This window comes from Excalfactoria chinensis, chromosome 25 (assembly GCF_039878825.1).
Source record: "Excalfactoria chinensis isolate bCotChi1 chromosome 25, bCotChi1.hap2, whole genome shotgun sequence".
Taxonomy (NCBI): Eukaryota; Metazoa; Chordata; class Aves; order Galliformes; family Phasianidae; genus Excalfactoria; species Excalfactoria chinensis.
Window position 1 is genome coordinate 2059535 of NC_092849.1, and position 72089 is coordinate 2131623.

Here is a 72089-nt window from a genome sequence, read left to right on the forward strand (position 1 = left end):
ATTCAGTTCACACCGCATAAAACCAACAGATTGGAGCACTGAAATGGTGGAATCACCACTCCGAGCTGTAAAGCCACATTTATTTTCAGCTGACTCCAACCTTTTTGCAGTTAAGCCTTCCTTCCTCTGTTTTTAATATGCAACGCTGAGCTTTTATTATCAATAATGCAAAAGGTGCAAGTAAAGCAGAAGCTGGCCAGGATAACCATAAGCTGATACATTAAACTGCAGATTTACTACACCTCAGACATCCATACATCACCATTTAACAACCATCTTATTGTAACAATAAGCCAAGAAATACAAAAAAAAAGTACACCCAAGTGTAGCATAGCAAAAAGATGTACTGAAACTGGGTGAAACATGCCCTAGATTTAGAGTGATTAGTAATAAGCAAAACAGATAGAAAACAGAGACAACTCAGTCAAGATCAGATCTAATTCCATATCTTAAAATGATGGAGCAACCTGGGCGAGCAGTTTGCAATTGAGACCTTCTCCACCATATCCTCAGTGTTCACTCCTAAGAGCAAGAGCTTACATGCAGAGGTATCAGCACTAATAGGGATTGTTATGAGCACCTCCATACTAATGCCACACTTTCTCAGCCTACACAGAGACTGAAGCTTCAGAAGTCAACAGCTCATGTATATTAAACTCCTCTTGGAAATACAGTCTGAACAGAAGAAATGTTAGTAAAGTCTCCTTCAAAATTGGTTTTGGCCAAATCATCCTGGTTTCAGTTTTCAAATGAAGTTATTTGTTCAGTTCCACTCTGCAATAACAGCGTAGATTCACATATGTATTTTTAGACTTTGTATTAGATGCACATCCCATTTTGCTCCAGGAGCTTCCTTACAACAACCTGCCATTATATTTCTTCTAGCAAAAGCGCACACAATTTAGATTCAAGTACTGCTCATCTTATTCCTTTCTTATAATTCGCACTTATGAAGAGGACTCAGCATCTATGGGGACATGCATGATCAGCAGCACAGGATGGTTATAGCACTCTCCACTCTCCCATAGACAACCCCATTACAATGCATTTATAAAGCACCCCCAAATCAACATTGCTAATCAGAAGCCAGTTTAACCTTCACTGTGAAAGGGGTGTGTTGGTTAATTCCTTCAGCACAGTCACATTTCCATTTAAGCAGGCCACCATGTAAATAATGAATAATCCTATTTATTTCTAAGGGAAAGAATACTGCAATTAAACGTGCAGTTAATATATTGTATGAATTAAGAAATTCATATGCCAGGCCAATTCTGCTTACACAGCAGATTGCTGCAGTCCTCATCCTTCCAATCAATGATTTGATTGCAGTGCCCTTCGGTTGGACCACTGCTCTTCCCTGCTTAGCTTTGGACATTGACTGAACGCCTCAGACCTGCAATGAGCAGCCATTCATTGATTATGAGTTAGAGTGGACATAAACCCTGCCTGCCTCCAAAGTCAAATAGGTAAGGGAACAGAGTTCCCTGAGAGTAATCCCTTGTACAGATATTTCTCAAAGGACTTACTCCACTTCTTGCTGAAGCAGCAGATAGTGACCGCAGTCACAGCAAGGGTATTGGACATGCAAGAGCACCACTTGGATCAATATGGCAATTCCTACCAGGCCGCTCATTTTACCCATAGTAAATGCTCCACACAGCATTTTTGGGCATCTTGAAGTGACAGATATTGTAGATCATCAAGTCAGTAATTTTATCAGGAGTAACAGTGAAACAAATGCTCTCAAGAATTAACAGCCATCTGCTGCCTGTCAAGAAACAATCTAAATGTAAAACAGGAACAAGATGAAATACACTCAAAATCTGCCCCTAAACGTGTTTTTACACCTTTATAGATTACCTGAATATGTAGTACAGATATAAAAAACATGTGCATAGCACCAATTGCCTTCAGTATATCCAGTGAACCTACGCTATCAGTGCAAAATGGTGCGTACACTTGGACAACTTATCCATAGCTGATAGAAGGGCTGAGACTGAATAACCTGACCTACACTGAGAATTTCAATGGAAGCAGAGGGTTTATTAAGGGACACTCATGCAGTTCTCACTAACACAGGGAATTTGTGGCAAGCTGCTTTGCACTGTGCTAATAAAATGCCTGAGACGTTGCATTACCCTCATTCTGTCCCTGAAGGTCACTGACAAGCAAAGCTTTTGTTCCCATTAACTAAATTCTGTTCCCCAGGCCAGGTGACCATATATTATCACCTTGCGGAGAAGACATTGGCTGTGTTTCTACTTCTTTCAGCTTTTCAGTCTCCCAGAGGAATTTTCTCTGGCAACCCCATCAGAGTATGCAAAATTAGCTCCAAAACATATGGCAGAAAACCCTGATATTCTCTCACCTTTCAATGAGAAATGTTTCACTGGTACCAGTTTGCCTCAGCTGAGAAGCCTTCAAAACCCCCAGAACATCTCAGCTCTGATTTATTGCAGAGCTGCTGATTAATATTCATCTTTCTCATCAATAAGATGCTTTTCATATCTATAATTTTAACTGGTTATCCAAAATATCTTAAATTCTGCTTAAGATTTCTCCCCTTTGCAGCATTTTCATAAATAGCATCAAGTTAAGAGAAAATAGTTGCCATAATCAGCACAGCAGCCTTTCAGTTACACACCATAGATACGTGGCTGAGAATAAATGCCAAATCAGCATGGACGGGCTTGGATGAACAGAGCACACTGAGAGCACTGTGCAGGACCTCTTAAGCAATGCATATCTGTGCAACTGTCACAAAAAAGGGCTGAAATGCCACTGTCACACATCAGACCACACTGCTGAGGGCTCTTGAAGTCACTGCCCTGAACACTAAAAAGCACCGCAGAGAAAGCACTGTTCTGAGAGCAAGACTATTGACCCCTAATTTACTGGTACTTTACCAGAGCAGACATGCTTCTCACCCAGATGACAGGCAGCAGTGACATGAGCAGCTCCTCACCTGCACCTCTTTCTGACACCTAAAAACACACTTTTGCTTCCAGCTCCTTCCATGCCCAGCACGATATGCTATGAGGATTGATAGAGTGCCATCTACTGTCCCAATTCAAGGTTTTCCTGTAGTTTACCACCTGAGAAATAGGGCTAAAATCAGGCTGAGCTCCACAGAGAGGATAAGCTGGGCTGGGGGGAGCTGCAGAAATGTCCTTCACTTCAGTGTATCTCTCACTGCTTGAGACTGAAAGGGAGAGTGCAGAGAAAGGAGATATTCTTGAAGAAGGACCTATACATCAAGGCACACATACAGTGAGCAAAGCCCACGTATGATACAAATGTTTGATACAGTCTGCATGTACGCAGGGCAAACTTCTAACAGCTTAAATAACATCCTTGAGTCCAAAATGTATGTCAAGACCATATAAAACAGATATCATGCCAACAGCCCAAGACTACTTGCACAACAGCCTCTCAAGCCATTCTGAAGATTTCAGGCTAGACAGTTTGCATAATTTCTATCCACTGTCTGGTACGTTGCTTTACCTCCTTTGCTCCCACTTAGGGACAAAACAGAGGAGCAGTTTAGTCATAAACAGTTAAGCACTTAAAGCAATGATGAGCCCGACTGCCAAAAATGGGCATCTTGGCCCAACATGAACCGCTTTCAGCATAAGACAGGATTGGAAGCCATGCATGAAGGCACAGCCCTCCACCCATTCTTATTAAAGCCACTTCGTGCCTTGCTCAGATGTGCTCCATTTAATCAAAATGAGAGTGAAATGATATTGCACTGCCAGCATCAATCTGAGAGTGATTTGTGCGGAGAGATACATGGCTAAGGCTCTGAACACAACAGGGCAAAGTTTTCTTTGCCATACAGTGCCAACAAAATGCTTCTTTCCTGCTAAATTCTGAAGAAAACAGAATTCTTCTCCAAGCATGACAAAAATTCATACCAGCAAGATGTTAAAGAACCCCCTCCTTCCACCAAGCCTTCCCTCTTGCTTTCCTAAGAACACAGAACCCAGGGCTGAGGTTTGCAGAGCTTGAAGTCTGACTGGGAATTTGGCATTAATTCAGTATATTGATTTGTGCATTAATATTCCATTACCTCCACAATATGAAATTGAAACCTAGACAACATTTAAATTTATTGCTACTTTACCTCCCCCCACCCCAATTCTTGTTAAGTCGCTGTTCCTTCCATCTCCAGAGATAGCTAATGAACAAGCTTCAAGTTTGTCATTAAATCTCCCAGTCAGACAAAAGTTAACTATGCAGAATGCACTTAGAAAATATAGAATATTGTGATTCTTAATAGCCTCCAACATTGCCCATCTTTGCGGCTCTTTGCCATTAATTTCATCTTGTCTTGAGTATTTCAAAGCCTTCTGAAGACCCAAGAGCTGCACCAGCAAGAAAACCATGGGATAGTTCCATGCAAAGGTGGTAAGCAAATGGATCATTTATTTCATCAGTAACTTTTTGGAAATACCACTGTTATGACTGACCACCAATACACACAAAAGAAGAGCATTCAGACTTAAAACCCAAATTCTTCACAGCATGAAGTACAAAAGTATCTACACAAAGACTTTATACCACCTTAGGTTATGCCCCCTTTAGGTACAGATAATATCTGTTTTCAATTCACCCAAGATATTAAATACAGCATTTACATTCTGTGCTTTCAACACTTGTTACATTAAACGAGCATAATTTATAACACATCCATCTACCTGCAGATTGCTCTGCCTTCAGCCAAGGGCAACAATACCAGTTAGGTCCTCTCTTCGATATTAGTCTTCCCTACCACTGCAGCCCAAGGTAGGGATTTCAGATCATTTATTTCACATGAAACTGCCTTTACGCTAAATGCAGTGTGTATTCTGAGAGGATCTGAGTTCCACAAAAGGCAGAAGAGGTGTATTGGTCAGACTGGGGCTCCCAGCTGACTATTTTCCTACTCTGGCTCAAGGCTTCCATTGAACAGCAAAAGGATGCAATAAATCTTGGTCCAAGAGTTTGTGTTGCCGTCCCATCTGTCAACAGCAACACAAATAGACCTTGCACAAAATGCAGGTGCAATGCATTCAAAATGCAGCAGATTTGGTGTGCGTGCAAGCGAGAAACCAAAGGTTTGTATTTATCCCTATGAATTATGTAAAACATGCTGCTGGTCTTACAGAGCAAATAAAGACCCAACAAAACCTTGAGGGTTTCCTTCTTTGTATATCCCACCTTAACGTTTCTGCGGTGTTTCCTCAAAGCTATAGCAATTTTCAGACAACCCCAAGAAGAAAAGTCTTCCTGCAATTTAGATACACAGCAGTTTCAACTCAGGAAAGCATCATTTGGCTAATGCACAGCAATCCAAGAGTTACAGATGACTGCAGCATCACATTGAAGTGGGCTGGTGAGGTTGCATCGACGCACACGCAATGAGAGCAATGCCAGAAAAGGGCTGCACAGACTATTGATGCATTGCAGATAAAATGTAGATCAGCCGAGCTGTTTTGGCACCAATCCTGCTGGAGTGGAGATGAGCATTGCTGCCTCTGGGGTAGAAACACACACGTTCCCACTTCTCCCTTCTTTATCCCACATTTTAAATACCAAAAAATTGGCTTTAGAAAGTACAGGTGTGCAAGCAGCCTACAGCTGTTTGACTGAGCTCACACTTGGATATTCAGTGCAGCTTTCCTTTTATGTTTATGCAAATGCTCCATCTTTAGGAGAGGTATAATCATTTAATTAGGCAATACTCCTACATAATTACATGAATTGTCCGTTTTTACCACTTATATAGCAGCTAATTGTAGACTTCAGGAAACAGCATAGCAGTATCTTTAGTCCTACTGTACACACAGCAAAGCCAAGGGAAAGGAACACCAGTGACACCACAGCCCCCTCCAAAGCAGCAGGTCAAGCAGAGCTGAAAGTCATCACTGAATTAAGATGCAGAATTTACTGATATCAGCAGGAAGAATATCACAGGAAACAGCTAACAGGACTCACACCAGCTTTTTCCACATTGTCTTTTGTCCTATTGCCTGCCTAAGTGAGGAAAAAGCCACTTCATAAGTGAGTACAGACTTACCTTCCCTAGTGTTGCTATGCTTGAGATGAAGGCAAATTCTAGCATCTTTTGAGGCCCTATTGCTGTCAATAATGAATTCAGACCCACAAGTAGCTGTGAACTCCGCATTTCATATGCAGCGCCACAACGTGCTGAATCAGAACAGGCAATGTGTAAATAGACATAATCTCCATCTGCAAACAGAAACGCTTTCTTCGAGAAATCCTCCATTCTTCTCACTTCACACTTGCCTTCATGCCTCATAAAAACAAATGAGAGAGACCGAGAATTGGAGGAAACTATCTGCAATTCCAGGAACCTCCCCCATTTTGTGAGACTTGTTACTTCCAACATTAGCTATTGTTTATGTCATCTGCAAACGTGGGTAACAAAAAACCACTTGAATTTCAGTCTACTGCCTGGAAAGCCTGGCGTGTTCTCAGATTGGCAGCATGTGATGGTGTGGAGCTTTTCACCTTGTGTTTAAATCTCGTTTGTGGCACACAAGTTACTAATGACCACAAAAGATATGTTCAATAGCACTAATTTACTGAAATACTGAACTCTTGGGTACGCAGAGGACATAAAGTAAATAACCCATCTCTGTTTCATACCCTCGTGATCACAGTGGTAGCTTTGACTCACTTAAAACTTCAGATTTCAAGTCCTGCACTTCCCCAAGCTGCTACAAATGCCATGCTCCATGGATTGGATTCTATTTGTGCAGTGTTCTAACTCAAGCTCAATTTGAAATTGCCACGTCAACATTTTATCCACCTTCTCCTGCAGTTTGTGCAGGGTGTCGTGCCAGATTCCTTTACCTTCCGCTGTAAAAAGACCTTAGCTTCATTTATGCACGTTCCTTGGCACCAATCAACTTAAGACAAAGGTCTCTTGCAACATTCGAACCCATCACAGAACGCACCAGGCTGGGATCAGATTTAGAGCTCCGAGAAAAAATAAATCCATACAGAACTTAAATGCAAAAAAACCTACAAAACAGCAATATAAGCTTTCTTTGAAACCATTTTCAACCGGCTGAACATCAGCTTGCTGCAACAGCAATCGATAAAACCCTAGCTCCAAATCCTGGCATTCGCAGGGTAATAAAAATGTAGTAACCAGCAGAGCGCTGTAAGAGAACTGTAGAGTCATGCTGCTGCAATACATTATGTAATAGCGACAGTCCAGTCTAACACAGCTTCTCTTTCCAATTCCTTTTTGCCCAAAGGTTGTTTCTAACCTTAGCCATGTAAAACTTACCTCCTGGTTGCACAGCTCTGACACGTTCATCTACACGAGGATATTTCGGTGTCTAAGCCTTCAGATGCTCCTGCTGCAACCTGAGGACTGGCGGGTGTCTGCCCTCCATCGCACCGGGGAGACCTGAAGATCAATTAACATAACAATGTGGATGTTCTCAAGTTGAACTGCTGAGGAACGACCCTGCCATCCATAGAAACAATTGCTCTCCTCGAGAAAGGAGAGGCTGAACAGGTCAAAGGATTACGGGTGGGAGGAGCAGCAAATTACAAACTCAATTTTATAGATACAGCATAAAGCAACTAAAACTCAACAGCCATCAAACTGCCTTGGCTCTGAATTACCACTGACCTCAGGATTTTCAGACCAAAGAGTTAATACACCCAAAAGCAAAGCTATACGTGCACCACAGCAATGGAAGAGGAACCTCTATGCACATTTTGTAGATCAGGATTTAAGCTGCTTTGGGTCACAAGGGCAGCTCCTAACAAAGCAAATAACCATTGCCTTGATTCCAGTGTTGCTTGTTTAATGGATTTTGATGTCCTGCAAGCATTTGTTTCATAGCCAAAAATTCCCAATTCATTAAAACTCTCAGGTATCTGGGAAAAGAGGACTAGAAATCCAATCCTAATTATCAGGCTTAAATCCCATACAAAGACTGAATCCATTCCATTGTGACTCTTCTCACTTGCCCTCAGAGACAAATTGCCTTCTTGAAGATTGACACTTTATAAGGAGAAAAAAAAACGGTACACCAGAAGTTAAATAATTTCTTGGATGGCTGTGTTAGTTCCCCCCATCCTCCTCTCCATGCATCCTTACAGGCTTGTTAGCTCACTTGTACCATGGCCAAGTACAAGCATATGGCCAAAAAGCCATTCTGCTGGGGGAGACGCTGTGTCACAAGGGTTGTGGGTGCTAAGCCTCCCATGAACATTACCCCCATAACAGCCTTTCACACCCACTGAGTTTTGTGCTCTGCATACTGGGAATAGAGAGAAAGAAATGGCAAGAAACAGTGCTGGCAGCAGCCAGGGTATTTCCAGTGCCAGAGCGGTCCTTCAAACATGTCCAAGAGTCTATGTTTAATCTCTTGGCTACCCAAATTAACCTCCTGCCCCTGGAGATGAAGGAGTAGAATGACAAGTAATATAGCTCCTATCTGAAATCCCATGCCAAGGGCTCATTTGTGACACAGAGAAGGGGCAAGGGACAGACGCCTTTGTATCTCATACGATATTAGTTGGCCAGTGTAGAAACTCACAGTGAGACAGCTGCAGTCTATTGTTAGCATTACTTAGTGTTTAATTTCAGCTCACCTGCAGGAGCAGAGGAAAAGGCTGAGATGACATTGATGATATTACATAGATACATCCCATTTTTGAGGGCCACACGGGAGCAGGTTCACTGAATATAAGCTATTCAAACAAGACCCATCCCCTCCTCAGTGCTTATTTCACACCAACTGAATGTTTTCCCCATGGAGATTTATTAGTTGGGAGCAGCTGTTATATACCTGTGCTTATTAAGACTGATGGAAATAAGCACTCAAAATATGCATAATCAATAACAGTAGTTCTGGCTTGATTCAAGACTCATCCTTATCAGTGATTGAATACACAATGCTGAGTAAGAATTACGTTTTCATGTCAATACAACACTCCCAGCTCCAACAGAAAGTAAAGACCTGTGTATCTCCCAAGGAAAATAAACTGGGGTGAGATTCTTGATGGCACTGAGACCAAATTAGTCAAGTTTCTCAACACCCTGTTCCACATTGCATACACACTACTAAAACTCTGCCAACACAAAGACCTATTTGCTACCAAATTCAATGCAACTTTGATAGAGAAAAAACCTCCTATGTGCTAGCAAGAAAATGACTCCAAAGGACATTGCTTAGCCACCCAAAATACAGTGCCAAAGGGAAACAAAACATATATATGAAATTGAATTTTGCTTTGAGTAATAACCACAATAAGTAACCAGCCAAATTCTTTTCTTACTACAGTTTTAGACCAGTCTTTTCTCACTAAGTACACCATGTATAGGCAGGGGTGGACACAGTGACAGTGGTTCTGCAGAACAGCCTCTGAAATGGCTATCAGTGTGCAGGAAGGTGTGCCCTTAGTGTTATTCTGCATTGTGCTGAGCCAGAAATCCTTCAGAACAAAGGAACTACACCAAAGGACGGGAGCTCATTAAGGGGGACCCTCCCCCTTCCCTGTCATAACCACATTGTTGTTCACTGGCTTTCCCATTTCAAAAAACAGCTCTTCTTACCTTCTATGCAAGAGGCATCACAAGCATTCATTGAGCACTCTCAAATTACTGGCAAGAAGATATTATTGCCGTATCATAATCAGTTCTGTAACTCCCTGGAGCAAAGAGTGAATTTCAAATCATTCCAATAACCAACCTAATGAAGCCTTGCCCAGCCCTAATAGAGAATGGTGTTCTTCCTTCGGGTTGTTAGAGTAGTCCATGCTGTAATTGTACACATGACATTCAGTTCAGCTAACCCTTACCATGCTGTGGTAACATGATGGATTCTGATGAAATTTAAATTGCTGCAGCCTGGTAGAGGGACTTCCATTCTCTAAGGCAGCTGTGAGAAGAACCAGTCCTAGAGGTACGGCTAGTGATAAGACTAACTAAACTATTTCCACATTAGAGTCAGAGCAAGCTTTTGATCTACTATTAACAATGCACAAATAAGAATTCCTGCCACAAGAAACAGAAGGAAATATTTCCTTTCCTACATCACATCACCTCAATCTTCCTATTACTCCCATCTTTCAGCCTTTGATGAAGGTATCTTTCCATTTTCTTCCCAATTACTATCTGAACTAGCCAACAAGAGCACTGGAGCTGCCAGTCACATTCAGCTGATACCAAGTGGTCTACTGGCATACAAAGCAATACCAGTTATACCAGTTGTGGCTTAGCTCCTAGATTCAGGAAAAACATTTTGAAAGCACAGGAGGCCCAGCAGACTGACACTAAGAAGTGCCAGGTACTGAGTCTTCTTCCTAAGAAAGGAGATCACAACACCAGCCTGCTAGACATGCCCACGTTGAAATTGTCCTCCACATAAAAGGAGTCTAAAGTCATAGATACTGCACACTTGCAGAGGCACAGCTGCTCCCTTTCACAGCTTCACCCTTTTGCAATGGAGTAACTCTTCTGACAGGCTCCCAACAGCCTTGCAGGCAGGCAGCCAGCTCAGGATGCCAGATAGACACCTTTGCAATATTGTAAAAATACCTCTTGCTGAACCAAGTAGGGCATGGAACAAAAACACTGCCAGTTTGGCTGACTTACACACATTACACGACCTAGGACCTTCTAATTTTAACATTCCCATTTCAAATGCCTTTCAAAACCTGAAGAGATTAATGCAAGAAGCCTGTCCAGGTTGACAACCTCCCTTCCTCGCTGCCTGCCTCATGAAATCTAATGACAAGCTATCCAGAGGAAAGCAAGAGGTGAGGAAGATGAGATGGCAGCTGCCTGTTGAGCAGCCCTAGAAATGCTCCTCTTGGACTTTGAGTAGCTCTGTTGGGAAGGAAGTCCTCTGCACAGCAGAGACCAATGAGTCAGAAGTGTAGGCAGTGCTGCGTTAGCAAAACTGAGCTACGAATAGAATAACAATGGGTTTTTACTCATCTTCCTTCCTGTACCTAATTAAAACACCAAAGCACTGCTCAGTGTGCCTGCATCATTGCCTCACTCTGGGTACCCCTCGGGCCAGACACCTGCTCAGTGCTGTTCTGCACCTCCTGCAGAATTATTTCAGCACCTTTTTAGACAAGCGATACATATCCCTCCAGGATCAGAATGCTCCCAACAAGTTCACATCTAAAAACACCTCCAGGGTTTAGCTGTAGCAGTAAGAATAAATAAACTCGGCAGACAAGGAGAGAAATTATGCCTTACACCACAGCGTCCTCAAGAACATCACTGAGCTGCAGTTCACAAAAGCCAAAGAGAGAGCAAACACAGTCTGACTGCAGACAGTCTGGAGGAAGGCTGAAAAAGCATTTCAGTGCTTTTCTCCATTTCATGCCTGGTCCACTTGTAGATCAGCATTTTTTTCAGCAGCACCTGCATACATTAAGTACTCCAAAGACACCAGGGAACAAACAGAAACTCAGTAAGGTTGGATGCAACATACAAGGCTGAATTATAGAACTGTTAAGGTTAAAAAAGGCAACTAAGGTCATCAAACCCAACCCATCAGCACCATCCCCACTAAACTACACCAGACCTCCTTGATAACTCCCAGGGATAGCAACACCACTTCCCTTCAGTCCCGAAGCAAAGAATAGCTTATTTTTCTATCTCTCGTAGCATAATGAAAGTAGTTCCCACCAAAGCAGGAAAGATCAGTGCTGCCATCCACCTTAAAGGCTTCCTTGTCCATCTCTCACAAAGTAAAATACTTAAGGAAAATAAACAACCAAACAAAACAGTCCTAAAAAACGATCTGAAGAACTCAGCAAACAAGCCAAACAAATAAGAGAATGACTACCTGCCCTTTTGTTTGCTTTAAATTGTTCTTTATTACTTCCAGGTGGGTGTAATCATTGGCCCTCAGTGCAGGTGAGTTAATTACAGCAGCTGAGGCTCTGACCCTTAGCACTTCAGTTTATGAAACACTCAAAACAGATAAGCTGATAGCAATGTAGAACTTGACTTCCAAATTACAAGCCCACTTACTTTGCAGAATGAAAGCAATTGAGGGGGCCCAGTTGGCAGAAACACCTGAGGTGGCTCATCTTGCTGCAGCCATCTTGGATTAAATCACCAACCTGAACCTGAAATGCAACGTTGTTGTTTTGTTTTTTTTTAAATCTGATTTATTAAAGGCATAGCATATTTCATAAGTAGTTTAATGAACGTGTGCTAAGTTAAGGAGTGTCTTATTGATTATAAATAAAACAACTTTGTCAGGGTAAATCAACACCAGGCCTAGGGGGTTGGTGAAGAGAGCTGCTCTTTAGCTGTTACCTTGCATGGCGTTATACCCAGAGTGACGCTGTATTATTACAGAAAACAAAAGGGCTGGATTCCAAGATTGGGCACAGAAGGACTGAGTGGTAATTAACAGTGTGGTTTGTGGCTATTTCACCCACTGTTCTGCTCCAAGGAGTTCCGCCAGGGCCTGACTCTGTGGGATGCGGCCATCTTGTTGCACCTTCACCACAATGCCTGACAGAACCATTGCTCCTATACTCACAGTAAAGCTTTCAGATCTGCCACCACTCTGCTAATTAATGCTCATGTGAGGTTTGTATGGTGAGGTGTTGGCAGCAGAAGCCTTTGTGTGTGTGTGTGGGGAGTCCAGGGTGGCTACTGGCTGCAGGCCAGAAGCTGCCATGAAAGCATATTTAAGCAAAAACATGCAAGCGTGTGAGATAAAGAAGTGCAATAAACAGCTTTGTGAACATCAAGGTGTGAGAAGGAGGGGTTTCTGGAGCAGAGATTCCCCTTTGCGTGGGTGTCTTGGCCAAGGGCAGCCTAATGCCACAAGAAATAGGTTTCCCTCTGCACAGAGAACTGTGGGGAATGCAGTCATGAGCGTATCTTCAATGTTCCACATGTAAACCTGATCTGGAGCATGTAAAATGGCCCCATCTGCATGGGTCATCTGCAAACAAACTGAGGGTGCACCCAATTTCCTTATCTAGGTGATCTATAAAGATATTAAGCAGTACAGAGCTCAGTGCCGACCCCTGAGTTGTGCACCCCCTTTTATGTCTGGCCCAAAGGTGCAACATCCATTGCCACCACCACTACCTTGCTTGTACAAGTCCTTTGCTGATTTATCCCAGAGGTGAACAAACCCATCAAACTTAGTAGGTGGTAGAATGCATTTCAATCTGTTTTATTTCTGTTATTAAGAAACCTCTTAGGTATTCCAGGAACAACAAGATTTGGATAAATTATCACTTCATTTCCTCATATTTTTAGAACCAATACCAGGCATACAAATGAAGGGCTCTTCAAAATGTTTATTCCTGCTAGAAGTTTTACCTACAACAGCAATAACATCATCAGCTGCACTGGTTCCATTTAATGATACTCTTCAAATTATATCTTCAATTATAGCCAGAATAAAAGGTAGAAAGGGGAGCAAGTAAATAAATGCATTTGGGCACAGCTAGGGATAGGTAGCACCCAGTCCTTTATAACTAAATGTTGCAGTAAATGTATTACACTGGGAAATAATTTGTCTTAAGGCTGAATTTCAGCCGTTTCAGATAAGCAATTAAGTTTAGATGGGTGAAGTTTTATGGCTCTAATAAGAAAGTCTGTTTTTCTGGCACTGCTATGCACTGGAGACTTATCCATAGATGTGCTTTAAAACGGCCTTTATGTGATTTTTGTATAATTTGTTCCTATTTTGGTTATCCTTTTTGGTTAGGTATAACAAAATCATCTTTACACCACCTAACACAATCTAAAATCACATTTCTCTGCTCTGTATTTCCATGCCTTTTATCCTCATCATTCGTCACACAGCTATGGGACCTCCCAGTTAGATCAGGACCTCATTAACTGAGTCAGTTGTGTGCTATATTAGCATCCAATTGCATGTGATGAGATAAGCAGTGTGCAGTAAAGGGGATGATAGCATCTATGGCATCTACCAGCTAAAGATGCTACAGTGATTTAGGTTGTACTGTAAGGATCACTTAGAAAAATCATTCATACAAATCCATCTCAGAGCCTGATTCTGAAAAGAAGCCAAAAAAGCAGTAGAACCCAAACTGGTATAAATCTCTGTGCTGCTGGATTTCCAACAGCAGCACGTATCACAAATCAGTACAGCTCAGCAGAACTAATCTGTGCTTCCCTAACCTGAGCATCAGACCCTCAGTGGCCAATTTCTTCTCTTGGAGCATAGCAGATGTGAGGACACGGGAGTTACTGCTGTGAGCAGTGAGGAAACTGCCTGTAAGGATGGGTGGAAAAGTCAGTAATCAGTCATTTCTTGCATCTCTTCTGCTGGCATTAATAACGCTAACAGGGCCAATGGCTTTATCCTAAGTGAAGGGCTAGCAAAGAAAAATCTGGGTCACAACCAACCTTTACATGTGCCTTTTCTTTAAGGCTGTTTGAACAGTACATAGAGGTACGCTCCATTATCTGGGGAACTGCATCTGTGAAAAACACAGTCCTTGCAAAGCCTCTGGAATATCGGCTCTACTTCTTTACAGAATGAGGACACCTGATTCTTCTCGCTTTCTTTTCTGGTTAAAAGGACACTGGGTTTCATTAAGCTTGCATGAGTCGGGACAGTATCAGTTTGCAGTAAAACAGCTGAGGGCTTGAAATTCTAGTCATTTCTTAAGAACAATCCAAGTGCGGCATAAATGCCATTCAATCTTTGAAGAGTTGAGTAATGCTGGCTGTTTTATCTGACTTCAATGGATACGCAGTCATTGTGAGAATAAAGAACCAGAATACCCGTCTGTGCCTCAGTCGGGCTTTGAATGGTTCAAGTGGTTTTCAATCATTTTTGTCTCAGCAGCAATTATGTTTCCAGATCCCGGAGAGATTATTTGGCAGATATCTGACACATTAGCACTGTTACAAGTTTAATACCCCAAAATTCAGTTGGAAAAAGAAAGAAAAAGGATTCCTAGCATTAAATCTTCCAAATTGACAGAACTCAAAAAGTCTTTAAGATGGATTCCACTATAAAGCAGAAGAAAAAAGTTGTTCTGTCCTAAAGTGGTACAGTATAAAGTTGTGATCCTTTTAAAATATCCGGCTCGATGCATTACGTTGGTCACTTTAATACATGCTTTCATATTTGTTATTCTCAACTGATGTTATCTTTTCCTGGCCAATTTTTAGTTGTCTTCTTCTCTGTACTTTTAAAAGATATATTCTGCCACAAAGACAATAAAGCAAGATTTATTCCCATCTGGGCCCCTGGTTTTACCTACAGCAATCTATGGCATCTCTAAAGAACACTCATTACTCTTAGTTTGCTATAGTAGCTTCAAAACACTGAGTAAACAGAGCATTCAGGACCAGCATCGCTAAATGCTGCAGTGATTTGGCAAAAAAAAGAAGGATATGCATTTTTGAAGACCTCAGCATTGGCTGTATGGAAAAAGTACCACTATGGTTGGTACAATAATAATAATATGAATTTAAAAAACACATTTTTCTAGAGGCTGTGTCTGTTGTTTGTTCTGCTGTTACTACTCTGAAATCAGTGAGCAGTTGTTAGTAGTGCAGGAGCATCAATCCAGCTTGGTGGTGTTGATGCCAATCTCACATTTAGCTAAAGTCTGTAGAAGCTGTTAATACAATGTGGTCACAAGGAGATTGACTTTGTTCATATTAGTTTCAATTAGTTCTCCTTGGAAACTAAATCAGACCAGTCTTATGGTGTGGAGCCAGGAGTTGGACTCACTTATACTTATTGGTCCCTTCCAGCCTGGGATATTCCTTGATTCTGTGATTCTGTGATATAGGACATACAAAGCTTCTTCAGCTAGCACAGCATCACTGCTGTAATCTATGGGCTCTGGATCCAGCCCTTGGGTCGCATAAGCATACCACTTCAACAGGCGTGAATTAAGTACAGCTCCACTGGGACATATGGTGTTCTTCTAAATGCTCAGGCAGTGAAAAATGGTGATACCTTGGGGTAAGGAAGAAGTGAGAGACATTCTCTACAGATGAAAATCTGTGAAATTCCACTGCCTCCCGTGGCTGCTGCCATCTTGATGAAACAAATACTCAGACTTCAAGCTGAAAGCTCTGACTTATTCTGTTTCTTGGAAGCTTGCAGCTCTCTAGTGTCTGCCTTCCTCCTCCTGTTCTGCCTTTCTGTATGCATGCTGCTGATGCGTACCCTGTTGATGTTACTTTATATTCAGTTTGCAGTTCCCCACCTCAGTACATTTCTGCAAATCAAATTATCCTTTCGCAACCAGAGCTATATTTAGCAACGGGCTTTGTGGTTCAAAGGGTTTATTTTTCCTTCCTGTAAATCTTATACTCATTCCGAAGATTTATCAGGTCTGCATCACCCAGAACACATTTGTTGCATTGCTGAGCTCTCTGCAAAGACTCTCTGAATAATACAGGTCCAGTCCATGCATAGCTTTGCAGGATAATGGTCTCTAAGCCAGCATTCACTTGAAAACAATTGTGAAATTACTTCTCACTTCACAGAAGCACAAAATTGGGTCCCTCATGGTTGTTGCCTATTTAGCACCTTTCTATTTTTCCTTCTTAATTCTACCTGGTAATCCGATGGTTATTGTTAATCTCTTTTGTTGCTGAGGCAGGGAAAGGTCATGCATTTCGTGTCAGCAATTTTAGCATTTCTCTTGAAAACGAATCCCCAAAGGCACCATTTACCCCTATCACCTTAAATATGCATATACACATATATGTATATATATATATATAATTTTCTTTTCCTGCTCCTCAGTATTGCTTTCCAAGGCTTTTATTTCCCCTGTATCAGACACAGATCAATTGAGCGGCAGCTAGTCTGTCTGGTTAGAGGAAAACCTGATCTTGGCAGCCTTGAGGTGACCTGCAAAAAGCACACCGTACTTTCTCTTATTTCCTGCTGACCAACGTTCAACCTTCCAATCCAGACAATAACTCCACTGTGGTATATTCCTGCTGCAAGCACTGCAACTCACTTTGCACCCAACCTACTGAGCATGGTAGTGCATGGGTTTGTTTTGCTGTAGATAGTAGTCAAGGGTGTGATGCATAAGCATGCAGTGCTAGTGAGAAGTTTAGAAGTGGGGCAACACCAGGAAGCTGCATCTCTGTACAGATACTGATTGCTTTTGGAGAGGGCAATAGTAATGGCGATGATAAATTGAGGTTGGTGTCTCCTAATTGCTTTGCTCTTTGAGGTTTGTTCCCTTGACCTCTTCAGTTCCCTTTCCTGCTCAGTCAGAAACTGCTTCTTCTGCAAAACAGATAGCTTCAATGTGACAAAGTTTATCGTTTAAAAACCTCATTTCGTTGCTTCTTTGATTGAGAATACAGTTGCATTTCTATTACCCCTTCTGTCTGTCAAAGGCCATTAGCTAGAAATCTCATCATAATTCCTTGCATAGTCCATGAAATGAATTTCTTTTCATGGTTCTGCGGCCTCAACTCTACAATAAATTGTAGATATGTGAGACAAAGAAAAAACGTTTTTGATAATACATCTTTCATTCCTCACTAGGAACAAATGCAATAATGCCACGTCCCATCCTTTTGTCTCCCACATGCTCCCAGTTTACACACACCACGAGTGAATTTTGCAGCCAGGACTTTGTTCAGTCTTCTTTGGGGCTTTGCTACAACAGAAACATTAGTAGGGACAGCAAACAGCAAATCCCATCCAATGCGATATCAGCAACTCTGTCAGAGGTGTATGAACTGGACCACTATGGCTCTCAAGACTTAAGGGATGTGCCAATACTCCCAAATATTCAGGTTTTAGTGACCAGCTCTTAAATGCAAAACACAAGTCCTAAAGTTTGTAAGTTATGCCTTTAACCAAAAAGAACATTGAACATTCCTTTGTTGATTCCCAAGGAAGAATGATATAGGAGCAAAGAACTGCTGCTACAAATATCACTCCATCCCCCAAATATTTGAAGGGCTTTTTTATTTGGAATAGAAGTTAAACTCCTATGCAACACAGTAAGAACTTTGAAGGCTTACACAAAATTCTGTGCTGATACCAAGTCAAGACATGAAGCACTATTGATTTCCTTTTATTATTTATTTTTAAGTAGCTTAACACAGATTTTCCTTCAGAGACCTCACTGCTGCACTTGCTATCTTATCCATTTTGCTGTAGTTCTCCCTATCAGCCCAGTCACTTTGAATCACATCTCCAGACTGAAGCACTCCAACTTAACTTGGAAGCCAAGGGGATCTCAAACCCTGGGCCTGAGTAGCACCCATGTGGATGGATCTGCCTTATTCAATGACAGCTCCAGTGCTAGATTGCTAGAGTGCTCTTACTGTATTCATAACAGATATGTGATCATCTGTGTATTTCTTTGATAGCGGAGATGCAGAATAAAGAAGAATATTCACTGTAACCTCCCCCAGTACATCTTTTCCTCTTTTCCCTGCATTAGCGGGATGTTGGCATTGATTGATTTCATAGAAAATCTGAAACCAAGTCTTGGTTATTAAGAGCTGTCAAGCTTTGAGTAGGACTTAAGACATCGGGATCTGGTAACTTAATTTGTTTTTGCAGTTCACACATTTTACAGACAAATTTCGCCTGCCAAGAGTCTGATCACATTTAAGAGCTTGGCTTTGCAGTGACTGAAAGTCATCACCAGAGTCATTGTTTCTATCTGCTCCTTTACAGAAGTGTTTGCAGTTGCCTGCTGCTTCTAGACGGACTTTGATGGCCTTTGGAGCTGTTGGGTAACAATACTGTCTACAGAGGCCAGAGAACAAGCAAGCTATGTTACAGATATGGACCACACCAAACCCCTGATCTCCATGCAGACGTTTAAGCAAACCACTCTCCTGCATGATTCAAATCACAGCTGAGTTCACACAGCCTTTAATTCTTCTAGCAGCTGCCTAGAATTAAAGGAAGGAATCAAACCGGAGTCAAACAGCACCCTCCTGGTGTAGCTAAGAACTCCTGTTTTTATCCCAGTCTCCAGAAGGCTACAATCACATCCATATAAGTAACCTTCCTGTTCGGTTTTATCTACACAGCCAGTGTTTAACTCTGCATTGACTTGCTGACATCTCTGGGTGACAGCAACACGAAGTCCCTTGAAACAGTGCCTGGCATTTTCTATCAGATTTGTTAATTAGCAAAGGGCAAAGTTGCTTGCTATGCAGGGTTCACTTCTGTTGTTTCATTATTGACGTGTTATCCATTGCCATGGTGAGGCATCTTTCAGAAGTGCAATTAAAATACATGAGTTGACTTGCCCTTTTTTCTCTTTCCTTGTGGGATTATCCTGCTGTCTAGCGTTTTCCTGCTGTTTATATGTGCCACTCACACTGCAAAAAAAACAACCACATCAAATCCATCCAGAAACAAAAAAAAACCACTTATTATATTCTGGCAGTATGGATTTATTCCATCAAATGCTTATTTCTATGCCATCATGCAAGCCCACATGAGACCCTGCTTTACTACAGGGTCATTGAGGGCATCTTGTCCATATTTGGAGTTTCTGATGGACAAGATTAAGCATTTCAGTGGAGCAATGAGTGCCCAAATGTGTATGAAAGCCTGAAGCATCACTGTTAGCACTGGAGTGTCTGAGACTTTGAGAACTTCATTTATACACTGACATAAAAGCTTCATGTTTGAGTTGCATTTTATAATTAGAAATGCACTGCAGCTCAAACATAATGACTATAATTAATGCGCCACATTACATTATCTGTCTCGTCTTCAGCATTAACAGGTTTCTTCCAAAGGAGCAGACATTGATGAGTCCCTTGCAGGGATTTAGGGCTGTTCTTCTCCTGAAGTTCTTCAGATTCACCTCCAAGATTCCAGAATGCACAAAACAGTGCAATGCTTCCTCTTCCAACAGGCCAAAAAACAGTAGTTCCACAAATAACCTTTGTAAAATAGTCCCATAACAAATTGACTGGGATTTGCTCCCTAATACTGCGTTTGACCTCAGTTTGCAAGTAGAGGACAGAAAGATAACTAAATCACTTAACAGCATCCAGATACAGCACTACTTGAGATAAACATCACAACCAAATGCTTCCTGCTTGCCTTGAAATTAATGCATTCCTTACCTAATAAGCAAGAAACAGCCATATCTCAAGTCTTATCCTTTAGACTGCTGACTGAAGAGTTTCTGTGACTCTACATACCATTAATCTAAGTATATAAAAGCTTTTCCTTGGGGAAGAAGCATTTGTTTGCTGAGAAGTTACAGAAACAGACCGAAAAGATCAATTTTACACTTCAAGGTCTGTAAGTGAATTAAAGAAATCCTTCCTGAGGGCCACGTCAAATAAAGACATCAGCTGTAAGACAGCTGAAGCAAGCGATGAACTGAAAGCACTCCGCTTTATGCATTGGTATATTCAGGTCATCGTTCGACTATTAGCACACATGCCATATTTTACATGTCCTTTCACCAGAAAGAATAGTTGAGACTGTTGTTTCATTCACCATGTTGAGTAATACTGCAGCAATGAATACATTTTTCTATTGGCTGATGGAAGCTCTCGTCCCTGTTGGGACTACTTTCAATGGATGTTAAATACGTTTATAAACTGAAAGCATTGCAAGTTATCCTGTTGGCACAAGAGAAAGCAAGTTAATTTTAAGCAAGCTTCCTTAGAACAGTGTGCATAACCAGAGTATGTAGCAGGAGCTTGTAATTTGGATCCTTTGTAGAAGCTGCAGAGCACCACAAGATCCTCAGCTGGCACCTGCTGATCTGATACACCCTCATACTGCCCTATACAGCTGAAGGTGCCATTTATCATGGCAGCAAGGCAATCCTTGGGCTCTTGGCTCCCAGAAATATATAACAATAATAATCACTTTACCCCTTGATGATCATAATCTTAAACTGATGGAATAGAATAAATCTCTGGATAGACGTGTTGCTTTTGTGCCAAGCAAACTTTTATTTTCAGTGGACTGAAAGTCTCAGGTAGGACCCATTCAAGCTCCCACAATCACCACCCCTTATCTCCCAGGGTTACTTTTTAATATCTCTCCGGGATATTGAGCAGGAAGCCAAGCCAAGCACTTCTGCAATAAGTTATTGAAAGGAGATTCAGAGCAGGTAAGAAGAAAGCACTGTGTGAAGAGTGAAAGCTGTTTTATTCAACCTTCAGGATGTCTCACCCGAGGTGTGCAACCAGGGGCTGACAAAGGCATCTTCACAAAGCTATCAGCACTCTTAAACCTCACAGCTGCTCTTTCAGGGCGATGGCAAGACGAAGCTGTAGGAAAGTGGGATTCAGTCCCAAATCCAATGACTGTGCTTACTCAGATCTTTCTGCCTCGTTCCTCCTGCTCTGAAGCCTGCTGTGATTACATTAGCACGTTTTCAGAAGTGTACAGCTCCCACCTTTGGGCACAGCAAGGCTCCATCTGCAAGGGGTGAGCCCCCAGCTGTACAAAGGAGCTGAAGCCAATCCTCTTCCCAACAAGCCGATCCACACACATGGAAGTCACTGTCTGTCAGCCAAAAGGGCAGCAGCTCATTAAAATATGCTAACGAGATCCTCTCACTTCACCTTTAATCTAGGAGGGAAGTTGCTTCTGTTTTCTCAGTGTCCCTTAGAGTCAGTCACTCCTGCCTTGGATAGGATTTGATTGATTATTGTATCTTTCTTGCACCGTCTTTTCATTTCCTGATGTTTGATTTCTGTCTTTGTAAAGAAAGAAAAAGCCAAGTTAAAACAGACAGCATTTCACCAGTGACCTAGGAAAGAAAGCTTAATTAACACCCAGCAATCCCTCACATCTCAGGATTGCACAGCATAGGCTGCTGCAGTTGCCATGCAGGGGATTAAATACCCCTGAGCAGAATATTGCTGAACAAGATTGGGTAGGAGGAGGAGAACTGGTGAGAGTTAGCAACAATCATAGAGTGCCTTAGCTTGAAAGGGACCTTGAAGGTTATTCAGTTTAGATCCCCCTACCATGGGCTGGTTGCCACCCACCAGATCAGGTTGCCCAGGGCTCATCCATCTTGGCTTCAGGGCACCTCCAAGAGTGGGCCATCCACAGCTTCTCCTGGCAACCTGAATATAGAAGAAGAACAAGGATAAAAGCAGGTGGGAACATAAGATGGGTTAGAAACACCTGTCCCAGCTGCTTGAAATCACCATCATTCAGCTGAAGAGGAAACTGCGGCTCTTCTGCTGAAAAGTAAGACCATAACAAATATCAAGGACTTCATAGGAGCACTTTGAAGCACTTTAAAATGCAAACGTCCTTGGTGCTGCTTAGTTAGAATCCGAATTTGAATTCTGCTCCTGGATCAGGGTTGTTTTCAAGGTCAGGGGATCGTTTATGATCTGAACCTTCTCAGAAGCGAGCTTTGTTCTCCGCTCCATCTCTAATCACTTTTGTTTAAGCTTTCATGGTTCAGTCGGAACACAATGTATTTTAAGCCAGACCAAACAAAAGAGGGGATAGAAAAACTTACATTTGGGAAATGACATTCATACAAATAAATAAACAGTGGAGAATTCGTCTGACTCTGTTTTATTTCCTTTAGATTAGTTTGGAAAACAAAATATACGGAGTATATACAAAGCAATACAGGCTTCGTAAATCTCTTTTCATTTCAGTGGTGTAGAAGAGGATGTCACGTTTTCCTTTATGATACTGCTTTCTTGTGGAATTATAACCTGGATAAAACAAGCAAATCCACTCTGAACTGAAAGCTGAATCTTGGCAGAAAGGGAAGGCTGAAGTTAAAATAAAGGATTGCGGCTCTCGGGATAAAAAGAGTATAAATAGAATAGAAGTGAATGTTTCTTTATCCTCATTTGCATTTCCAGAGTCATGACATGAAATGTTTGCATTTTCCAGTGGATCAATACAGCTTTACAGAGTCGGTTCACCATGGAACAGACAACCAAGGCTTCTCCATTGAATTAGGAAGAGTCTGAGTCTCTAAAACACTGAAATGTAACTAAAAGTCGTACAGAAAGATAAAGAGCAAAGACTTTCTGGCAAGCTTCATGTTGCTGTCCATGGAACCACTGGTCTGGCCCTTCATTGACCCAAATGTATCCCAATGACTGTAAGAGTGCTTTTATTTGGTCTTGAACTACTCTTAAGTGCTCTCCTCCAGGCTTTCCAGTTGGGTTTGAATGGGTTGAAATTGGGCTCTTCATATAATTCTGATTTTCTCCTTTCTGATACTTCTCCACCTGTAACTTGCAGATTTGTCCATCGCACAAATGGCAGTGGGGCAGTGAATGGTATTAATAGAAGCAAATTATTATACAAGCTTCAAAAATTGCTGTGAATCGAACCCTGCAAGGTAAATTTCCACAGCAGTCGGAGCACAGTTACAGCTGGGAAAGTGACTGTGAAAATGAACCTTTTCCCTCAATAGGTTTGCTCACAGAGGATGAAATTAAGGCTGCTGGGCCAGCATCTCTCAACACATGACTTGTGTGAGGTTTTGTACTACGCCATCCCTCAGTGAAGCTTGTTGAGGACTCCTTGTTTTGAATCATAGAATCATGAAGGTTGGAAAAGACCTCCAAAATCATGTGGTCTATCCATATACCAGCAATATTGCCCTCTGTCACTGTGCCAAAGCACTGCTTCTAGACTTTTCTTAACTCCAGGAATGGTGACTCCATCTCCACTTTGGTTCCCAGTTGCTCGCTGTTCAATGGCCAGGATTGTTACTGGGCTCACTGGGTTGTTCTGGGTGCTCTTCAAGTGCAAACCAGCCTCTGGCCAGGCTCATCACCTCTGATCAGCTCCTCATGGTGAAGTCTCAGTGTGTCTGTATGTGTTTTCTTACCCTTCAGTGCCTTGCATTAAAACAGAATTTCTTTCTTCTCATTTTATGCTGTAATCTCTCAAACTTCCATCAGGACGAGGCCCACCATGAGTGGCTGCAGCCCCTGAAAAGGCCACATGGAAATTAGGTGGCACCATGGGTCAGATACGGATCATCGTGCCATGACTCAGAGGTAATTTTGCAGATGCTTCAGCAAGAAATCCCAGCTTGAATTTTTGCCTCCTGAGCAGGATCAAGACGTCAGTGTCTAACCCTCGATGCTCCCTCTTACAGCTCAATTTCCAAAGTGTATTGTGTGTACCAAAATACTTCCAGCTGCTTTTTATTTGTCTCCTGAACTCAACACATCAGCCAAGATAAGAGCAAATTGCCAAAACATCTTGCAGCACTTTTACCTCTGACTTCATTTCAGGAAGACAATAAATGCTCTCCTATTCCCATCAAGCCTCCATAGAAGAGCAAGGCTGATGCTCCATTAATCACTCGTGTGATGGTTGGTTGGAGAGCCAGCACTTCTCTTCTCTTATAATCACTGAAACATCAGGGGACAAATGGCTAATTGTGAGGTTTACCAAGTAGTACAAACCACTAAGTGGCCGCCTGTCAATTAAAACCCTAATTCCAGCTGAAAGTCACATTGTTAACAAAGCTGATTTTAACAGCAAAGAATTTAAGCTAACAAATTGAGAAGTAGAAAATCCAATGGGGTCTGCTTGGGAAATCACAGCCTTCCACTGCAGCATCCAGCAATCCCACAGTGCTGACAGGAGCTGTCACAGCTCTCAGTCCCAAATCGTTTTACTAATATGATTGAGTGCTTGCAAACAGAACAGCCAATGCACAAGGAGGTGATATTCTTCCCTACGGTCAGCTAATAAGCTGGAAACAATGCAGACAGTGCCCGAGCACCAACAGCAAATGCCAAGCACTGTTAGGACTCTCTCATCGTAGCAACCTTTCAGTTCCTAAAGGGGTGATGTAAGAAGGAAGGGGACAGACTCTTCAGCAGGGTCTGTTGTGACAGGGCAAGGGGAAATGACTTCAGACTAAAAGAGGAGAGGTTTAAATCGGATATAAAGAAGCTATTTAAAATAAGGGTGGTGGAGGCACTGGCTCAGGTTGCTCAGAGAGGTGGTGGATGCCCCTTCAATGGAGAAACACAGGGTCAAAGAGATGGGGCTCTGAGCACTGATGGAGCTGCAGGTGTCCCTGTTCAGTGTGGGGAGTTGGACCAGATGGCCTTTAAGGGTCTGATCCAACTCAAGCCATTCTATGATTCATTATTTCAGGACAGGTGCTGGATATCAGATATCTTTCTGCTCTTGCATGACTAATGGTATACATGCAGACTCTGGGGTGCTGGGCAGCAACAGGACAAGTGGGAAACCTTTGGAAACACCCCATCTATGTCACCAGCAGTCACAAGGAGGTGTGGTCCCTGTGCAATCTGCTCCTTTCTGATTGCACAAAAAGGAAAAGGAATAAGGAAAAAAGCAGCACAAGAAACTGTAGTTTGACCTTCAGGATCTTCCCGAGGTAAACAGCTTCTGTGATTGAACAGCAGCTGCCCCTATTAGATTGGCCAAGCAAGGGATGCGTGGATCGAGCAATCCTTCTCAGTGGAGTTCAAGGCGCCCCTGACCCTGCCTTCCCACGTGGAAAATCAGAGCAATTCTTGCACACAAAAGAAAACCAAGGACCACAAAACCCGGCACAAACACTTTCTGATCTCTTTGTTAGGACGCCAGGCAGAATCCCTGAAAGCAGCTTCTCTCTTTCAGAGCCCCAGAGCCCAAAGCATTGCAGCAACAGCTTTCATACATTTCCCTTTTTATTTTAATGTGTGATATAAAACAACAGATGCAGCCTTCAAAGCACAGAGCACATCTTTTAGTGATAGGTAATCTCTATATTCTCAACAGCCAGCACCAAAATTAGGCTGCTTGTTTTCCAAACACATTTATTCCTCTGTGCTGTATCCCTGTGCTGAAGGCTGAATCCAACTTGCATAAATATGTATGAAAACTCTCTTACTGATGTCAGACGTACCTGGACCAGGCATGGAGTTTCTTGACAAAAGAAGCTTGCATTGATGTGTTATCCTATGCAAATATGCAACCTAAATAATACGAAATGGAGTATTTAGGCCACGTTATACACTGATAGAAATGTAACATTCCTTCTACATGAGCCCATGTAATTAAAAAGTGAATATCAGTTCTGGCAATTAACATTTATTACCAAATAAACATCTTGATTACGGAAGGATACGGACTCTAATATGTAACACTGACAGGGAATTTAGCTTGGGAAATAGCTGCATGGAAACTGGCATTTGTAATCAGTCTTTTGCGTTGACATTTTGTTTTCATTCTTCCATCAGCCTGTGAAGGGAATAAAGAGAAAAGCCTTTCAGGAGTGACTTTAATGCTTTCCTGTAAATGGAGCTTATAATAAGGATCTTATTATATTCTGATATAATTTCTTTATTCGTACAATAAGAATAAAGAAACAAAACAGTTTTTGAATGGAGAATTTGGGATATCTCACCCAGAATGTTTCACTCTGATTCACTTCTCATATACATAAGAGGGAGGAAGCTCGAGTGCCCGATCAATACTCTTAATCATTGCTGGGTTATTTAATTACCTGGGGATGGGCTTGCTTTAAACCGGATTTTTCAACTCAGGCTATTAAAAAGCTTTTCCTATAAATATCCCTGCTGTACATCAGACCCAGGGGAGGGTCCCTGCACTGCTGTAATCTAATTGTGGGAGTGGGAGAGTGGCAAAGAAACGCATCTAAGCAGGAAGCTCTTTGGGCCGAAAGCCACATTGAACCCCCCTGCACACAACAGCCCCCACTTAGGGTCGGCCTGTAGGGAAGGAGCCCCTCTGCCAGCCCCCAGCAACAGGAGTGGTGATCCATCTCCCCCTCCCCAAGGGAGCACAGCCCTAGAGGTTGCCTGGAAGGCTGTCAGGAGCCACTTTGGCTAATTGCAATCCTGGCTTAAAAGCATTGAGGGTGCAAGGCAACAGCAGCCTAATGCAGGATCAAAGGTTAATGCACAATTACACGAAAGCATTTAATCTTACAGAAAGGGAAAGGTGCATTTCTTTGCCATTAAGGTGCATTTCTTGTGTTTGTTTCTTTAAAAGGGAAAACCTGCTCCGCAGTTCAGCACATTTTAAAGGAGGATTCTGCTTGCTCCCTTGCTCCCTTTCTGCAGTGTCCTTGGTGTGGGGGGGGTGGTCCCATCACACATGCTGTCTTTGCCTCCATCCCTGGAGGTCCTCTATGGCTCTGCCTCTCCAATAAGAAAAAGGCAGAAGGCAAAGAGCCACCAGGCTGCAGCACAGCAGCAGCTGAACTCGTTTGATTAATGAGCACTGATGCACATCCAAGCCCCTCTTTCTCACCGAGTTATACCCAGTAAAGAAAACACCCTGCCAGCAATGTGTCAGGGCAGGAGGGAGAATGAGAATAATACATCAAATGCAGCAGCACTGCTCGGAAAGGGCAGTGTGCCTGAAGAGCAAGTGAGACCTTTAATAAAAACAATGTTTTCCTGAGCAGGAGCTTTGCTCCCAGCACAGGCCATACTGAGGGGAGGTTTGCCCCTGGGTGAGGTCTGGTGGTGATGAAGGATGCTCAGTCCCAAATTGAAATCCTATTGAGGCTGGCAGCTTGCAGGGAGTGGTCCCATGTGGGTTTGCTCTTCCCCTGGAAACTGGGAAGTCCTCAAAACCTCGACAAGATTTGCCAGCTGACGCTGATATGAGGCAGCTCAGCATCTGCTGCCAGCAGCAGCTCTGCACAAATGGATGCTTTCAGGGATTCTGAGCCTCAACACGTGGGGGTTTCCCTGCTATGGCTGCTCTGTGACGTGCATTCATCCCCAAATCATACCTGCTGTGCCCATCTGCTCCAGGCATCAAAATCGATACCAGCAAGGAATAGTGTTGAGTTTTGCCCATAAAACTGTGCAGTCAATCAAAGCGTTGGTGAGATTGCTTTTTCCAGTGGGAGCAATGGCCACAAGCGCTGACCTCCAGCTCCTGCACAGCTGCTGCTACAATGGAAGGGGTTTGACATCCCAACATAGCACAGCACTGGGGATGGGGACAAGACAGGGTAAGCTGGGCTACAAGAAGGAGGCAGAAACTCTATTGTTTTACCTTCAATCTGGTGCCTGTTTCATCCTCTCCCTACCCTGCCAGCCATTGATTTGCACTGCATGAGGACCCTCCCCATTGTGTGCTTGCAGACAAAGTTTATCAGCGTTGGTGCCGGCCCCGCAGTTGGGCTTTTCGTTGTGGTCAGCAGGCTGCAGATGACTCAGACATTTCTGATTAATGGGAGATGAGGAGAGTCTGCTCCAGCAGGCAATAAAACATTGCAGGCAGGAAAGCAAGCTTTGGCCTGACACACGCTGTAATATTTCAGTTCTACAGGAATGAGATATACCATAAAGCTGTGCACAGAGGACTCATTATGAACCAAGCAGGACATCTGAGGTCCAACACTGCCTAATGCATTTCTTCTCCCAGGAACTCCCTAAGGAGAGTGTTACTGGTACCTGCATTTTGCAAGCAGGGAGTTTAGGTTTGTGCAGGATCCCAAAGAACACATCGAGCAGGACAGAGAACAAAACCACCCCCTCCCTAACAAGAGTTTGGTGTCTTGTTGGCTGAGCCAGCAAAGGCTGAGCCATCCATCTTTTGACAGGTGCATGCGGAGAAAAGGCAAGCAAGCTGCAAGCAACCTTTTCATCCTCCCTCCAGCTCCTTTGATCCTTTATGTTAAAAGCATGAGCAGTGCATGGCAGTGATTTCCCAAAACTGGGGTCTGATGTGGGAAATGCAACCCTGGTGAGTGGGACAACCATGGGGTGCTTGGGCTGAGGGTCTGCAGGATGGGGTGCAACATTCTGCTGCTCATACATACAAAGCTCATCCTGTCTTTGCCCCTTGTCTGACATGAGAATCACCCAGCTAAAAGCCAGAGGCTGAATTCCCCTTGTAGCACTGTGCTTGCCATTAGTGAAACCTCACCTTCCCAATAGCATTCTCATCAGGAGCCTCCCTGCTATGCTGCATTGACTGATGAGTGGATGGAGAGACTGGAGATGCCCCTCACCCCATCCCCAGTGATGCTTTCATTGGGATGCATATGAAGATGCTGCAGGTGGGGTCCCAGAGCCACTGGGCCATGGAACATCACAGATGCACTGATAAAGCTCCTTTAGCAGCACAGCTGCTGTCCCCTGCATGGTGACCTGGGAATAGAAAGGCCAAGTTTGGGGGAGGGGTCAAGGGGGAGATCAGCTGGGCTTGCCCTCTGGTGCTGTCAATGGGTTATTTTCTGTTGGGGCACATAGGGCAGTATTTCCCACTGGGAAGCCATTGAAACAAAGGCTCCTGCAGCTGATGTGAAAGGAGAAACTGAATAAAAAAAAACAAATAAAGTACTCTTTTGTGGATAGTCTGGTGCTGCTTGGGGTACAAAAGACAACAGCAGAGCCATTACACCTACACAGAAATACATAAACCACCAACATCTGCCAGTGGGAACTGACTGCCCGCTCCCCACTGCAGAGTGCTGCAATGCTGCCTGCCTGTATCTTTATGCTCTCCATCTGAAACAGCTCAGGGAGAGACGGATGCTGCAGGGAGAGCACTCAGGGTGCACTCAGAGCTCTTCCATAGCTGTGGATGCCACAAAAGGCACCAACCTGACCTTAGACCCGGAGCAGACCCCAACCAAACCCGATGTCAGATGGCTCTTTTAACGTCCCAGCTCTCCTCTGAACCATGGACATGCCTGGAAAAAAAGCAAAATGGATCAACGAGGAGGAGCAGGGTGACTCTGTCCTCTATATATAGCCCCTAAGTGGTGCCAAGCCAAATGTAGGTTACTATACCATGTGAATCATCCTGCTTTGAAGGATGGAAATGAGGGATTGTGAGAAAGGGGTGGGGGTAGAAGTGGTTATAAAATCCTGCCTTGATTGACTCCCAAGTCGAGGTTTGCCAACAGCCTCTAGACAGGAACATGGAGCATGTGATGCGCCTGTTCCCACTATGCTGGAGAGGATCTGCCTGTAATTCCCAAGCAATGTGCCAGCAAAGTACTGTAAATATGCCAGCACTGACAAAAGAGATGGGAACAGCTTATCTGGTCGAATATCTGTGGCTGATTCCCTGTAGAACAGCTGAGAGTGTTTCCTAATGGACAAGGCACTGGACTCGTTAAGTCGTCTTTTTCTAATTCTCGTTCTTCTCTTGGCTCAATGTCTCTGTCTGTGGAAGAGGCATAAAGTTACTGATCCCTTCTGCTTCCCCTTTAAAGCTTTTTGAGGGTGATTAATGAGAAGTGCTGGGGAGCAGCATCCCTGTCTGAGCTGCTCTGCTTGTGGTCACGCTGCACCACATTGCCTCCCAGTGACATATCTACAAACTGGGGGATGTAGAAGGTTACTGGGATTGTTAGAGGGAGTCTGAGCTTGCAGTACTTGCTCTTGGTGAGTTTTTAACGCACACTGTGAGTGGTATATAAATGTGGTTGTGTTGTGAGTGTGATGCTTATCACAGCAAATAGCACAGAGGTCCACTGAGCTTTGGGCACTGCTGTAGAGATAAGAGAGAAAGTCAGCAAGCAAGCAAAAAGAGTGGTGATAACCAGAGAGGGGAGAGGAGGGAGGCAGGAAGGGGAGAAATTGAGTGCTGATGAATCAGAGCAATCAAGTATAAAAGCAGAAGGAAAGGTCTCAGTGTGAGTAGTGACGTCCCCTGCAAGAGCATCCCTGTGTTTTCAGGGAGGTAAGACAGAAAGGGCTGTCCCCTGCCTAAAGGGAAGCATGCAGAACTAAAAGGAGGAGGCAGAATCTGGGACACAACCCTCCCTTTCGGCTCCATGCCCTGCAGCCCTTGGGGACCAGTCACCCACTGCAACACTTCAGCTAATTCTGTTCAGAATACATCAAGGAAGCTGTGCCATTAACAGTGCTGGGTCCAAGGGCTTAATTAGCATTGGCTCAGTGAAGCTGAAGTCATCTAATGCAGATGGGGCTGGATCGGAGCTATTATTAATCCCATCTCAAGCTTTGGTCTTTAGGGTCAATGCAGAAGGGGACTGTAAAATGCTGATGGTCAGAAACCTAATGGGAACCATCAATAGGGAGGCAAAAGGTCTGCGGAGTCAGATTCAGCCACCACAGAAAATAGCCCTTGGTTGTTACTCATCTTGCTGGCTTTTCCTGGACCACTTCAGCCTTCATTTATTTGTGCCACACGTTAATTTCCATGCATAAAAATGGCAGCTCATCAATGATCTTCCCCTGTGTGTTGGGCTCTGCGCCTCATGTCAGTTCAGCAGGAGGGAGGAGGGAATGCAGTGCTGTGGCTGCATTGCAATAACAGGGCAGCAAAAGCTTCTAGACACAACTCAGTGCCTGTATCTTTAACTATAACAAAATAATTCTCTTTAGCCCTATTTGTGCAGCCCTTCCATCAATAAATAGAGTTCCTTGATGGCCAGCCCCTTGAGAAATGGCACAAATGCTCTGCACCTGAGCTTGTTTTCCTCCACAAGTCAATGAAATTGAAGTTCTGAAGAATCCATCAATGAAATACTTCTTTCAGATATATTCTCATAAAGTTCTATGGACTTTTTCCTTTTGGATAAAATAAATAACTCACGGGACAGCAGAATTAAAGGTAATGAAATATTTGCCGTAGTAAGGAAGTTGTCTCAAATGTGGTTGATGAATATTCATGGCACGTTGCAAGCCAAGAGATTTTCTGTGGGAAGTATACAGTGAGCATCAATACGTGTATACCAAAGGAGCACAAATCAAGGCAAACAATAAGCAGTGTGCAGCCTACTGCAACTATTTTGCGGTGCAGACACAGATGTTTCTCTCCTTGTCTTGTTACCAGCGAAGTAACATGACATATAGTTCATCATCTATAAATATCCGGAGGTACAAAGCCAGCAAGGGCAGCAGCATTGCACACAGTCGCCCTGAAGAACTGTAACTTTACTGTGCATGGGAAATTAATGTTTCCAGCTTAACAAATGCATCTGAGATCTCCAAACCCAAGAGCATCCCCGTCTGCCATCAGAGCCAGGTGAAGGGCTTCTCTGGTGTTCTTCAACAGGTTCATCCCCCCCATGCACTGGCTGCAATCTCCTTCCTGGGTTTTCACACCCCCCTGCATCAACTCCGCAGTTCCATTTGTCTTATCTGAGCTCTGTTGCTGGATTTTGATGCACGAAACCAAATTAAGTATTGCTATTTTGACACATCAGCCTAAGGATACTGCCAAGTGAATGGAATGTCACACATTTGTCATGATGGCAATAAAGCTGGCCACAGAATTCCCAGTCCTCATAAGCTTCTAATTAGCAGAGCTTTTCCACAGATAAAATGCATGAAATAACTGCATAGTAGTTCCTGTGTCTAGTCCTCAGAGCTTAAAACTCCATATCTTAAAAAAACCCACCCAATTTTCATATCTTTCAGTACATGTCCCTTGCATTACATCTAAATGCTCTCCCATTACCATTAATCATGCTCCAAGCCCATTATCACTTAGACACATCCATTATCACCCAGAACATCCTCCACACCTCTCCTCTCGCTGATGTCTGATGCTCACACATCTGATGCTCCACTCCTGTGCAGCTCAGCAGTGTTACATCTCTTCTTAAGGATGAATAGGAGAAACTTCCCTCCTGCAACCAAGGAACTAAGAACGTGCACGCCTCTGCACTCAGCTGAAATCAGAAGGACCTCGGTGTTCATAAGCTACACACCAAGGGTTTCCCAATTTCTGTCTAGGTTTTGCAGGTGGAACCAAAAAAAAAAGCCTAGAAAGCAGAATAGTGGTGAGCTCCCTGATGAAGAGAAGGCTGGAACATGATTAATTCATCAAGCAGTAGCTGGGATTTTTGGAAGGAATGCTCCAGCCCAGCTCGTGCTGACTCAGGCAGGTCTGACTCTGGAGAACACTTTAATTCTGCTTTTCAACCACTCAGTTTGCTCTACAACCACCCAGCCATGGTACAAAGCAATGCACTATGCCAGGTGCTTGAGTGGCCAAGCATTGGAATGCATTGCTAAGGGCAGTGGGGAGTCATTCCCCTGTAGAACCATGGAGATGTGGCACTGAAGGACACGGTTAGAGGGAACGGTGGGGGTGGGCTGGGGTTGGACTTGGGAATCTTGGAGATCTTCTCCAACATTAATGATTCTATGAGTGAGCATAGTGGGGATGGGTTGGTGGCTGGACAGGATGGTCTTACAGATCATTCCCAACATTAATGATCCTATGCTTTTGATAGTTGGACTTAATGATCATGGAAGTATTTCTCAGCCAAGAGGGATCTATGATTCCAAGTTTCCTTTGTATATTCTGAAGAGGTAATGCGGAAAACTGGTGGAAAATGATCATACGAAAAGAATCCAACTGTTTTTCAGTGAGTACAAACTTAAAAATAATAAAAAAAAGAGGGCCTTGCATGGGGCAATGTTTGAAGCAGCATCAGCCATCATCAGCTTCTCTCCTGCTAATGACAACAGGTATGGGGTTAGAGAATGCAGCTCCACAGTTCTTTGGGAAAGAAGCTGGGGAAGCATTCAGGCAACCCACAAACACTGTCATTAATCTGCTCTTACAAAGAGGATCCAGTGCAAGAATGAAGTTGCACAAGGTCAGTCACCAGCGAGGAGCATTGGGTGGGAAACCAACCAAGCTGACCATCTCGAAATGTAATGAGGCTCCTTCTGGACAAAGCAGAGCAGCTTGGCGTGAGTCCCAGAGTTATTTCTCCTTGCAACCAGTCTGCATCAGGACAAAAGCATCAGAGAAGCCAGACAGCTGACGAGAATCATTAATTTTTCATTACAGCTTTTCATCTTGACAGAAATGTTCATATCGCACCTTTTGATTTACAGACCTGTTTGAACAATTAGTTGAATTAATTAAAAGCCGAGACCAGATAGGGTGGTTTTGGCTTAAGATGGGGAATGCGCTAAAAACTCAGTCCAACAAATTTGCTCATTTCCCCCCCTTACAAAAGTTTCCAAAACCACTAAACTCACGGTGACGTTTGAAAATACTGCTATAATTAGGGTTAGCAAAGAGATGGAGGAGATTAAAATCTAATAAATGCACCACATGAGTAAACAAATTGCTGTGCTGAATGCTGCACGGTAGAGTTATTATCTCAGCAGCCCCAGGGGCAGCAATCACTGCTGGCAATGCAGAAAATGGAGCAGTGATCTCCCTGGGCTGGAGGCAGCTGGACCGCCTTCCCCTTGCGTAGGAATTTGCAACAGCCACATCTTTCTGTATGGAGTAATAAAGGATCTGTTCGGCCCTATTTCTGGTGGGAACAGAGGTGATGATGATGGAATAAGAGGAGGAAAAAGGTGCTTTTGAAGACCGACTTTATTTCACAAATCCAATGGACGCCCAGCAAACTCTCTTTTCTTACTAAGATGGGAAGAGCTGACAGCATTGGTCTACATATGACCATAATAGCACTCATTCAGTGGACACCATCATGGCAACCCCTTCTCACCACGAGCAAAACCTGCTTTGTTGTGGGGGGTAGAGATGAGACCAAGGCAGGAGAGAGCTTCATCCATGAGTTGCTCTCATTACTGAGAGATGATAAGAAGGCCTGCCTTTAATCTAGCAATTCTCATCAGTGCATCTCAAGTGCATTGTGATGAGGACAGTTTCATTAGTATCATTATCTCTGTATTCATTAGGCAGGAATAGGAGCAGAGCCAGACAGAACAACGCAGCCGTAGTTCTCCATTACCAGGTGGCCCATATGCAGAGTCCTGACTGACCACCATGCAGACCATACCACTTCCTTACTATGATAACCATCTTATTAGCAAGAACTGCAGTTATCGAGATAGCTGCTCATGGATGAAGATTGAAAGTAGGCTTCACTGGCTCTGCACACACATAGAAAACATTCCATAGATTGTGTCTATGTCATACAAACAGTGCTCATAGCACAGAGGGAAGGAGTTGCACAATTAAGCTAAATTACAGCCTGATGTGCTGCAACCAAGCAGCTACAGAATGCAGGTACCACTTCTCCCTAATACACAAAGTGTATGGAAAATGCCTGGATTCCCCAAATGGCCAAGATACCAGGATAGACTATTTCATTCAGAATAAGCTGTTGGCTGGGGGGAAGATAGTTAAAGAGAATGATCTATGGCAGTGCAAGGTCTGTTGAACCAGAGGTGAGCTTTATCAATTGGTTTCTACCTTAGATAAGATCATTAAATCCCAGTGAAATCTTGCTGACTGTCCAAGCTTGACCTTAGGGGAACTCCCATTGAATTCCACTCAAAGCACAAGCAGTGTACAGCTGACATCAGCAATCAGAGCCACTGTGAGGACAAAGAAGAAAGCTGGTAGATCCAGAGAGCATGGAAAAGCTGAGACACCTTACCATGGGCAATGGGGGAAGGGTTGAGAACAGACTATGGCATATCAGAAGAGATGGGGTTATTAGATAAAGCATTCTCTCGGGCTCCACAAGCATTAAATAATTCCCATTGGCTATTAAAGAAAATCGGGTTAGGAGATCAGTCGGAGGAGTTTTGTTTGTTTTATTCCTTAATTCCAAAACGTGCAATTTGAGTCTGGCAAAAATTCAGACATAACCTGCAGTGCCAACACAAGGAGCCACTCAAAGGACGATGATGAAAATTGAAAGGTGACCTTGAAATTCAGTGGGTGATAACTCACATTCTTTTAGGAAAGTGTTTTCTAAATGCATTTAATTGTGATGGAGCCACTTGGTGAGGATATAAGGCTAAAATTAATGTTGAAAGAAAAAGCAATGCAGCAAATTCTACCAAGTCTGCGTGTCATGGTCTTGCAGCATTGCTGATCACAGCATTGCTGATGTTCATTTGAGTTTCTGTGCACTGATAGCTTTTCTGTACCTGCAGGTTCTTCTCACGCTCACCTGTAATAGGGGGAGAGAAAGAATAGAAGTCAGAGTGGGGAATGTGCTGATAGATGAGCTGACAAATACATACAGAGCAGAAATGACAGAGCCTCAGAGCAGTGAAATGCTCCAGGACTCCAATGAATGTAATTCTCCCAATGAATACATAATTACGTTTTATACTGACAAATTTAGATAAACATGTTTTCGAAGACCTTTCCTTCCATCCCAAATTGAAAACAAGCTCCTGTCTTACCGCAAAGCTACAGAGTCATTGATATAATCAAATGATTGATCATCCCAGTCTATAAGCAACACTAAAAATTACCATTTAAACATTAAACATTACCATGTTTAAATCCCATTATGAAATCATTTCAGAATTCCCACATGCAGCTCCCTATAAACCTCTCTCTCATGCTCTATCCCATTGGATGGGGCAGTGCACCTTTGGATGGGCCCATCCCTTGTCTATATTCTGCACGCTCCAACTTCTGCTTGCTCTACATTGACCCCACGGCTTTTAAATCTCTTTAAAAACTTCTGAACTTTAATGCAGCTGAGAACCTTGAGACAAGAAGGAAGATTGCTTCATCAAGACTTCTAAGGAGCTATATATAGATATATATATATATATTTTTTTTTTTACAATAAAATGAGTTTGCAAAATGTATTACTAACATTATTGATTTTCCTCCTGCAAGTGTCTGCATGATTCGATTTGATTTGTATTTATTGCTCCCTTCCTAATCAGCTTATAGATATTTCTACTGAGAATATTCTTTGGATGTTAAACAACTGGAGAAATTGAGCTGACATTCTGGCCAAAAAGCAGCTCAGATTTCTGTATGCAGTCTTAAAAATGGAAGGAATACCTTACAAAGCATGCCCATCCCCATAATTCCTTATTAAATTCAAAGAGATATTAGGAACTCGATATGCACAGTGCTCGTTTCTACCAGGAAAGACACTGGGCAATGTTCTCAGTTCATGGGTGCATAAGGAACAGTTTCAAAAGGTGAAATGTGGACAACAAATAAGAGTTGGCCCCATTGCTACAGCAGCCAACTGTAAGTGAAGCCCTCATGCAGTTGTACATTTGCAGATTACAGTGTGGTCCCAGTAATATTCAATGGCTATAGGCATTTGTTTAGGCCAGAAAGCCAAACAGGACATCGCAATGAGTGTGAAGGGGTAAAATAGCAACATGCTGTTGGATTAGATGGAAAGTAGAGTCACAAGATGGCTCCTCAAACTAACTGATAATTTGGAGCATGATATTCTCAGGTTTTCCACCCATAAAGCCTTTGCAAGAGGTAAAACCTCCAATCAAGGCTGCTTTCATGGTCCCTTGTTTCTATATTTTGCTATAAGAGGTCCTTACTTGCAAAACCACTCTATCTCTGCTCAACGTTCACTGTAGAGGTCTACATCAAAAAAATAAACCATTTTTACATACAGAATCTAAGCAAGAAAAGGCCAAAACATCATCCTTAGGAGATCTCCGTTGCCTTCCATCAGGTAGCCTCCTTCTTTAGGACTAATTAAAAAGAAAAGGGAGTCACTGCAGTTATAAAGAGTCGTCAACATCATACAGCTTTCCATTGGGTTTATCTACGTGAATCAATTAAACATCCACCGGGAAAGCAATTAACCTAAATACAAATTAGACTAGCAGAGAGAACGTGTTTTCTTGCATCAGGCTTTTTTATTTTTAACATGAGATTCATCCATATTTAAGTGCACCAGTCAATAAAAGAAAGGTCAAATGTCACAGTGGAGAAGGAGGATGCAGCGATTGCTCTTTGCACACAAAGTACTAAAGCAAAAGCTGATAGAACACAGGAGATAAACCCAAATGCATACAAAGGAGCCAACCCCACAAACAAACTGGAACAGCTGCCACATATAGCCTAGCAATTGCCTGCAGAGGGATGTCCATGCACTCAGAGCATCACCCTTTAGTGTGTCACCCTGGAAATAGTTGTGCCCTATGCTACACACAGCTTCAGGAAAAGTGCCTGCAGAAGGAAGCAATGGGGACCTTTCAAAGCGATATTTTTAGAAAGGGGAGGCTAGGAAAAAACCTCTCAAAACTAGGTAGGAAGAGCTATTTTTGATTGCTTCATCACCAAAAGACCGCTCCCCTGACCTGTGCTATTTTCTGTACAGCAACTTTCAGCACAGATCGGTTTGAAGCATCAGATAATAATAATACATAGAAAGAAAATGACCAGTGAGCCATGAAGCTGAGCAGAGCATAGAAGCACCAAGGGAACAAGGATAAGTTATTTCCTTTGCTTTCCATCTAAGCCAATTAAAATGGAGTTTTTCTTCACCTGGGCTGTGGTGCAGAGCTGATCCTTCACTTCCTTGGGGCAGCTGTGGGCCTGACTAAGAAGGCAGAACTGGGTGATTTAATGCTTTGAATACAGATAGAGGAGCCTGAGAGCAACGATTCCCTTCCTATTGACTGGGAGAACATCAGTAAGGCTGCTTGAATCTGCTGGTGGAAAATGGGAAGATGGATGGGTACCATGGGGATGAAGGCATGAAATCTTCCTTTCCCACTCGCCCAGGTGAATGCTGTCATGCCACATAGAGCATTAGAAAGCTGCAGTGATTTACAGCAGGATCTGAAGCTTTTCTTGAGCATCTTTCATTGTAACACTCTAATGGAGTCCTCCACTGCTGTCTCCAGTTGCCATGATGCTCCTTTTTGTATTCACACAACCTGGAGAATTGGCCCTTTGAAACACAGCAGGGAGTGGTCATGAATTTGAGCGCTGCATTACAGGACTTACAAAACAAATGTGCAGTGCAGTGCTTTAAAAGTGCAAGGAAAACACTGATGAAAAATGAGGGTGATACAGTCAAAGTTTGGCTGTTTTAAGTCAGTAAATTACTGAAGTAAGCTCCTAGCTGTGAGATCCTTCTTGGTATTGACATGGAATGAAACTCAGCTCTGTAAGTATAACATGTTTTTGCAGCAAATAAATCCAGGAAAGGGAATAGCAACAATGAGCTTAATGATGATCTGCAGAAATTTGTAAGGAATCTCCATAAACTGAATGTAAATGCTGCTTTAGGACTGTGCTTTCAGAAATGAATTACCTTCAAATGCAACACAATACGTTCCTGCGTGAAGAAGACACTGCAAGCACCTGGAAATGTTTGATTGAAGGCTCTGAAATGATACCACTGTCAGAAGAACAATGCAAAGTGGGATGGCGTTAGGCAAACACTGCTGCCTTGGAGCTCTGCCTTGAGAAAGTCCAATGCAGAGCAGAAAGAAAACAGAGGTATAAATTTTTCAAAGCACAAGTGCTTTGTGCTGTGTTGCATTACCAAACAGCCCCCGCTGCAACACTTGGGTTGTGCTCATCCCCACGTCTAGTGAGAATGAGATGTGCAAAGTAAAATGCCCATAGTTGAGTCCTTGTCGTTTCATCCCCATTGCATTACATGGATCCCATTGCATCCCCTTCATTGCATGGATGAGCCTGGAGATATTCAGTAACATATATATAGGATATATATAGGATATATATAGGATATATATAGGATATATATAGGATATATATAGGATATATATAGGATATATATAGGATATATATAGGATATATATAGGATATATATAGGATATATATAGGATCAAGCCATTGTTGCATAAATCTAAATGTTTTCTTCTAAAGTTGTCACCGTATAAATGTTATTAGGGCATCCTCAGCCAGACTGAAGTGTCCTTGTTCTGTTGACGCCATTGGAACGGGACCAATTTATGGCAGCTGATTATCTGGGCCATTATTTATTCACAGTTTATGGTGATCAGATAAGGTGCCAGGACACCAAGGTCTTCAGCTGATAAAGACTGACAGAAGTGAGAGTCACACTGACTGACACTGCCCTCTGCTATGGGATGTAGGAGGGGACCAAACTCCCATGCCTTTATTCTTCCTTCTCTCAACACAGTTCCTACTTTACTTTACTTTATACCTTGGCATGAATATCACTTATACCTGCTTAGGCTTAAATGTCTTGAGCTTAAGTCTGAGTTATATTACGAACAGGCAGCCACTACCTAAGAGAAACTGTCTTTAAACTGGTAAGTAATTTTGATAGCCTCACAGATAGATCATTGGATAATCTGCTCTGTGCTCTTCATTTGGTTCCCTCTCTCAATAAATAAATAAATAAATTAAAACCCCTTATCTGATTTTATTCACTTTTAAAAAGCTATTGAAGTTAGTCCATCATCACTGAATACATTTTAAACCTCTGTTACCTGGAAGCCGACAGGCTGCAGTGCAGCTCCACCTCCTGTGCTACATTTCCCTTTTTTTTTCCTAAGGAACCTGCAGAACTCGGTGCCATCCTACAGTATTTCTTTACTGCAGGCTTGTCAGAAGAGAGTAATCAAGATAAGAATCAATGCAGCCCATCCCCAGCTGCGTGCAGTGCCTGCTCCTCCCATATCTTGCTCCATTGCATTGCAGTTTGCCCCAGAGCAGCAGCTCTTGTTGAGCTTAAGAGGCAGAAAGTTCTCCATGGGCAGAAATATTCCTCTTCATTTGAAAGCCTCCAAAAGGGATACGGCTATAAAGGAGTTGGTTGCTCATCAGAAGCAATGCAATCATTTCAGCTGATTTCCCTGACTCATTCTAACCTTCAGATCACCTTCAGGATCACGGAGCAGGAGCGCTGCCCACCTGCAGCTCATTCTGATCATAAATGCATGACATGAATGTGTTTTAAGTGAAATCTATGTACCATGTTTCAGGATTTCTCCGTGTGCTGGTTAAATGCCTCCGTGAATAGAAACTTTTCTCATCTCAATACCTTCATTTTTAAGGCAGTTAATAGTATGAATATTACTGTATTCTATAAAAGACTGCTCTGCTTGGATCTCAATATGCAGTAAATAAATCAAGTGCTATCACTGCTTGATTATAAAGCAACAACTCACTTTACGTGCAGGGTAAATGGATTTAAAACAATCCATGCCTCAATGTATTTAATTAAAGGGAATTCTGTTACTAAGTTCAGCTGTACCTCCTTACTCACTGTTCAACTCCATTAATTTGTTTTCAGAGCATTAAAAGGACCATAAAAATTGCCAAGCACTTCTGTTAACCATATGTTTGCTTTTCCTGTAAGTTTGATATACATATAAAAGCACACTCTGCTCCCTCCCTCCCCCCCCCCCCCCCCAATATATTTTCTTATCAGCATTAAACCAGCTCATAATTTCTCTTTTCCTCTAAAATGCAAGAAAATGCAATGCCATAATAAGCAGCATTTTTGTTTTGACTTCCAATCAAATCAAAAGGGATGCTGTTTGCCTATGGAGAAAACTACCAAAATTAATGGGACAGATTTAGAATCCATAATTGCTTTGATTATCTGAAAACCTTGTCTCTCCATTTGCTATATAAAACTCCAGAGAGGTTACACAGCAGATCTGGCTGCCCATGCCTGCAAATACAGCCCAGCAGATACCTCACATACTTCTGACTTCTCCACCGACTGCAGTGCTGCAGTCCTATGACAGCATCATATTAATGAGCCAGCAGAGGTCCGGCACTCCATGTGGTTTGCAAAGTTTAACCCTGTCCCTCGGACTTCCCCAACTCTCCACAACGGCAGCAGCAGCAGCACGAGCTGTGTGTGTCGAAAAGCGATTTTGGGGTAGGATTTTGTCCCTTAGCAAATCACCTGAGAGCTCACAGATTGCTGAACACAGGCAGACGTGTTTTCAGCCCCTTTCCAAACGAGGAGTTAAAACCTAACCACCCCCCACCCCTCCCAGCTCTGAAATGCAATGGAGCTGTAGCAGTGCAGTGCTTTTTTTCTAGCACCAGCAGTTTATTTATTTATATATATATACATTTTCCACTTTACTGATCCACTGCCCATGCAGCTGATCCATCCACGAGGAGTTCAAAGTGTGGCTGTTAGCTACTGCAAGTCACCGTATGCAGCCCACAGAAAGTCTACAGCACCGTGTAAACATCATTCTTAGCAATGTTTCAAAGTAGGAGAAGTCATTTCTAAGCAATGCACCAAGCGTTACGTGGAAACGTGCAGGGGGGGAGAGAGGAATAGAGGGGATGAAAGCGAGAGGAAGAACCAAGAGCCAGGACTGCAGGAAGCTTTCTAGCACTACCCAGCCTGCAGCCCCTACCCCATAGGGAGGTAAAGCGCTTGCAGTGCTGCAAAGCCGCCCGCAGCACACGCAGTCTCCCTTCCCCGGACACTTTTATGACCTTCAAATGTCAGACACTGCCTGAGGAGGGGGAAATGGGGAGGGGGAGTTGGTGGAGGGAGATGAGGAGGGGGGCTTCCCTTTGGGACCTCTATTCACCCCCCCCCCCCCCCGCCCGGGGCCAACGGCGGAGCCCTGCGGGAGCTGTCCTTGGTGCTGAACCCCCGATCCCGGCCCCGGCCCTACCCTGCGGGCTCCGCTGATCGCGGCCGGCACCGCGCTGCGCTCCGCCATGGCCTCTGCGGGGGCGGAGAAAGGAAAGAAAAAAGGGAAAGGAAAGGAAAGGAAAGGAAAGGAAAGGAAAGGAAAGGAAAGGAAAGGAAAGGAAAGGAAAGGGAAAAGGAAAGAGGAAAGAGGAAAGAAAGTGAAGATCTAAAGGAAGAAGAGGGGAGGAGGGGGTTGAAGCAAGAGTGAAGGAACACGGAGAAGGGAAATAGGGAGAAAGGAAGAGAGAAGAGGATGGGAAGAGGAGGATGAGGATAGGGAAAGGAGAAAGAGGATATGGAATAAGGAATGGGAAGGGGGGAAGGGGGCAAAGAGCGTAGACGAAAGAGGGTGCAGGGGGAAGGGGGAGCGGGGGTCGGGGAGTCGGGAGCAGGGAGCGGGGGCCGGGAAGGGATGGGATGAGGGAGGCGCGGAAGGGAGGGCGGAACTGAGGGGCGGAGCTGAGGTAGGGCCGGGGGCGGACACATCCTCGCACACGTGTGCGGGGCCGCCCCGGAGCCGCCCGGCGGGGCTATAAAAGGGGCGGCGGCGGCCAGAGCCGCTCTGCGCTTCCGTCCGCCACCCCCCGAGTGCCCCCCGCCATGAGCTACACCATGGAGCCCTTGGGCAACCCCTCGTACCGCAGGGTGATGACCGAGACCCGAGCCACGTACAGCCGGGCCAGCGCGTCCCCGTCCAGCGGCTTCCGCTCGCAGTCGTGGTCGCGGGGCTCCGGCAGCACCGTGTCCTCGTCCTACAAACGTACCAACCTCGGGGCTCCGCGGACCGCTTACGGTTCCACCGTGCTGAGCTCCGCGGAGAGCCTCGACGTGAGCCAGTCCTCGCTGCTGAACGGGGCGGCCGAGCTGAAGCTGAGCCGCTCCAATGAGAAAGAGCAGCTTCAGGGGCTGAACGACCGTTTCGCGGGGTACATCGAGAAAGTGCATTACCTGGAGCAGCAGAACAAGGAAATCGAAGCGGAACTGGCGGCGCTGCGGCAGAAACACGCCGGGAGGGCTCAGCTGGGGGACGCCTACGAGCAGGAGCTGCGGGAGCTGCGCGGGGCCCTGGAGCAGGTGAGCCACGAGAAGGCGCAGATCCAGCTGGACTCGGAGCACATCGAGGAGGACATCCAGCGGCTGCGGGAGCGCTTCGAGGATGAGGCGCGGCTGCGAGACGAAACGGAGGCCACCATCCGCGCCCTGCGCAAGGAGATGGAGGAGGCCTCGCTGATGCGGGCGGAGCTGGATAAGAAGGTGCAGTCGCTGCAGGACGAAGTGGCCTTCCTGCGGGGTAACCACGAGGAGGAGGTGGCCGAGCTGCTGGCCCAGCTGCAGGCGTCCCACGCCACGGTGGAGAGGAAGGACTACCTGAAGACGGACCTGACCACGGCGCTGAAGGAGATCCGCGCTCAGCTGGAGTGCCAGTCCGACCACAACATGCACCAGGCCGAGGAGTGGTTCAAGTGCCGCTACGCCAAGCTGACGGAGGCGGCCGAGCAGAATAAGGAGGCCATCCGCTCCGCCAAGGAGGAGATCGCCGAGTACCGGCGGCAGCTGCAGTCTAAGAGCATCGAGCTGGAGTCGGTGCGCGGCACCAAGGAGTCGCTGGAGCGGCAGCTGAGCGACATCGAGGAGCGTCACAACAACGACCTCACCACTTATCAGGTCCTGCGGGGAGTGGGGTGCGGGCTGGGGGCTGCGGGATGCGGGGGGGAAGCCGGGGGTGCGGTCCCAACCCGCTGCTGCCGCCCAGTGGGTGGGAAGGACTTTGGGAAAGTCTCGCCGCAACTTTTTTTTTCCCCCATTCCCTTTCTGTATGTCTTTGTCATGATGGTTTGTTCCGTCTCGGCTGCAGGACACGATCCATCAGCTGGAAAATGAGCTCAGAGGAACGAAGTGGGAGATGGCGCGTCATTTGAGGGAGTACCAGGATCTCCTCAATGTCAAGATGGCCCTGGATATCGAAATTGCTGCATACAGGTACAGGGGGATCGTTGTGGGCATGTCTGGAATATTAATAGCACTGCAGAGGCTGCTCTGAGGTGCTTTACCACCAGCGAGAAGTATCTGTATGCGTTGAACATGAGCCAAATTAGAGCTTGACTGAAGTACTGCAGCCCTTTCACAATGCACAGGCTCAAAAGTGTCTGCAGCCAGGAGGAGCTCATCCTCTCTGACAATGCAGAACTCCCTGTGCACACAGTTAACCCCAGTGCTGCACCCTGCGCCTGTTTTGCAGTAGACGAGTCTATTTTTAATCCCTGTTTACTTTGCATATGCCTTGCAAGCCGTGCTTGTCACTTTTCTCACTTGAGAGAGATGCTGTGCTTTGCTTGATCATGGTTTAAGCAGGCAGCGCTAATCTGCTTGTCACAAACACTTTTGCTTTTCTTGCTCAACTTTCCTTTGTCACGCACTCTGATCTGGAGCAGGAAAGCTGTGTGCTATTGCCATCACCTGGCAGGCTTTTGGTCTCTCTGCATCACTTCAGAGACCTCATCAGAACTGCTGATTTTTCTGGGTCAGAGGCTTAGATGAAAAATATACATTTGAATATGAGAAAAGTCAAAAGAGAAAGCTGCTTTCAGATCTCTGTGAACTTGAGGCTGTTGAGGCAAGCATAGACATTATAGGCTCTGCGGCTCTTTGCTGCCTGATGTGACTTGTATTGCTCTGCAGCCCCATTGTATGGCTAGAAGCAGAGAGGTGGGGTGCCCACAGTGAGCTGGGGTGTATGCTTGGCAGGCTTTGAAAGTCTCAGCGATGGTGTTCCATTTGGGTCCATTCCGTTCTCAGTTCACCTGAGTCATGATGCGTCCTATGAAGTTAATCACTTTCTTTGATGCGAAGGATGAATTTCAACTGCTCAGCTAAAGGTGATATGCTTGCTACATGCAAAGCAAGCCAAAAGGTGCTTGTTCAGTGAGAATTTACTGGAAGAGCTGATTGGAGGGAAGCAGATCTTGTGCTGTGAGCGATGGATAGTGCTGGTCTTCTCTAGCATATTCTACAGCTGACCTCATCCTGCTGACAGAGGGAAACACTGTCCCCTAGGTTGGGTTTCTAATGCTCACTTTTTTTTTCCTTCCTTCTGATTCTCTTAGGAAGCTGCTGGAGGGTGAGGAGACAAGATTCAGTGCCTTCTCTGGAAGCATCACTGGACCCATATTCACACACAGACAACCATCGGTCACAATAGCCTCCACTAAAATACAGAAAACCAAAATTGAGCCGCCAAAGCTGAAGGTCCAGCACAAATTTGTAGAAGAAATCATCGAAGAGACAAAAGTAGAGGATGAGAAGTCTGAAATGGAAGATGCCCTTGCATCTATCGCAGAAGAAATGGCAGCAAAGGCTCAGCAGGAAGAACAAGAGGAGGAAAAGGCAGAAGAAGAAGCTGTAGAGGAAGAAGCTGTTTCTGAGAAGGCTGCAGAACAGGCAGCTGAGGAAGAAGAGAAGGAGGAAGAAGAAGCAGAGGAGGAAGAAGCTGCAAAATCAGACGCTGCAGAAGAAGGAGGCTCTGAAAAGGAAGAAATAGAAGAAAAGGAAGAAGGGGAGGAGGCTGAAGAAGAAGCTGAAGCCAAGGGCAAAGCTGAAGAGGCAGCTGCAAAGGTAGAAAAAGTGAAAACACCTCCCGCAAAGTCACCCCCTAAATCTCCCCCTAAATCCCCTGTAACAGAGCAAGCCAAGGCCGTCCAGAAAGGAGCAGCAGAGGTAGGAAAGGATCAGAAAGCAGAGAAAGCTGCTGAGAAGGCAGCCAAGGAGGAGGAGAAAGCAGCATCCCCAGAGAAGCCAGCGACACCAAAGGTGACCTCCCCAGAGAAACCAGCGACTCCGGAGAAACCATCAACCCCAGAGAAAGCGATCAGCCCCGAGAAGCTCCGCTCCCCAGAAAAACCAACAACCCCAGAAAAAGTGGTGAGCCCAGAGAAACCAGCAAGCCCAGAGAAGCCCCGAACCCCAGAGAAACCAGCGAGCCCTGAAAAGCTGGCGACACCAGAGAAGCCTCGCACTCCTGAAAAGCCGGTGACGCCGGAGAAGCCTCGTTCTCCAGAGAAGCCATCCTCCCCAATCAAAGAGGAAAAGGCTGTGGTGGAGGAGAGCATCGCTGTCACAAAGGTAACAAAAGTCACTGCAGAGGTGGAGGTGTCTAAGGAAGCCAGGAAAGAAGACATTGCGGTGAATGGCGAAGTGGAGGAGAAGAAGGATGAGGCGAAGGAGAAGGAGGCTGAGGAAGAAGAGAAGGGTGTTGTCACCAATGGGCTCGACGTGAGCCCCATCGATGAGAAGGGTGAGAAAGTTGTAGTAACCAAAAAAGCAGAGAAAATTACAAGTGAAGGAGGGGACAGTACAACCACGTACATCACAAAGTCGGTGACGGTCACTCAGAAGGTGGAGGAACACGAAGAGAGCTTTGAGGAGAAATTGGTGTCCACTAAGAAAGTGGAGAAAGTTACTTCACATGCTGTAGTAAAAGAGATTAAAGAGTGAATTAAACTCAATTATAGCTAAATTAGGAGAAAAAAAAACAAATTAATTTAAAGAGCTTGGGTCGGTGCAAAAGGTTAAGCCATATGACAGCTGCAAAATGCATGTGAGTGACGGCTTTAAAGCAGAACGGGTTCTCTCATGGAGGCTCCAGACACACAGTATTTTACTTTCTTGTGCAATATAGGGGAGGGGGGGGAATGCATGCAGGCTCAAGATGTGCTCCCTCCACAGAGCTTGGGGAACTAAATAAAAAATAATAATAAAAAAAATAAAATAAAATACTAATAATAGTGCATGAGTTGAAATGTGCAAAGGAACCTTTTGAATTTCCTGAGCTGTTGGAGGGACGTATCTGAGGGATGACTTAAGACGTATTATGCAAAGAACCAACTGAGCCAAAACCAAACAGAAAACAGTACTAGAATATTCATGAGAACCAGAACTCTCTTAGCCTTAATTAACAAAAAAAGAAAGCTACTTATAAGTGATTATGTTTACCTCACTGGTGCAATTAGGGTGGACTTTTGCTCATGGGAGAACCTAGTTGACATGCACAGTACGCAACCTTTTGTTGTTTGATGTAAAACCGTCACAGCAGTTCTTGCTCAATAAAGGTCAGTATGAAAATGTGGCTTGTGTGGTGCTTCTTTTCCAACTGGTGTCCTTCCTTTAGGGACTGGGAACTCATCTTGGACAGCAGAGTGGTGTGGGCTGGAGAGTCAATTGAGGTTTCCTTTCTCTTGATTTCTCCTTCTTGTAATGTGGTTGAGTGGCACTAATAGTTCATCTGGCTTAAAGGAATACATTGGAGCTGTATCCTGTGCTTTATAGAGTAAAGGGAAATCTGTTGAGTTCTATGGGTTGGCCTTTAGGTGCTCAGTGGGGCCGTAGTCCCTATGGGTAATGGAGGAAAGGTCTTCAAGCCATGGTTGCCAACACTGCTTGTCTAGGTAATCCAAGATACACTTAGCCTTGCATTTGTCTCAATGTTTTAGGAGACATGGAGCAATTTCCAGATTGTTCCTTGGCTTTCCTATGGTGAAAGCCTGCCTGTGGACCATGACTGGTCATTATATCTTCTGCCCCATAGACTGTTTTTCATTTCCAATGGGAAGGTCTTTAAAACTGTGGCCTATGTCTACTGCCACTTATAGGTTGGCTTCATTAAGAGGAAAGCCTATTAATGGGCCCTTAAAAATCCCAATATATGGAAAACAATAGAGATGAGTGGGAGAAGGATCGCTGTGACTCCAGACTGGGGAGATAATCTTTTATTCTAGGGTTAATATTGCACTTACTATTTACATGTATTGCTTTACATGCTGCATATAGCAAAGAAATGCAAATCATTTCTCAGGCAGCCTGGATTCAGCAAGTGAACTGTCCTGAAATCTGAGGGCTAATAGGGAAAATCTGATGAAAATCAATGCTTTGTGTACCAGCCAATACCAGCCAATTCATTGCCCTACCAATAATGGAAGATCAAGAGGATTTTAATTGGAAGGCTTACTCATGCTCTTCACTGCAGAAAGCGTATAAAATCTACAGCAGATAAAAGTCTTTCAAACAAACGTGAATGCCTTTGTGTAGCAAAGCAATGAATGCCTCTCCTGCTGATATCAGTAACAGAAGTCTGTGCTCAACAGATTGCAGCTTGAGTGATGTTGAATTATGGCAGAGCTGGCAAATTAGATGGCAGTTTCTCTGCAGCAAGCTTTGTTGTGAAAGTTATGTGGGTATATGGACATAAAATAACCAATAACCACACCTTTAAGAATAAGATGTTAACAACCACAATCGCACTTACATGCCAACAGCGCTGCCAGGATCTGCTGAAATATCACCAAGTCTCAATGAAAGTTGGGCATCTCCAGCTTCCAAAGTTGGGTCACCTTGCACCATTAACTACATTGTGACATTGGTGGGAGACCAAGAACACACAATGTGGGCTTGCACAGGTGCAGGTGGGATCCTGAGCTGCCTTGAGTTTTTTATGTTGTGCTTTCCCTTCAGTTCTGGTAGGATATTACAAGGACAGAACCTAAGGGCTGCTATCTGTGTTGTTCCCTAACGTATACATTCATTAACTTGGCCAATATCCCACTGCAAATGTTTCCATCCAATCCTGGGGGAAATAAGCAAACTGTTAGCACATTTCTAAATATTTATAAAACCATCAGATCCAATTAATGTTTAATTTTGCCAAGAGGTTTTGTCTACTGACATCTGCAATCAAACACTTTCAAAAGATAGCATAATTCCAGGGCAGAGATGCATCAATATGTGCTGTTTGCCTGTACTGCAACAATTGCTTTTTGAGGCTGTGAATAAGCACTGAGGGGATTAATTATTTTCAGATACAGGAGTTCATTAACCAGTACAAAAGGCTCTGGGAGGGGAAAAAACAATGAATAAATGTGTGAATATGTGTGAGTCTGACTTAGGGTGGGCCACCCAATGGCTTTGGGAATGAAGGGCTCTAGGATGGGAGCTTGGTATCATATGGGGAGCTACGATTGTGGCACTTTCAGCATCCCAGAATGAAAATGCAGGCAGAAACAAAGCAGGGAATGTTATGAAATCCAGCTAGGTTGCTTTTGGCAGGATGCTGAGTCAGGCACTGGAATTTTCTTTGCACTTCAGGGTCTGTGCTTTTACCATGTATTTGAAGGGCTGTTCTTTGCTGCTCAACACTAAGCTCATACTCAGTTCATCAAGGAAGGCAGCAAAATTTCCAATGACAAAGTTACTGGGTGGTAATCTTAGTTCTATCTGTACAAGTTTTCCTTTCCTGCCAAGTAGAAGGGGGATATGTGTGTGTCGAGAAGGAAAGCATTTAAGATCTTCTTGTGTTTGCCTTCTCTGCAATGGGAACTTAATCTGACACAGCCCCAGCCTGCCTGAGCAGCCAGGGAATGCTCAAGGACAGTCTTGCTGCTTTACTGCAGCTGCAACTTGGGTTAAAGTTTCCACCGTGCCTCCCTCTGCCTGATTCTGCTGCATTGCGTCAAAGTGAGCTCCTGGATTTTCTAAGGTAAAACAAGCATTGCCAACAGGATCTCCATAACCCTGAGAGCATCTCGGCAGGAAAATGCATGTTTCTACCCTCCCTGCACCAGTTTACCTTAGCACAAGGCAGGACAGGGCTAACAAACCAGCTGGGTTGCCACTGCGGACATACTGCTCTGCAGCTCATTGCTGTGCTGTGACTCACACATCTCCTGCAAAGAGATCTCTCCTTCAGCTGTACTACGTTAAAAATAACGCAGGATGAGATACACTGCAGGGAGAGCTGTTTGTTGCCGTGCCTCTGAACGTGCTGCTTGAGAGCATCCCCTAGCAGCTGAGATTTGGCAATCTGCAAACGTGCTGCTTCCCTTGGACGCAAAACAAAAACTGAGCGCAAAAGGAGTTTATCCATAGGAAAAGATGTGAAACTGGGGGGAAAAAAAAATCGGATATTGCAAAGTGAGGAGGAGCTCAGAGTGCTTGGGCAAAGGGAGGGATGGGGCAGTAGCTCTAATATATGCTGATCTATTTGACAGTGGTTTGGCTTCAGCGAGCTCCAATCTGGCACATAACATGATTTCGCTCTGTAGGAGCAGATTCTCTCTCTTCCTGAAGTGCCACACTCAGCATTTTCTGACAGAGCACTTCCAAGTGCCACCTCTCACACACACACAGCACTGTGCTGTTGAGTTGCAGACATCACATGCCAACAAGGAGCAGCGACACAGAGCTTCACACCAGCCCTACTGCCAAATTTCTTGTGTATAGCACTGGAAACACCCTCTACCTGGCTGAGGACCCCAAGATCTGATGCAAGAATGCATCCAGCTGACCATCACTATGGGAAGCACACAACCATGGGCTTCTTTTAACCCGGCTTTCTGACTATAAGCAAGTTAAGGTTTGATTTGTAGCATTGGCCCAGTGATTGCTATTGGAATGAAGTTCAATTGCACACATTCAGCTAACTGATTATAATTGACATTGTTCTGAGCTGCTGGGCCTTGCTGCTCTTCATGCCATTCCTTTTTGGTGCCTGATCACAGGTTTTGTTAATACCTTTCTTAGGTTCATGTCAAAAACCTTAAGATCCCCTGTCAATTTCCTGGCAGAGGAATTAATGCACACAGCACTCCAAGCATATTAACATGGGTCAGAACCCACCCCATTAAGCAGGTATGGAAGATAAGCACAGTACGCTTTATCAGTCATTAAGTGCAGTAGTAATATAACACACACACACACACACAAGGAATCTGTGTAAGCATTTCTTTAACTTTATTGACTAGCTTTATTGCACGTACTTATTGAAGCCTCCATTATTTTACCCACCCAAGGTTTCCATAATTATTTTTAATGCACATTAGAGATAACTTTCATTCCCATGACTTATTTTTTGCCCCCCTTTTTAAATGTAATGATTCTGAATCACCCAAGTAGGACATAACCCCTGAATTCATACGTGTAGACCATGCAGCACTCAGGGAGCAAGCCAGTGGGTGCTCTGCAAGCAGCATACTGATACTCCACATAGAGAGAAACATCATAGATCATTAACTTTAAACCTCAGTGGTCACTGAAATAAATATGTGAGACTGCAATTTTAGCTCAGTCAATCATCGTTTAGCTTGATGACAGCCAGGCTGCCTGGAATTCAGGCCTTCTTCTTCACTTCAGTTTCTTCCTTCCCTGCTGCTTCTTTCTCTTCCTTCTCCTCCTCTCCAGTTTCCTCAGCAGTTTCTTGAGACTCCTCTCCATCTTCAGCTGCTGTTTCTTCTCCTTCCTCCTCCTCACCTTCTTTGCCTTCTTCTGATTCTTCCTTAGCACCTTTCAAAGGCAAAAAGAATTCCACATCTCCTACACTGCTTCAAATCAGTCCCCGACCCCAATTCCACACAAGCCAGCATACCTGTACCCTCCATCCCCTATGCATGCAGATGACAGCCAACCTAAGCTTGATGGGGCTAGCAGTGTATGAAAGCAGGGACCTATCTAGGACATGTAAAGGTGACAGACAAACCCACACAATCAGCTTACCCCAGATTTCAGATTGACTTAAAACACTTTTATATAACTCTTTTGAAATATCAGTCCTGAAAAATACTAATTAACTGTAGGCTTATTATTGTTTAAGCCTCATTTGAGTTCAAAACCAGCTTTTGCTATTGCTCTGCAGTTGGCTCTTCAGCCGCTGTTTTACTGTAATTAGTCTTCATGCTAATTAATTAATGGAATATGTCAATGGTAAGCAATACATGTCAGGTATGCCTAAAGCCAGAGCTACATCCCTTTGATATTTTATCTTTTAAAGATGAGTTTATTAAATAAATAGAGTGGCAGCAATGAAGTACTTTAGTTGAAGAAAACAGGAAAACTACCAGGCAACAGAAACTGCTGCCCACTGAACCCAATGGTTATGCCACAGACATCAGCTAATATCCTCATTTTTCCAGGGTACCTCTGATATGTCAGCATTTTTCCTTCTTTTCTTACTGAATAGCTGAACGTGCTTGCTGCCAGATGAATACAGCATCACCTGCTTTTAATGCACTCTCATCTCTCTTGGAAAACTGAATGGAAACAACCAGCAGTTTCCAAGGGAATACGATCGACTCCATAATGTCTGGTATTGAACATTTATCTTCTGTTCTGAATTCAGCTATTCTTGCTCAAATGCTATAGGCTTAATCTCTCCAGCCTTTGTATATGAAGTGAGAGGGTTCTACTCATTAGAACTAGCTTATAGAATTTTGGGGGTTTTACTCTTACATGAGCAGGGTGAAGCATGGAAGAGAAGGCTTTGAAAGTAGCTTTAAGTACCTTCCTCCTCTTCTTCAGCCTCTTCACCTCCTGCTTCTTCCTCCTCACCTTCCTCTTTCTCTTCCTCCTCACCTTCCTCTGCAGGGGCTGCTTTGGCTTCTCCTGCTTTAGCAGCCTCAATTGTTTCCTCTATTTCAATCTGTTCTTCCTGGACATGACTAGAGTAGTATGTGGGGAAGGAACGGGTTGTCATCAAGTAGGAGGTGGACTGGAGCCCGCTGTAGGCAGACCTGCCAAAGGTGGGGGCAGTCTGGGTGTAGCCACTGGTGATGCTTCCAACACTGGTGAAACTGAGTCGGGTCTCTTCACCTTCCAGCAGTTTCCTAGCAGAAAGGAAAAGCAAGCAGATGCCTTAGCTATGCTGCAGCAGCATTCAGCAGACTCAGCTATGGGCCAATATGCTTTAAGCAGCACAAGCCCTAGAGACTGCATACTCAGGAGTGCAAGTATAACCCTATTAATTGTATAGCAATAGCAGCCTGATCTTGGGAGAATTTTAAAGCTTCAGAGTTGTGTGTTACTTTGGAATCAGTGCTTCTCACTGGGAGAAACAATGGGGAACGCACCCCCAGGATTAGGTTTCTATAACAGGTAGAGATACAGATGTATTTCGACAACCTATGATGTTCCAGACAACAGTATGAATGTAACAGCTCTATGCCACAGTTAACTGTAAGACAAGGTTTATATCCACCTTCAGTATTCCCTCTGTGGCACTCATAAAAACCATTTCAGCGCTTACAATCGCTACTGGTATCTGGGATGATTTCTTTTTGCTATTTAAAAGCAATTCTTCAGTAAGATAATGGCTTAGCAAGGCACAGCTTGTGAGTTAGAAAGAAATCCCATCATTACAAGTGTCTAAGGGATTTTTAGTCCTGAGAAGAAAGCCACCTATATTTAACAAGTCTTAATGATATAAAAAGCATTGTAGAGTGAAGAGACTTCTGAGCTCCTCAGTACAGAACACACTTTACTTGTGAAGATGGAGAACTGAGATTACACAGCTGAGTTCCTAATTCTCTATGCATATATATGAACAGTATCATGTTCATGTTTGCTATGCAGCACAGATTTTGCTTAACACAAGCTGTTACCTTAAAAGCACCGCTTCTTCCAAATAGAAAACCAACAAGAAAATCTGATTAAATTCCACCACCAATGGCACTCTCTGCTGGAGGAAGGCTAAGTAGGAATACACATAGGAAGGAAAACCTGATCCACGTTATGATTGATTGAAACACCTCCCCCGTCATACCTGTATGCAGCAATCTCAATGTCAAGGGCCATTTTCACGTTGAGCAGATCCTGGTATTCCTTTAGGTACCGAGCCATCTCGCTCTTTGTGGTTCTCAATTCATTCTCTAGTTTGTTGATCGTATCCTGTTGGAAGGCAGAACACAAGCAATGCAAAAACCTTTGTGTAGCAACAATGCTTGCAAGGAATTCCAGCCCCCTCATCACTTCACCTTGCTGTAGATAGAAGGACAACAGCTCCACATCCCAAAGTGCACAAAGCAGCACTGCTTAGCAATGCCCACCTCGCTGGCACATCTTCCACCCCTACATCTCTATCAATAGCTTCATTCCCTATCATTTAAGGAATAACATTGCCTATGATTCAAGGGCTAAACCATTCACGAGCTGTGCATGCTTCATTATTTGACAACTGTGCTTTCCCTAATGCTAAGTAAATTCATTGCAATGCTGTTATTTGAAGACAGAAGCATCTATAAGCAGCACATGCCCCACTTCATTTCTGATATCTATGCTTTCCCCTTATGCTCTCTCTAGCACTAAGGCTATTTTTAAGCCAATTCGTAGCTATTTGATTATTTAAGCACCAAAGCATCCATAAGCCGTGCACTGATTTCTAACACCTACCCCTAGTTTAACTGGAATATTTTAAGTACATTTGTACTAATTCTCTTATTTAAGGTCTAACGCCGCCTGTGCTTTGTTTTGCTGCTGGTTTTTGCTGCATGTGCATTCCCCTTAATGCTTTCCCTACCACTAAGGCTATTTCTAAGCCGATTTATAGCAGCATCCTTAGGGATACCTCAGACCACAACGTTGCACTATGCCACAAGATAACGTTATGCAGCCGCAACCCCCCCCCCAGCCGCCCACCTGCAGCGCGGAGATATCGGCGCTCTGTTTCTCCTCCAGCTCCTGCAGCTGCTTCTCCAGCGCTTCGTTCATGCCGCGGGTGGCTTCGATCTCCAGCGTCTTGGCTTTAAGCAGCCGGCGGCTCTCGGATACCTCGTCCTTAGCGGCTCGGACGGCGTCGGTGTTTTTAGCGGCGCTTTCGCTGAGCACGGTGAAGCGGCTTCGGAACCATTCCTCGGCGTTCTGCATGTTGCGAGCCGCCAGCTTCTCGTACTGCGCTCGGATGTCGCGCAGCGCAGCCGACAGGTCGGGCTTGGCCGACACGTCCATCTCCACCGACAGGTGAGCGTATTGGATCTGAGCTTGCAGCTCGGCCAGCTCCTCCTCGTGCACCTTCTTGAGGAAGGCCAGCTCGTCCAGCAGGCTGTCCACGCGCTTCTCCAGCTCCGCTCGCGCCAGCGCTGCCTCGTCCGCTCCTTTGCGCACCTCCAGCAGCCGGGCCTCGGCGTCCTCGCGGCTCAGCACCTCCTCTTCGTAGCGAGCCTGCAGCCCCCTCAGGGTCTCCTCCAGGCTCTCCCTCTCGCCCTGCAGCGCCTGCTTCTCGCTCGTCGCTTCCTCGGCGGCCAAGCGCAGCTCGCGGATCTCCTGCTCGTAGAGGGCTCTGAAGCGGGACGGCTCGGCGTGTTTCTGCCTCAGCACCAGCAGCTCGGCCTCCAGCACTTTGTTCTGCTGCTCCAGCTCGTGCACCCGCTCGATGAAGCAAGCGAAGCGGTCATTGAGGTCCTGCAGCTGGGCCCGCTCCTGGCTACGGATCGACTTGAGGTCGTTGCTGATGGCGGCTACCTGGCTTAAATCTAGGCTGTCTACCGAGTGCAGGAGGGAGCCCGAAGCGCTGGAGGCGGCGTAGCTGCGGCGCACCGACACGGAGGAGACGGGTGCGGAGAGGCTGGAATACGCCGAGCGCGCTGAGCTGTATCCGCCGCTCCGCATCGCGGAGACGTGCAGCCGCGGGCTGTCAGCGTAGCGCCGCTTGTAAGAGGGGAAGAACGGGTCGTAGCCGTACGAGCTCATGGCTGCAGGGGGGTTCAGCGAGGGCTCTGCGGACCGGTGCCGCCCGAACGCCGGTATTTATGGACGGGGAGTGGGGGAGGAACGGCAGCCGGGCGGGGCCGGGGCGGAGCGTTGCCTTGAGGCTGCTGTAATGGTGGGGGTCTGTGATGTACCCGGATGGTTATCCGAGCTGGTGCTGAAGCGGGTGGGCTGCATTCACTTTGCAGCTCCCTCGTGTTCGCCCCACACCTGCCCCACACCGCCATTTTCTCCCGTGCCGCTCTGATGGGACCCCGGGGTTACAAAGCCCCACCTCGGATCACGACATTAAACAGTCACCGCAGCCCCCTCTTGTGCCTCAGAAACCCCCGAATGTGTGTATAAATAGCTCATTTCACCTTCCTTTCCCCTTTATGTTTGCAGTTCCAGCCAGGCTCCAGCCTTCTCCCTCTGTCCTCGCCATGTGCATTGTTAGCAGTGGTTCCTAATGCCCAGGTAATGGTGAAAGAAAAGACAGTACGTGGTTTATTGTACCAGCAAAATGCGCTGATTCCTGGTTATCCAGCTTTGCTTCATCCCCTGAAATACTCACAGGGGCAAATTTGGACCATAAGGACTGAATGGCATAACCTGACTACAGCAGAGACTAAAGCTGCACGGCTCCATCACAGCTACCCCTGGCCCAGGTTATGAGCTGCTGTTAAGTAGAATAAAACAGTATTTACACAGCAGAAATTGCATCTTAAAAATGAAATAGGGAAACACAGCCAAAAAGGTGGTGACATGTTGTCTCTGTGTTGTCTCTCTGAGTCAGAAGGGCTAATTATAGACCAAAACACTTTCCAGGTTTTGCTTGAGGAAGGAGCAAGTGCTGAAGCAGCGTTTATTAGCAGGAAGTACTGCAAAAACGTTCTCTTGCTCCCTAAAGAAAGGAGAAAGAAGTAGAATCCGTGTACCTGTCACCAGTTGCAATGGTGCTCAGGTTATTTCTTGCATAAAGATGAGCTTGCTTAATGTGAATCATATAATAAAAGTGAGGCAGGGATGGTTTCACTGGGTTCCTTTCTATCTTCTAGTGCTCTCAGAATATTACCCGTTGTTTAGTGTCACTTCCATAGGTTACACTGTACTTGAAGGTGAGGGGTATTAAGCTGTGAAAGGCAATGGCCCCTCAAAGGCAGAAAGCTATAATCTCATTTGAGCTCACGTTGGATGGAATCAAGTACGCAAAGAGCAAATAAAAGCTCTCACGTTGCTCCTTCACAGTAAGATTGTGTAGATTGCAGAGCACGTGGGGAAGTAAATGAGCAACGTAGGCACTGTAGCAGATGGGGAGATTCACAGTAGGTTTGTTTGGAAATTCAATGAGCTTCTAAATAACAAATAGTGCTGGGATACTCAAGAAATGCCAACTGACATGCTTTGTCTCAAGCCAATGGATTAACACTACTCTCTTCCCAATTTTGAGCACAAGATTTCATGATTATTGGTATCAATTACTATGCCATGTATTAATAAATGAACATACCTCAGCTTCTAAAACCCCTTCACTCCATATCTCATGACAATAAGGGTTGTAATTGTAGCCCATTATTATTTGTATGTCTTTTTTATATCATTTTAGAGAGGGGAAATGATGGAAAACCTTTCTTTCTTCTCCAGCAGTGCCGAGATGTGAAGGTGTGTCTGCAGACAGCCCTGCAGCATTGGATTTCAGCGTGACTCAGAGGTAAGAATGAGCTTTTGTTACTATCATGAAGGCAGAGCCAATGCTCATTGCATCCATTACCTTGGGAATTCAAACATTCAGACACAGAGTTATTGATGTTGACTCTGTTTTTTGTGCTCTGTTTGTATTCCTTTTGGTTTTTTTTGCTATTTACCTTAAGACTGCATTGAAAAAAGATAGACAGGCGGTCACTGGAGATGAGCTGAGTCACCCAGCTGCTTAGCATCATCTCCATTTCCATCTGCTGAAGTTACCTATGGCTTCTGTCTTGCTGTTTTAATTAGGTGCGAGTCTCCTGATTTCATCTACCACAAACAAGAAGAAATATAAGGTCAGCTCCATCCCTTGAAAACCTCCCCTAGATTGACTGACCTAAACGAGAGTGGGTTGCCATTAATGTCATTTCTGTATTATTCATAATATGATAAAATGGCAACTGTACAATCATTTACTAGTGCTGCATAAGCAAAAACAAATGGCTCCGGAACAGTACATCACTGTTGGCAAGATTCCCTTTCCTATAAACATGAAGCCAGGAAAAGTTCGGGTTTAGGGCCAAACCTGTGATGGGGCCTCATGAGCAACAGAGAATAACCTGAGCACAAGCAGAGTCAGTGAAGAATTCTCCTATACTGGAAAATAATCAGGCATTGAAACCCAGCGGGGTTTGCCTTTTGCTTATTTGCATCAAGGATTGGCTTCCCCAGCAGAAAATCTAACAGGTGTGATTGTGGTTGCTGTAGATGGGAGAAGCAAGTATTGTCTGCACTTGGTCCTGTTTCAGAAGCATAAAATGAGTTTGGTCTGTTCAGTTAGAATCAAGTTAGAATCTGCTCAGAAATTGGGCATTCCTGAGTCAGGAAAAGCAAATGCATTGCTTATCCTTTTAGTTTTTACATACTCCTTAAGGGCACAATTTGGAGAGTAAAGAATCAGGCATCCCCACTACAGAGGTTTCATATGTAACATATATGTAACATATATGTAGCATATATGTAACATATAACATTGCACAATACAATGTAAAACGAGAGGGTGAGAGCTTGCTCTGTGCATGGTACCTGTTCTCACAAAGCAGGCAGCTGGGAGATATGACACATAGCAAAGCGTGGTTAAGAAACTTCTCTCAATTTTACTGCAAATCCAAAAGTCCACGTATTTGCATCCAGTGACACCGTGTTTCATTGGTTGGGTCAGAGCAGTTTTGAAAGAGAAGAGCTGGAAAAGGTCCACTGTAGCAGCCCATGTTTTGTGCCAGTGCCTTCCTGCTGAGGGATTGCAGCAAGGCAATGCAATCTGCTGAGCTGTCCCTATAGGTCCTTTTATTGATCTCACCACAGAGATCTTTGTTATAGAAACTGAATAAGTAAGAAAAGTCTGGTTGAGGATTTCAGTTTTCCTACAGTGTGTTTGTTTGTTCTTTTATAACTACTTTCTTATCCCCTTTGTGGGGGGTTTCTCTGGGCTTTATTTCCACGTATGCTGCAATTTCTACATCTCTGGGGTATCTTGATATGCTGAACATGCTTGAAAATCACTGTTGTGGTGTCTTTATGTTAGAAAGTCTGCTTCCTATATTCAAAAATCCCTTTTAAAATGAAACAATACCAGCACAAATTATCAAAGTCCATGAGGAATTTTGATCCCAATGCAAGATCTGAAAGTCACAGTAGAAACGTCCATGGGTATTTATTTCTTTTGAACTTCTATTTGCTTTGTTTGTGCCACTGCAATAAGTGCCTGAGCAGCTTACATTATCTTATTATCACACCGATTCTGTTTTGCTGCGCACGGTAACGTTCATTTGCTCGCTTTGAGTTTGTTCTGCCTCTTGATTACAAGGACTAGAGGAAACAACAAGCCAGCTGAGCTCTATCAGTGAATGCTCAATTAGAAGATTCATTAGCTTTGTTTACTCTTTGGATCAGGACTGCAAAATCTGATGGCAGATTCCCTCTTGCAGTTTCAAAGGTTAGTTCTGAATTGCCAGAGTCAATTACCCTGGTGGTCTATTTTTGTCTGATTGTAGGAATTAAGCATGAATAAGAGAAAGTTATTGGAGAAGTAAGAGCAGACTGCCTTGCCAGCTGCAGAACAACATGCAACAGCCCTGCCTGTTCACCAAGAGATTCTTTACTCCTTTATAATGTCTAATTGCATTGAATGTTCCCTTTGCCAACAAGGTGAGAAGTAAGGGATTAGACTCCTAACTGAGGGCCATGTTAGGAGCTTATCTACATTGGCAATGGCCTATCACTGTCAGTGAGGGTCACTGAAGCCCTGACAGCTTAGGCTAGCTGAGGATCTGAGCTCCATCTTTTCAAATGTCTTGTTTTGTTGTGAATGATTTCACCTCCTTTCCAGCTGTCAGCTGAAAAGTATTATTTTATGATGCCGTAAAGTATGAAAGAATAATTGTCAACAGTTCTCAGATAAACGAACTGATGAATTGCAGCAGACTCCTTTTTACCCCTTGCATGATTTAGTATGGATTTCTGAGTCTGTGCTCATCAGTATTAACTCAACCTTAATGGTTGTAACATCCCATTTACACTGCAGTGTGTGGGATTGGAATCAGTCAGATTATACAGTATGCTATATGTGCCCATCAGTTTCCTCTACATGGGTATCCCATAGCAGTAAGGTGCTGGAAGAGAGAATAGAATCAATGTCTGTCTCTTTATCTCGCTGACATTTGTTTGTGAATCATTGTTTTTACCCAATTCTTTCTCAAGCTAATATTGGATTAAAATGAGTGAGCTGGCTGAGAACAGGGTCTCTGTGTCCCTAATATATACCGAGCATAGTGATTCAAATAGGATTTTCACCTATCTCTAAATGGACAATTCCCATTGAATCCCAAAGGAATTTGGACACAGCTCCTTTGCAAAAAAAAATTCAGGTTTTTAGTCTTCTTGCAGGAGTAGGTGAGTATTTCACAAGGGGTTTTGCAGATGCCTTCAGCTGTAGGAGCTGAGGAATATGTAAGCATACAAACCCTGTGCTGTTATACAGTGGCTTTTTCTGCTTGTGCTTTATTAATGATACAGTGCAAAGAAGAGTCTGCATTTCCTATGCAGTTAAGGGTATATGCAAGGCTCACAAGGCTACCATATACCCTTTTTCCTTCCAAGAGCTTTCCAGTATGCAGGACAATAAAAAGGGAGTCAGAACCAGTGTTTATCTGTGATCTGCAAGCACAGTTAAGAGGCAATATCTTAGATCTATGGTTTGCATGAACTTAAGCATAGTCTGAATTCCTCCTTAGCAGGATGTGTGCTTCAGTAGATCAAGAATCCAGGTGAACAGCTGAGAAATTCACCCCCTATAGCTGATTTATTTTTGAGCTTCTGAGAGGTTTTTCTCCTTGCCACATAGGTAGCAATAAAATGCATGTGGAATATACACGACTGCACTCCTACCTTTTAATACTTATAGAATCTCTCCACGCACACATGCGCAAGCATTTCTTAGCAAGATGTAAGCGTGCCATTACTTAGTAGTCTGGCACATACAGCTGACCATAAAACACAGATGGAAAGTGAGCCATCAAAGTGTCTGACTGTTGTACTGCAGCGTGTCCTCTGCTTAAGCTTCATAGCAGCAAGCTGAGGGTGTTCAGCTCTGCAGCACATGAATAAAAATGACTGAACTTCTGCAGCCAGTGCACCCAATTTCCTACATCAGTTCTTGCATGAATCATGTTCTTGGTGCTGCCTTTGATAATCAAGGATGATAGTCAAGGGCACGCACCTGTTTGATGGAATATGGAATGCATCCCATTGCTCCAGTTTTACGCTAATATAGCCTCACTGAAACATTTGCAGAGGTCTGCAGAGGTTTAATCTCTGGCACTGCTCCTAGAGAGAAAATGGCTTTGCAGCACTCTAATGCAGGACTATTTGTAAATTAAACAGCCTGGATGACAGTGCCTGTAAGGCTCTCGTGGCATATATTAGCAGTGAGGATTCAAGTGTTCTTGACTGTAATACTTAAGGGCAGATGTATGCGGTTACTGGTATTATATGTACCAGTTTTCTTCAGAGAAATAGAAGCATTCTGCTACCATTAAAACTGCTGTTAGCTTCTTTTCTTTTTGGTTATGGAGGAGTGAAAAGAGAGTTGCTTAGAATTAGGACTCTGAATCTTTATGAGCCAGAGGCAGGTCTTGGGGTCTTCATTTCTGAGTGATACAGAGATAACTATTCCAGGTTTGGAACTGTGACAAGTTCTCAAGTTCACATTGCTGTATCTGAAAAACTGTATTGTTATGTGACATCCATCTCCTTCCATGATAAAGAGGACTAAAATACAGTTAGTCTCAGTGTAGGAGAATCAACTCAGCTTGGGAATAGTCTCAGTTTTCTGTTAGTATCATAATACATGCTGAAGAACTTTGGGGAGCCCTGTGCAGGTAATAAGCAATGCTTTCTGTCATCCTCACCTTGGTTAGATCAGGCTCTGTGTTGCTCTGAAATGTCTATTCTCTTAAATAATATCCTCCTAGGCCTTCCTGTGACTAGTGAAAACTGGAGAGCTAAATGTTGCTGTTCCAGATATCTCGTTTGTTCCTTCTCAGCACCTGCAGAATGTTGACATGAATCACTTTGCTGATTCTTTTCAGTTGGCTTAATCATATCGCTTTATTTTTCCTAGTTTATTTCATATAAATTCATTAACTCTTTTCATTCTTACACCCTATCTAATCCTGTTCCCAAGGTGGTTCTGTCTATACTTCTTTGTAGTATGAGAAACTGACTGCAGTTTCTGGATCTCCAGGGTAAGATAAGATAAATCTTCGAGGGTCTGCTGATTCACAAACAAGGCCGTCAGAACCAACTAGAAATGGTATAAACTTTGCTTTTCAAGGAGAGTAACTTGGCCATTTATTATAAGGTTGGATAAAGCACTTGATGATGCTGTAGAAATAGCTTTGAGTAGACAGGGGATTAGGAAAGATGAGGCAGCCAGATCCTTTTATCTCGCATTTCTGTGCTTCTGCTGGTAGAATCTATAAGAGGATGTTTGTGAAGCTATAAAAGGGCTATTTCAAATACTGCAACCAAACACGAAAGGTCACGTTTCACCTTCCAGTACAGCAGTCTGCATTACAGAAAGATAGAGTTGGGTAGCAGGGTAAAATCCTTTTGTTTGCAGTGAAGGGTTTTACAAATGGATTCTCCTGGGTTGAATTGAGATGGCCTTTGGGAAAGCTGAGTGTTGGTTTGAATAAGCTGTGCTTTTGGAGTACTGGGGGGAAAAGGTTTCAAGCTACTTCTTCCAGTTTCAGGGGAAGATACTTAGTTCTTTATAACACCCATTGCAGGTTTTCATTAGTTCCTTTCTGTTAAACTGTCACGTAATCCACAATGTCTGATTGTGTTCTATCAAAGTTAGGGACGTGTAGCTCTGTGTGGCTGGGATGTGCCCCCTATTCTATTTGTTACAATGATTTGTGAGCATGGCAGGGCTCATTTCTACTAATGTGAGGAGAGAGGCAGAACCAGCTCATCCACTAATAGGGAGTGTGAGTTGGGTTTAGACCGTCGTGAGACAGGTTAGTTTTACCCTACTGATGATATATCTGCTCCTGCCAGCAGAAAACAATGGTTCTATCTGTAGGCACAACACAGTCAGAGAGGGGAAGATGCATTTCTGGGCTGTCCCCTTCAGTGCTTGTGTGTGGGATGAGTGAGGGGGAGGAAGGGAGGAGTTCTTTCTTATATTAGTGCAGCCTGAGAAGTGAGATGGGAGGCAGCTGATTGAGTTCAGTGTCCCCCTGGGTTTGCTACTGCTGTGCTCAGAGAAAAACGCATTGCAGATTTCATTTAGGTTGGCCAAGACTAGCTGCATCTAGGGCTTGCCTTGAGGGGCAGAGTTACTATCCATATAATCTGACCTAAATCATTCCTTCAGGAGGCTTGTCATGGCTCAGAGCAGCCTGAGCTGGACTGAAAGTGCTGTGCACAGCGAGATGGGAAAATGCCTAAAGGAAGGGTTAATTCTGGATTTGCAGTTCCCTGGGGTACAACTACAGTCATTGGAACTCTGTCAGATCCTCTTGCTGGAAATTTACCCCTGTGGAGCTGCAATTTAGGGGTGAGAAGGGGACGGAAAGGGAGAAGAAACTTTGTTTTCTTGGGCTTCTTAAGACATCTGCATGCATGAGGTGACATAAGAGATTGTTGTGTCAGGGATGGCAGAGGCAGCTGCAACTCAAGGAGGTGATTAAAGTGAAGTTTCTCTGCACATCCTTGGGGAAGGATGGGATAAGGGAGGACTTTTGCAAATGGGAAAGGAGGCAGCATCCTCTGTATGTCAATGCAGGGGCGTATGGGGATATGGGGGTATGTCAATGGTGGGACCCTGCACTGCTTTATGAAGCGGGGCTTTCTATACTGACAGAGCCCTGCTGTGAGCAGGGATGGGGAAGGAAAGGGGGAAAGTGATTGAGTGGCTGCTGTTGGAGCAGAGCTTCGAGAAAGCATTACTCACTGCCTCTCCTCTGCTCCTGCTGGGAAGCTGATGCTTCTGCAGCAGGTCCGGTTTCTGGCAATAGCTCAACACTGCACCAACTTCCAAAGAGAAGGGAGGGAGAGAGGAGGAGAGTCCCGCATAGAGGAGGAGCCACCACAGCCCAGGCTCCCTCTGGACACAAGCCTGACTGCTGCAAGAAAAGAACTGGAAAGAGCAAACCTTCTCTTTCCTATCCAGGAGCAATGAGTGCTCTGCACCAACTTCTACACAAATAACAGAAGCTTTCAGTGGCTTGCTTTATCTCACACAGACATGGCCCCAAAAGGTAGTGATTGTGCTTGATACTATGTAAAACTCCCCCCAAAGTAGCTAGAAATGATACAACAAAATGGAGCAGGTGATGGGATTGGGATGATTTTCTCCCAGGGGTGGTATTGCTGAAGTACCCTGAGAGAAGGGTTGGGGTGAAATTAGGGGCATCTATTTACCCCTCCCCTAAAGTGAACAACATCTGAGAGGGAGGTGTTAAACCAGGAATAGAAAGCTAGGGTGTGTGTCAATGAGGACAAACCTAGTAGGAAATGAGCAAGTGGCTGAGAAGCAACTGTACCATTTGCAGGTCTCTTCTTTGCTTCCCACAGCCTTTGCCAGGTGCTGTGTTCCTTGCCATTTGTGGATGCAGAGTGCTTTTCCCCACTGAGTCCAGATTGCAGGAGCTGAACCCACGTCTGCAGTGGGAGTGGGAAGGGCTATTTCTAACTCCAGTCTGTGTGAGAGAGGTTCATTTCTCTGCCTGCAGCTGTCCTTCCTCACTGAACAACTGAAACGAAGCATGAGATTTCCTTTCCCACGTGCATCTTGGTTACATACCTCCTGCAGGAGAGCAGCTTCAGTCACACGGGTCTGTAAATGTAATACACTTTGGCCCTTTTATTCCTTTTCCATCCTGTGCAAGTTATTGAAGGTGGTGGTGTACAGCTATGTGAGAATTAGACAGGGTGCAGGAGAGGAAGAGCAATCAACTACTCTGCTGTTCCCAGTGAGTGGGAGGTGAACGTGGCAGAGTGGGAGTTAATAGCTTTCCTGCAGCTCCAAGGGAACACAGTGGCATCTCCTGACTGCAATGGGAAGATAAGAGATGGGGTAGAGCAGCTCTGATGCTCTCTCTGGAACAGACCCAAGGGAATGGGATCCCATGGGTGCTCAGGGAAGGCAATGGGGGGAGAAGGGAGGGTGGTCAGATCTCCATGGGAGTGGGTCTGGCTTGGCTGCAGTCTCATGCAGCTACTGCTTAAAGGGAAGGGTGGCGACTGCTGCCACTCTCCCCTCCTGCGGCAGGAGGATGCTGAGTCACTCCTGCAGCATTGCTCCTGTTGGTTTGAACTTCCAGTCCTTCCTCCTCACCGCAGTGAAACTGCTGGAGACAGGGCAGGCTCTTTTTTTCCCCCCACTCCAGTCTGACTTTTGTTTCTTTCTCTTTATTTTCTTTTCTGGGTCCCAATCAAAGCAAGACATTGCTTTTAAACAAGCAAAGAAATGCATGTAACCACCATAAAGTGATGCTGAATACATATCTTTTTGTCTTTGGTAGTGGATCTTTCTGTTCCTTCAGAGAACAGCAAGAATATCTGATGAATACAGAAAACACTGCAGCAGTTTTCTTCTTTAGGGGAGCCCTGGGCATTGAGTCAGCACTGATTATCCACCAAGCAGACATTTCATGGAGAAAAAGGCTGGGGTGGAGGGGAGATGTGACATCTATATAATATTGCAAGCAGTAAAGCCCTCTGTACCGCTACTTTATGCTGTCTGCTTTGCAAGCTGTTCCTTTAGACTTTGTTTCCTTAGGGATTGCTCCAGAGTAAAGCTGCAGAGCTCCCAGCCTGCATCCTTGGGGGAGCTGCTCTGCAGGAAGGTGAGCCATGAATCCCTGTTGCACTGAGATAAGGGCTTGGGGATAAAAGGGTGCTGTCTGATCACTACCAGCTTGCATAGAAAAACCTTCCCTTTCCAACTGCTCTTGGCAGGTAACATTTGCAATGACTGGCATTCATTAAATGAAAGATCCTGCTCTCCTCAGACTCTACGTACTTGTTTGAGTAAGCTTTCTCATCGGTGAATGATGATTCACTGCTTTGTGCCTTACGGCTCCGTACTGAACTCTCTTGTAATCTTACCTCCTTCATGTTATTACAGAGATAGCAGCACTACTTATATCTTAAGATTAGCTCATACTTCCTATTGTAAAATCCTGTTTTCATTTGTTCAGAACTTCTATATGTAATTGTTATTATTATTATTTAATTAGAATTAACTTTTGCTTTAAAAGCCCTTCAGTCTTCCCATATTTTGAAGCAGGACCTTGCAATTAAATAATGATGGGCTTTATTTCAGTTGTGTCTGTTACAAAGAAGCCTTTTAAATATGACTGTAGGATTTCCAGATCACTTGTAGATAAACACAGATATACCTATATAGATATACTTATCTCTTCTTATAGTGTTTAATGCTCTGTATAGTGTACAGCATGCAACCCAATTTCTCCATGGACTAGCATTAGGTTTTCTGTTTTTTTTCCCCCATGGTGATCATGCTAATTTTAAGATGCATCAAATATTGACATATTTGCAAGAAAAAAAAACATTCCACTGTTGAATTATTGAATGCCAACTCCTGCTCCTCCCAGTTGTAGGCAGCCCCATAATAACTCTGGCTCATTGATTCTTCTAACTGTAGTCTTATAATAGATCCTTGAAACCAGCAGGGTTTTATCACCCATACAAAATAAATATCTTAATCATTAGTCCCAACTGCTTTTAACTCTGGTATTAATTGTAGTTCAGCACTCACTGCTAGCCACAAATGTAAATCTAGCCAGTTGGCCTTGATGCAAACCTGCTCTAAATCCCATTGTATCCTAATGCTGTCTTGTTAGGGAACATGATTTTGGGGGGGTAATTTGCTAGTGACAGCTTCAATGCATTTCTGAGCTCTGTAATTCTGGCTTCTTGGGAGCTGTGCTTCTCAGATGCAGGAAAAACTTGCTGTTTTTTTTATCTCATCCTGTATTCCAGAACCTGCTCACATAATTATTATTGTTTCCTTTCTCAAGTCTGTTTTTAGCTCAGCTGTTCCTAGCTGCAAATCTTGAGGAGTATGCAGATGTTACACAATGAATAAGTCATCTTACGTGGAGGAAGATGAGAGGATTAAAGTAGAGGCTTGGAATGAGGAAATCTTTGGATTTTTTTTTTGTTGAGTTCTGCAGTTTTCATGAAGTTATTTATATAGACAGAAATATCCATCTGCCTGAACGTCAGTTTCATCAGGCTTCAATATTTCACTTGAATAGCTTTAAAGGAGATTACTCAAGTGAATAAGGAGTGTGTGTAGCAGCACTGCAGGTCTTCCTGCACTGTGTGCCTCCCACACTTACGAAGTCTCTGATCCTAGTAAACTGATTTAGAATACTTGGAATTGTTGCCTGTGAATCTTCTCTGATAGCTAATGGGTAGATCATTTGTAGTGCATAAAAGGAGCATTAAAGACCTGGCTCTTGAAATGTAATAGTTTATCAAAGAAACAGAATTAAAGGACAAGGAAAAGGGAAGAGGAAGCATCAAGGCTTTTCCAGCAATTTAATTTCAATGTGTGTTTCTGCGTTTGATTGACTAACAACATAAAACATTGTCTTATTCTTGAGCTTTTCATCTACAGATCTCAAGATGCATCAGGAATACTAATTGGGTAGCTTGAGAAGAAGGTTGAATTGTCCTATCTGAGTTGTAATTTAAGAACATTTAAGCCGTACTGGCTATGTTTCCTAAACATGGTCCAATTGCATTTGCTTGCACAAAGACAACAATAATCTGATTTCTTCCCATGTGCTGTTCAAATTGACACTGCTGCAAAGTAGGATCAAAATGAGGGTGTGTCTTTTAGTGTGTTATAGATTTGATTACTGATACTGGTTGAGATTCTGATCAATGTCTTTCCAGATGGAAAATACATAGCTGTGTCTTTCCTGTAGTCTGTCAGTATTTGGAATGATTATGTTCAAAATGAAAACTCTTATTTCCCCTGGCTAGTACACCAGGCATGTAAACCTATCTTATTAAAGGACTAATTTACTTAACAAGGCACAAAATTGGCTTGCCATCCTATGAATAATTGGAATAAATATCTGCCATCTGAGCCCTTGCTGCAGTCACCAGAGCAGATTAGATTTGCAAGGTTTGGCTGCAGTGTGTTTTAAAAGGGCTCACATACAGCTCACAATCTGCCTTATGGGCTGCAGGGTCACAGATGGGCCTGATCAGAATCCCCTATGAGTAGAAACCCCTTTAGCACCCTGACCTTCACACTTATGGAATTGAAGGTCTGGAACTAGGACAAGAATTTGGAAATAACTTTTTATTACATGAAATGACTTCACTGGGAGGGAAACAGAACTAAGTTAAGAGTCTATCATAATGACCAAGGCTATCTGTAGGCTGTGGATATGATGCTGTCTATTACCTGCTGCCTTGCTCCGAGCTCAGGTTGGAATCTGTGAACTTCAGAGGCAAAGATGGCAGTGTGGCAGAAATCCATGGCCAACACAGGGTGGGCACTCATTTGAGGCGTTGGCTAACTGTTTCAGTCTGCTGTTGACATAACAATAAATCAATACAAAGAAAGACTCAGCGTGACTGTTTGTTTCAGACAGGTTGTCTTCAGGCTCTACAAATGCTGGCTTTCTGATGAGATTGTTCCAACCGTGGTGTTCTGCAAGACAAGGCACAACATTGGACCAGTGCTGCAGCTCAGATAATAGGTAGGTGCTGTAGCTTTCCTGCTTTTCTTACAACATGCTGTGATTTATTGATGTAGTTTCTTTGTCCTGGCAGCTTTGAAGAGGGCAAAATGCATGAGTATGTCTTCATTTATAGACAAGGTAAAATTAGGTACAAAGCAGATGCATCAGCAGGTAGAACTGGTTATAAGCTACCATTAGGGGAGGCATCCCTGCCTATAGCAGGGGGATTGGAACTAAATGATCTTAAAGGTCTCTTTCAATCCAAACCATGCTATGATTCTGTGATTGGGCACCTACATGGATCTGTATGTGAACTGCAGAGAAGTTCAGTATGTGAACTGCACAAAACCTCATCCCCTCTAAGGTGATGGCACACTATTACCCCTGCTTAGTGCTTGTGAATGGTGCACATAAACACCCTGGACTTTCAAAGATTTACTCACATAAAGTATTTCTGCATATTGGCCATAGCCCCAGATTCTGCACATCTTTGCTTGTGCGCTCTTTATTACTGGCTATAATAATACCCTATAATTAAGTAGGTTACTAAAGAGCTTGTAGATTCTAACATATGCAGCTGCTGCAACATTTTAAACTTGATTTGTTAAGGGATATAGACATCTCTATTAAGTTATCAGCCTATGAGAAATGTGGAATAGGAAGGACCATTAGCAAACGCCATATGTTAACCGCAGTCGTGTCCACATTATAGGTTATGAACAAAGGCATATTCCCAAATGCAGTTAACTCCTATGGAAAAGACCTATAGGGTCATCATGCCCATTGTTCACATGGTCCGAGCGAAGAGGGTTAAGTAAAGGAAAGAGGACACAGACAGATGCAAAGCTGTGTGATGGATATGCCTGATTACAGCATGAACAATAGCCAAAGAGAGGGTCATGCAGAGCTTGCTGCTGTGAGTTTACTCAAAATTTAATGAGCCCAATCTGCTACCTTTGCATCCAGCAGGAGTTTTGCCATTGATTGGAAAGACAGGAAAATAAGGCCCGGTATCAGACACTGGCTCATATTAGCCTACAGCTTTACTATTCCCCTTAAGAGACAAAAAGCCAGCAGTAAGAACACTTGCACATGCTCATGTTAGTGCTTTACAGAAAGGTGGGCTGGTGTTAGAACGTTTTTTCTCCTCTGCTCTAAAATGACTGCTCTACCTTGTGAAATATCCCTCAGATCTCTTGACTTTTGGTTCTCTTCTCCCATGTAGTGGCCTAATTACTGGTCTACCTTCCTGCCCAGAGAGTAAAACCAAAATCAAAGGGTCCTGAGGCTGTTCTAATTAGTCCTTGATTTCAAAAAACTAGAAATAAAACCTGCTCAGACCCCTATTCTAGCTCTTTGGTTATACAGTTTCCTTCAAAAGCTTTTTAAGGGTGTTTCAGGCCAGTTTAGACTGCTCTGATTACATTATTTTGCTTTCACTTTAGGAGGTATTAGCTATCTCTTATGGTTTGTTGGCTCAGGACAAGACTTCAGTGTACCTTCACAGTAGAAATAACCCATAATGTCAAGAAGGAAGCTATCTAGAACATAATTACTTGCAGTCTTACTAAGTGACTCGGAGTCACATTTAAGGTTAAATTTCATTCTAGGTAGTTGTGAAAGCTGATTTGATTAATGGTATCATGCACAGAAGTTGCCTTTGCTATTAGATTACTGTTGCTTTTTTCCCCCCTGATTTTTGCCAGCGTTTATTGATTGAGTGTGATGCTCCAGGCATAAATAAATAAATAAAATCCAGGCCTGCTGTCCTGCAGCTAATCAATGGGTGGTTTTTACAAGCCTGCAGATCATGTTACAAGGGCAATAGCTAACGTGGGCTCAGCAGATGTGGCTGCAAGCTGTGATTTTTGCATGCAAATGTGATTTGAAAATAAACCCATCTCCCTGTATCTATGATCTCTGGCTTTAAAAGTGGCCTTCCTACTCCAGCTTTCACTAGAATGCAGTTGTTTTCAACACCTTTCTATCTGATGTGGCTGCCACAATCACAGCTTTTCTTACCGTTCTGTTCTTTGTCTCGGGTAAATAGAATTTCACATCACAAAAGCACACTGCAGCTCACCTCTGTAGGCCAATCTGAACTTGTTATGTTGGCTTATCCATTAACTGATGCTACTGTGCTGCCTTACAACCCCACAGCATAATGTAGGATCTATATAAGAAATCAGATTCCAGTGCTGAATCTGATCTTGCCCTTAATTGTTTAACTCCATCTTTATCAGCAGCCTGTCCTAACCCATTATATGAGCCTAAATTAGCTAAAGAAAGTGGGACTCTTTTCATTGATTTCTATAGACTTTTGATTAGGTCCTTACACAAACCTGCCTCAGTCCATTAGAGTTACTTTTTTACACCTAATCCTTCCCATATTCTACCCTTTCACGTCTACAACAAACGTGTTCTTTTGAAATGCAAAACAGTGGCAGAAATGGTTGCATGGAGATGACTCTGTGATGACTGAAGCTGTGATGAGTCTTTATTTTAGAATCAAGGAGGTTAACAAACATGAAAGAAAAAGCTGTTGAGCGGAAGAGGCCTGTCTTATCAGGCTGCTAACATATTCTCAGCTTCACTTGCTTTGAATCACGGTGTTCCAGCAGACATCGTATTTCAGCCTGGATGTTTTTCATTACTTCTAAAGGGTAGGGATATCTGTTCATAGACTCCAAAGCCAGTGTAAGTCATGTTTTCAGAATAAGCAAGAACCGTCCTATAGGATTTCAGTGTTCAGTCACTGTAGCAGAAACGCTAAGTCACAACTTGCACCAGTGATTGAGCACCTGGTTGGAAGGCAGGGCCAACCCAGGGTAACTCAGGTGTATGCAATGTACCTGAGTGACCCAAAGGGCTGGAGCCAGGATCCACCCCTTCCCAGACCTCATTTAAGGGCTGGTAATGGAGGCAAAGGGATCTTGCTGGAGATCTTTGTGTACCTGAGGCTTCCTGAAGATAAACAGCTTCCTTCCTTTGTTTTTGTGCTCGTAGCTGTTGCATTTGAGCAAATCCTCGCTTGTTGCAGCCTGGGACCTTGCTGCTCTGCTGTTAATGCTGTGCTTTCCATTGCATTGCTGTCACCATAGGCCAAATCTTGCTGGCTTCTATTTTAGTCAAGCAGTGTTTTGTATGAATTGGTTCAGGAGGGATTTGGCCTCATCTTTTTGTTACTTTAGTTGAGTCCAGCTGTGGGATATCTGCAGAAACATCAGTGTGAGTTGTCTAGCAATCAGCAGTGACAGCAAAACATGACTCTGTTGTGTGTTTATGGAACTGACCTTTATATATCAAGCATATCAATAAACCAAG

General features: G+C 44.0%; 2 protein-coding genes across 2 annotated transcripts; one reads left to right on the top strand and one right to left on the bottom strand.

Annotated features, from left to right (window-relative positions):
• Nucleotides 1–42830: 42830 nt before the first annotated feature.
• On the top strand, nt 42831–47404 carry NEFM (neurofilament medium chain). Its single transcript, XM_072356967.1, has 3 exons — nt 42831–43947; nt 44138–44262; nt 45387–47404. The coding sequence occupies exons 1-3, from the start codon at nt 42883–42885 to the stop codon at nt 46771–46773; spliced, it is 2577 nt and encodes an 858-aa protein (XP_072213068.1). The 5' UTR covers nt 42831–42882; the 3' UTR covers nt 46774–47404.
• Nucleotides 47405–51037: 3633 nt separating this feature from the next.
• On the bottom strand, nt 51038–55868 carry NEFL (neurofilament light chain). Its single transcript, XM_072357145.1, has 4 exons — nt 54733–55868; nt 53861–53985; nt 52603–52925; nt 51038–51609 (listed from the first exon to the last, which is right to left on the bottom strand). The coding sequence occupies exons 1-4, from the start codon at nt 55780–55782 to the stop codon at nt 51437–51439; spliced, it is 1671 nt and encodes a 556-aa protein (XP_072213246.1). The 5' UTR covers nt 55783–55868; the 3' UTR covers nt 51038–51436.
• Nucleotides 55869–72089: the final 16221 nt, after the last annotated feature.

Excerpts from the sequence above, each read along its gene's own strand:
- NEFM (XM_072356967.1), top strand. The coding sequence starts at position 42,883 with ATGAGCTACACCATGGAGCCCTTGGGCAACCCCTCGTACCGCAGGGTG. Across the intron at positions 43,948-44,137 it reads ACGACCTCACCACTTATCAG|GACACGATCCATCAGCTGGA; the intron begins GTCCTGCGGGGA and ends TCTCGGCTGCAG. Across the intron at positions 44,263-45,386 it reads ATCGAAATTGCTGCATACAG|GAAGCTGCTGGAGGGTGAGG; the intron begins GTACAGGGGGAT and ends TGATTCTCTTAG.
- NEFL (XM_072357145.1), bottom strand. The coding sequence starts at position 55,782 with ATGAGCTCGTACGGCTACGACCCGTTCTTCCCCTCTTACAAGCGGCGC. Across the intron at positions 52,926-53,860 it reads ATTGAGATTGCTGCATACAG|GAAACTGCTGGAAGGTGAAG; the intron begins GTATGACGGGGG and ends CCTTTCTGCTAG. Across the intron at positions 51,610-52,602 it reads GGCTGAAGAAGAGGAGGAAG|GTGCTAAGGAAGAATCAGAA; the intron begins GTACTTAAAGCT and ends TGCCTTTGAAAG.